The 71,731-nt window shown below is 31.6% G+C and overlaps 7 protein-coding genes across 10 annotated transcripts in view; 4 read left to right on the top strand and 3 right to left on the bottom strand.

Moving 5' to 3' along the window:
- The first annotated feature begins 7,197 nt into the window (after positions 1 to 7,197).
- Positions 7,198 to 9,075, top strand: LOC105788243 (UDP-glucose 6-dehydrogenase 5). Its single transcript, XM_012615042.2, has 2 exons — positions 7,198 to 7,362; positions 7,468 to 9,075. The coding sequence occupies exon 2, from the start codon at positions 7,487 to 7,489 to the stop codon at positions 8,927 to 8,929; it is 1,443 nt and encodes a 480-aa protein (XP_012470496.1). The 5' UTR covers positions 7,198 to 7,362; positions 7,468 to 7,486; the 3' UTR covers positions 8,930 to 9,075.
- Positions 9,076 to 12,118: 3,043 nt separating this feature from the next.
- Positions 12,119 to 16,682, bottom strand: LOC105788250 (probable leucine-rich repeat receptor-like protein kinase At1g35710). Of its 2 annotated transcripts, XM_012615053.2 has the most exons (11): positions 16,462 to 16,682; positions 15,862 to 16,009; positions 15,234 to 15,305; positions 14,225 to 14,296; positions 13,506 to 13,577; positions 13,251 to 13,394; positions 13,082 to 13,162; positions 12,894 to 12,965; positions 12,737 to 12,808; positions 12,521 to 12,592; positions 12,119 to 12,413 (listed from the first exon to the last, which is right to left on the bottom strand). In XM_012615053.2, exons 1-11 carry the CDS (start codon positions 16,556 to 16,558, stop codon positions 12,323 to 12,325), a joined length of 993 nt encoding a protein of 330 aa, XP_012470507.1. In that variant the 5' UTR covers positions 16,559 to 16,682; the 3' UTR covers positions 12,119 to 12,322. The 2 variants fall into 2 exon arrangements, with proteins under 2 accessions (XP_012470507.1, XP_012470514.1); XM_012615060.2 differs by lacking the exons at positions 15,862 to 16,009; positions 16,462 to 16,682 and adding an exon at positions 15,528 to 15,770.
- Positions 16,683 to 20,048: 3,366 nt separating this feature from the next.
- On the bottom strand, positions 20,049 to 23,998 carry LOC105788265 (SNAP25 homologous protein SNAP33). Of its 3 annotated transcripts, XM_052633198.1 has the most exons (8): positions 23,811 to 23,998; positions 23,144 to 23,209; positions 22,907 to 23,011; positions 22,112 to 22,675; positions 21,023 to 21,116; positions 20,716 to 20,843; positions 20,494 to 20,591; positions 20,049 to 20,400 (listed from the first exon to the last, which is right to left on the bottom strand). In XM_052633198.1, exons 4-8 carry the CDS (start codon positions 22,604 to 22,606, stop codon positions 20,301 to 20,303), a joined length of 915 nt encoding a protein of 304 aa, XP_052489158.1. In that variant the 5' UTR covers positions 22,607 to 22,675; positions 22,907 to 23,011; positions 23,144 to 23,209; positions 23,811 to 23,998; the 3' UTR covers positions 20,049 to 20,300. The 3 variants fall into 3 exon arrangements, with proteins under 3 accessions (XP_052489158.1, XP_012470529.1, XP_012470523.1); XM_012615075.2 differs by lacking the exon at positions 23,144 to 23,209; XM_012615069.2 differs by lacking the exons at positions 22,907 to 23,011; positions 23,144 to 23,209 and having other exon boundaries at positions 23,811 to 23,997.
- Positions 23,999 to 35,087: 11,089 nt separating this feature from the next.
- LOC105788283 (uncharacterized) lies at positions 35,088 to 37,849 on the bottom strand. The gene is made up of 3 exons (XM_012615096.2): positions 37,429 to 37,849; positions 36,065 to 36,475; positions 35,088 to 35,806 (listed from the first exon to the last, which is right to left on the bottom strand). The coding sequence occupies exons 1-3, from the start codon at positions 37,699 to 37,701 to the stop codon at positions 35,279 to 35,281; spliced, it is 1,212 nt and encodes a 403-aa protein (XP_012470550.1). The 5' UTR covers positions 37,702 to 37,849; the 3' UTR covers positions 35,088 to 35,278.
- A 5,529-nt stretch (positions 37,850 to 43,378) lies between these two features.
- On the top strand, positions 43,379 to 45,708 carry LOC105788292 (uncharacterized). The gene is made up of 4 exons (XM_012615114.2): positions 43,379 to 43,906; positions 44,795 to 44,951; positions 45,176 to 45,257; positions 45,416 to 45,708. Exons 1-4 carry the CDS (start codon positions 43,663 to 43,665, stop codon positions 45,605 to 45,607), a joined length of 675 nt encoding a protein of 224 aa, XP_012470568.1. The 5' UTR covers positions 43,379 to 43,662; the 3' UTR covers positions 45,608 to 45,708.
- A 2,322-nt stretch (positions 45,709 to 48,030) lies between these two features.
- On the top strand, positions 48,031 to 58,998 carry LOC105788290 (alpha-N-acetylglucosaminidase). Its single transcript, XM_052633636.1, has 19 exons — positions 48,031 to 48,493; positions 48,600 to 48,679; positions 49,150 to 49,361; positions 49,462 to 49,583; positions 50,414 to 50,499; positions 50,800 to 50,894; positions 52,613 to 52,694; positions 52,976 to 53,082; positions 53,242 to 53,272; positions 53,932 to 54,049; positions 54,266 to 54,313; positions 55,541 to 55,651; positions 56,098 to 56,199; positions 56,596 to 56,694; positions 57,128 to 57,238; positions 57,510 to 57,742; positions 57,884 to 58,121; positions 58,197 to 58,275; positions 58,583 to 58,998. The coding sequence occupies exons 1-19, from the start codon at positions 48,278 to 48,280 to the stop codon at positions 58,825 to 58,827; spliced, it is 2,415 nt and encodes an 804-aa protein (XP_052489596.1). The 5' UTR covers positions 48,031 to 48,277; the 3' UTR covers positions 58,828 to 58,998.
- A 9,647-nt stretch (positions 58,999 to 68,645) lies between these two features.
- The window catches only part of LOC105788306 (transcription factor UNE10), a 3,342-nt gene continuing 256 nt past the window's right edge, over positions 68,646 to 71,731 (top strand). Inside the window, exons 1-5 of the mRNA XM_012615133.2 lie at positions 68,646 to 68,868; positions 68,982 to 69,465; positions 69,547 to 69,624; positions 69,872 to 69,937; positions 70,837 to 71,247. Of these exons, the coding sequence (XP_012470587.1) occupies positions 68,726 to 68,868; positions 68,982 to 69,465; positions 69,547 to 69,624; positions 69,872 to 69,937; positions 70,837 to 71,247 (1,182 nt within the window). The 5' untranslated portion in view covers positions 68,646 to 68,725. The remainder of the gene's footprint in view (positions 68,869 to 68,981; positions 69,466 to 69,546; positions 69,625 to 69,871; positions 69,938 to 70,836; positions 71,248 to 71,731) is intronic.

The following is a 71,731-nucleotide window of genomic DNA, read 5'->3' as shown; positions in this document are numbered from 1 at the left end:
ACCCACAAAATACTCTAAATTTAAAGCCTTTGAAATTATGTCAATGTCTCTAACCAAACTTTGACCTTTCTTTTGGAAATTAAAAACTTTTCTTCTAAATTTCTATACTATTTATATTTTTGAATTTAATTTTTCAATTTTATTTTCAAAATTTTGATTTTTTTATTTTTCAGATTTCAAAACTTAGGTCCGATTGTTAACACTGTTAAGATTCGATAGTCCGGCATTTTGAAATAAATGAATACTCAAGTATTGGTCGCCATGTAATAAGAAAAATAACGATGTAAAAGATTTTTAACAATTGCATATTTAAATAAAAAATAAAGGGATTAAATTCCTTGAAATAAAGATAGAATGAATAATTCCAAATGTACAAAATATATATAAATATAGGGGCTCAAAGCATATTTTATCCCAAATAAAATATAAGACTTCACTAATTTGCATACTCGTGTAATGCATGAGATTATCATATATATATCTGAAAGCAATTATATTAAATTAGTTGTTTTTTATATTAAATAAAAGTCATAATAACATAAGTATAATATTAAAAACTAAACATAACTTCTAAAAATTATAAAAATAAAAAGTGAATTTATTATAACGTAATAAATAATAAGTTTAAATATATAATTGTTCCATCGTTGGCTTTTCCTCATACAATTACTGTTGCTTATAACGTTAAATTTGATATTGGTAATTCATTAATTTGTGATTATAACTAACCTCGCTTCGTTTGAACATTAGTGTAATAATATAGGAAAAAATATTTATTATATATGTATTATAATAATTAAAGATAAGTAAACTTTTTATAAAAAATAAAATATCTTTGCTAAAAACAAGGCATGAGAGTGATTAGATATTACAAATTAAATTAATTGATTGCTAACATATTATTATATATAATTATAATAAAAATAATCCCACCCGAGATCCCTATGATCCAAGTATTAAAAAAGGAGCCCATATTCATTATCTTGGGGGCTTTATTATCTTCTTCCTCTCTTCTGTTAGATTAGGAGACTCTTCCCTTCTTTTATTACTACCCTTGATACTGTATATTAAAATATGGGTAAAATTAGACTCCAATTGCATTTCATGCCCCATGTGTTGAATTTTAAAATATTGCAATGTTATTGAAGTTTTCATTTCTTTCCCTTTTTTATATTGCAATTATTAATTTGTAATTTGAAAATACAATCAATTTAAAGCCACCATTAAGTGTTGTATTATTTAAACTTTTCTATTTTATTATTGTTATATTGTTTAAGATAGTTTAAATAAATACTCATATTTATATTTTAAAATATTCATACTTATTATTAAATATATATAAATTTTAGTATATATTTAATATTAAAATATTAATATAAATATTTTTCAATAAAATATAAAAAGATTATTTAAAATTCAAAATTAATATAAATATTATAATAAAATTGTAATATTAAATAATTTATTATATTATTAATTATAAAGAATTAAATATGTATTTTTAATAATATTGAATGTTATAATATTTGATATCAATATTTAAATATTTTAAAATTAAAATTTTATTATTAATACAATAATTTAGGATTTATTCAAATTAATTTTTGTATAAAATAAAACTACTTATAAATGAGAGATTTTTTTTAAATATGACTTGTATCTTTCAAAAGATAGGTTTCGTTAGTCATTTTCCATGAAAAATATACTATTAGAGTTGGATAACCTTTCTCTCGAGGATAATATATATATAATGAAACCAATATTATAAAAATACTTTTGGTTTTCTTTTTTCTTTTTTTTTGCATTTTTTCCTTCTTTTAACCTAAATCCATGAAAAAAAAGGGTTTTATTACCTTTATTTATTCATTTTCATTAAAGAAATTAATTTTTGTAGGTTCTAATCATTTTTGGCTGAGGGTTGTAACTTCTCGAGAGCATACATGACAAAAATTATAATAAGATTAATGTTTAAGAAGAATTAATTAAATTGACTAATTAAACTCATAAACTTTTTTTTAGAAATAATCAAATAGTTTATAACACCATTAAACCTTAATTTTTGATGCATGGTATCCTCTTTATAGCTTTCTTTCCTTGATTTATGCCATTACTGATTTACCCACATGCATCAAGGAAATATCCATTTTGTTTGATTGATTTTAAGTGCTTTTTAACAATCTCATTATATGTCTGGTCATATCTGTTTTTTTTAGCTTAATGTCTATAATTACTCATAGTCTCTTCCCAACTCATAAATAGGAGGATAATGCGTTTCAACAATACAAATGTCAATTAATCTATGACTCCATAGACTTTTATGTGTTTCTTAAATATTTGCTTTTTTTGAACAAATTTCTAAAAAGAAAAACAGTTTTCAAAATTTATATAAAGAAAATCTTTCCAAAAAGAAATTAACTATGACTTTTTAACTATATTTAAGCATATTAATTTATTTTCATAGATTGTTCTTATTCTTCTTTTGGCAGCTAAATATTAGTTTGAAATGTGCTACCTAATTTTAACTCTATTTATTTAGGGATAAATATTAAAATTATACATGAATTTTAATTTAATGTGTAATATTATACAGATTTTTAATTTTGTGTAATTTTATAAATGAAATTTTGATTTGGTTTAATTTTCACAAATAATTGATAACATTATCGAATTAACACCGTTTTATATTGATATATTGTATAAAAAATAATTATATTAATCCAATATGAAAATAAATGTATATATATTCATTTCTTTAATGTGTACAGTTGAACCAAAATCAAAGTTTCATGTATATATTATGAACCGCAATTTAAGTTTCATCTATATAATGGCACCAAATCAAAATTCATGTATCAAATTGCACATATAAATTTGATATTGATCTCATTTACTTAAGTTTGTCCATAATATCCACTTGATTAGTTTGAACTCATAGATGCATTTGAATGTACTAACGCCTCATTTGGTTGGGCTGATACTTGCGTATTGGATTATTTAATGCGTCAATATTACATAACTTGCAAGTAACCATGTAATTGGTAGAAATGTAAATTAATGATCCGATCTTTTTATTTTTCAAATTTATTAAAATTTCTCATGTTAAACAAAATTTTGTAACTTATACCTATAACTTCTCTGTTACTCTTCTTTTCTCAACCTAATCCAAGACAAGGTAAGAAATCTGAAATTCATTTCTTTAATATATATATATATTTTGTTTATTTTCATGAGATAAATTATTTTTGAAAAAATCCATTTGTAACTTTTTTTTAGTTTAACTTTATGGCTCACATTAGTTTCTAAGGCAACTGTATGTTAACTTATTCTTTCTCTCCCCACTTTACCTTCTCTCTTTAGTGTAGTGTTTTGTTTTGTCTAATTTGTAGTGTACTAAGACGATTTTTGGTTGTATGCTTTATCGTGTTGCCACGCTTCCTTGTAGTAATAATTCCTGTCATGGACATTGTCTCTCAACTGTTTTTCCAAAATATTCAATTGCTTACTCGTTTTGTTTTTGTAAGTGAGCTGATTAACCTAAAACTAAACTTACTTTAAATTTAAAAAAAAAAACATTTTTTTTTCTTTCTAAAAATCATATTGAACCATTGTCTTATGTAGCAAAATTGCTGAAAATTTCACTCTTTTAATGCCAAAAAAAATCAACCTATTTATTAGCTAATTGTTTGCTTTCGATGATAATTATACTATATTTAGTCATAATTACACGGATACTTTATAAATCTCAAACTACTAGAGACATTTTGCGTTATGCTAAGAGACATAAATGGTTTCGAAGGGATTTCAATGGGTAAACTGGAAAAAGCCTCTTGCGGGTTCGGTGATCCTTAACACGGATGGTGCAGTGAAGTTAGATTTGGGTATAGCCTCAGCGGGTGGTCTCATTGGCGACCATAATGGGGCTTGGATTGCCGGGTTTTTGCTTAAAATTGGTCGAGCTCATAGTTTGCGTGTTGAACTGTGGGGAGGTATAAAGGCTTATTGACGTCTATGTGCGTTTGGTGGGGGGCTGCCTTGCACTTATGAGAGAGCGTTGGGTAAAAGAAGTTGGTCACGTTATTAGTAAGAGAAATAGATGCGCACATCATTTGATAAATTTGGCACAATCTTTTGACTCTGATATTTTGTTTAAGTGGATGTAAGTTTGTAAACGAGCTTGTTCGTTTCATATTCTATATAAAATTTTTGTTTATACTCATTTATTTAGTTTAATAAACGAACATAAACGAATGTTATACGAATGGCTCACAAACAGTTCATTAAACGTTTCGTTCATTTACGCCCCTAAGCGGATGCTTGTGATGAAGGTGTTATTAGATTTTAATTTTGTTTATGTTACTCTTTTTAATACATATATATATATATATATATAAAAGAATGATTAAATAATAAATTTTGTACATATAATTCAACAAATATACTGGGACTCCATACACCTAGATGTCAAAGTTCCTTTTTAAAAAACATGTTTTGAAAAATAAATTTGGGATTTACTTATATGATGAGACCTAATATTAAAATTTGTAGTAAAAAACCAAATTAACTTAAATTAAAAAAAAAAAACCTTTCCTACTCAAGAACCACGTTGTTTCTCAACATTTAAGCTTCCTTTTCACCGAAATTTTGCTTCAAGTCATATTATTTGTATGAAAAAAATCTATTCTAAAAACGTATTTTTATTTTAAAACGTTTTTTCCTTAAAAAAAAAGTAAAGCTGCTACCAAAAAACAACTTTCCTACTCAAGAACCACGTTGTTTCTCAATATTTACGCTTCCTTTTCACCCGAATTTTGCTTAAAAGTCGTGTTATTTATATACAAATTATGTAACAAATAAAATTTATAAAAAATTTAACATTATAAATAAACGAGGTGTTATTTGAAACTATAAAATTAAAAATATTAAACATCATGTTGTTTTAAGTTAAAATATCCTCTTGTTATTTAATCAAAATAATGTATTGTTAATAATTTCAAACTTAATTAAAATCCGGTTGATAAATGACACTAACTCAATTAATCTTTTAAATAATAAATATATATATCAATGCACGAATTTTAAATTTTATATAATATAAAATATTGATTTATATAAATAATTGAAAATAATTGATACAATTTTCAAATCTATTACTTAACGAAAGTAATTTTCTTAATTTTAGGCAAAAGGAAAAGCATTAATAATTAAACTAAAAATATGATGCTAATAGAATTTTGGTTTAATACTTGATTTCCCCCTTGTATTCTCAATTTGACTTTTTCTTTCTCTACTTCAATTCCGTACATCACGTTAGCCCCTTGACCATAATTATTTTAAACCAATCAAATGTGAGCATGTGGACAACAGTAAAAATGTGAAAGTGAGAATTTCAGTATAAGACAGGAGCCATTGTCAAGGAGTAAAAATGTGATGAGAATTTTGCTCTAATATAAAAGCCCAAATAAATATTAAACTTGCTTTTAAAAATAATAATTACTGTCAAATAAATTAAAAATGAGACATAAGATATATTTTAAAACATTTTAAAATCTTAAAAGAAGGTTGTGAGTTACCAGGGACCATGGGTTTTCGCCTAAAGTTTAGGTTTTTCTAATGAAAGTAGGTCTAAAATCATATTGGATTAATAAAAAAATCATTTATTTTTACTTTTTATACCATTAAATCATATTATTTCTAACGTCACATATGATTTTATGTGCTTAATCTTTACTTAATTTTTAAGCATTATTCTATGAATTGTTCAACATAATTAAAATATATTAGTTTATTTATCAATTCAATTATTATAGTAATAAATATTTTTCAAATAATAATTAAATCATTTTTACCATATCCAAATTGCTCAAAATAATAATTAATAAACATAATTAATTTGTTCATTAAATATATATTTTTAGTTTATTTTCTAGCCATTTATCTATTTGACCCTTCTTTTACGAGATAATTGCGTCAGAAAAGTGCCAAAACTAAAGAAAGGTCTAATCTTTCTCTTCCCCTGTACTCTTCAGACGTTCACAATTTAGTCCATTTATTTTTAGTTCAATTTCTCCGCTCGTCTTATTTCAAAAATTAATGCCCAATTGATAGTATATTAATTAAATTTCATTAAATATAAATACATGTTATCCGTTCGAGTTTAATTTTTAAATTAAGACTTTGAGTTAAAAAGTCCATACTCAAATTTAAAATAAAAATCTATTAACAGTGTTATCAATTCACTTCAAATTTAAATAAAATAAATAGTTAACTAAATTCTTGGAATTAAAAGTAAAAATATTAAATTCTGCTGTTAGTCATTGTCTTTATGAAAGTTGTGGATTTAGTCCCTATATTTTTATTCGATCAATTTCAATCATTATACTTTTCGAATTGGTAAATTTTAGTCCTTATACTTTTCAATTTTTGAAATATTAGTCCAGGCTCAAACAATAGCAGTTAAATCATTTTAAGTCCTATACTTTTCAAAAATTTGAATCATTTTAAGTCCTATACTTTTCGAAATTTGATGATCCATCATTGGATTTTTAGTGAGTAATATGTGAAAATAATAAGTTGACATAACATTATACATATGATAATATGTTTGATGCATCATATTTTGGAAATAGCGAAGTTTACTAAATGAATTTAACAACTATTGTTTGGTGAGGATTGAAATTTCAAAATTTGGAAAGTACAGATACTAAAAATGATCAAATAAAAGGAACAGGATTAAATCCATAACTTTTGTTAAGTATAGGGAGTAATAGAAAAATTAAACCAAGTGTTAAATTCCAAAATTCTGAAAAGTATAAGGACTGAGAGCAGAATTAAACCCCTAAGGACACGTTACATCGCAAAACGCGTTTCGGTGTCAGAAGTGAAGCCGTTTGCCCAGTTGCCTGCCCATTGATACTTTAAAAACAGGCAAACTCTCGTTTTTTTAAAATTTTTGATGTGAGTTTTATAATTTATTTTAAGATGGAATAATTTGGTGTTCAGGGTTATAACATGAATTCTTGTTCTCTAAAATTGATCATAAAAAATGGAATTGAAAGTAATTTTTTTTAAGGAAAAAGGAAAAATGAAAGTTACAGAATAAATTTCCATAGTTTCGTAAAATAGACAGGTGACAGTCATTGGTGTGGCTTTGGAAACGTGTTGAACATTCCCAGTTCTACCTTTTTTTTGTGAAAATCAGACTTTGCTTTTGATGTGTGAAAACAAACATATTAGATCTGAAGTAATAGATACATGTTCTTTTTTCTGCCTATTTAAGGACCTCTCTCCCTTGGGTCCTTCTTATCATTAAAATTATCTTCTTCCCCCTTTCTTTGATTTCTCTCAATTCTTCATACTTTCAAGGTACTTCTTTTTATCATTGCATGCACTGTTTCAGTAGGTTGCTGGTTTATGTTTGTTTTCCCAAGATAATTTAAGTCTAACATAAAGCTTTTTCCTTGTTTTAAGGTTGTAGGAAAGTGAAGAAATGGTGAAGATTTGTTGTATTGGAGCTGGTTATGTTGGAGGTCCAACAATGGCAGTCATTGCACTCAACTGTCCCTCCATTGAAGTTGTCGTTGTTGACATCTCGGTTACTCGAATCTCAGCCTGGAACAGTGATCAATTACCAATCTACGAGCCAGGTCTTAATGAAGTGGTCAAACAATGCAAGGGAAGGAACCTGTTCTTCAGCACCGACATAGAAAAACATGTCTCCGAAGCAGACATAATCTTTGTCTCTGTAAACACACCCACCAAAACCCGAGGTCTCGGTGCTGGCAAAGCTGCAGACCTCACATATTGGGAAAGTGCAGCAAGGATGATTGCTGATGTATCAAAATCCAACAAAATCGTCGTCGAGAAATCGACGGTTCCGGTCAAAACAGCCGAAGCTATCGAACGGATCTTGACACATAACAGCAAAGGGATCAAATATCAAATTCTATCCAACCCAGAATTTCTTGCCGAAGGGACTGCAATTCAAGATCTGTTTAAACCAGACAGGGTTCTTATTGGTGGAAGGGAAACCCCTGATGGTTTAAAGGCAATTCAAGCATTGAAAGATGTTTATGCTCATTGGGTACCTGAAGATCGTATCATTACGACTAATCTTTGGTCTGCCGAGCTTTCTAAACTTGCGGCTAATGCATTTTTAGCTCAACGGATTTCATCGGTTAATGCAATGTCAGCTCTATGTGAAGCTACCGGTGCCGATGTTTCACAGGTTTCCCATGCCGTCGGTAAGGACTCGAGGATTGGACCAAAGTTCTTGAATGCTAGTGTTGGGTTTGGTGGATCTTGTTTTCAAAAGGATATATTGAATTTAGTATATATATGTGAATGTAATGGATTAGCCGAAGTTGCAAATTATTGGAAACAAGTGATTAAAGTGAATGATTATCAAAAGAATCGATTTGTAAATAGGGTGGTCTCGTCGATGTTCAACACGGTTTCCGGCAAGAAAATTGGTATAATGGGATTTGCATTCAAGAAAGATACGGGTGATACACGGGAGACTCCGGCTATTGACGTATGTAAAGGCTTGTTGGGGGATAAGGCTCGGTTGAGTATTTACGATCCGCAGGCGACTGCGGATCAGATTCAGCGGGATTTGACGATGAACAAGTTTGATTGGGATCATCCAATTCATCTTCAGCCCATGAGTCCAACCGGTGTGAAGCAAGTGAGTATTGCTTGGGATGCTTATGAAGCAAGCAAGGATGCTCATGCTTTGTGTATTCTTACTGAATGGGATGAATTCAAGACGCTTGATTACCGGAGAATTTTCGACAATATGCAGAAGCCGGCATTTGTGTTTGATGGCCGGAATGTCGTGAATGTGGAGATGTTGAGGGACATTGGTTTTATTGTGTATTCCATTGGGAAGCCGCTTGATCCTTGGCTTAAGAACATGCCTGCTGTGGCATGACCGACCTATCTTTCTCTTTTTAACTATACTACTATCCGAAAACTTCATTTTACTTAATTTTTATTTTTAACACCTAAGTTTGTATTTTTTATTTTTATTGTTACTTTCAAATTATATTTATAGCAAAATTTGTTATTTCTATGAAACTAGATGTAATTTTATTTAGTTCCTTATACTCGAATTCGAATCTTATCACGTGAAATTGAGCTTTCAGTTATATAATTTATATACTATGTAGTATCTCTTATCCGATTTAATAATTAGGAATATTACAGTAAAACTTTTTAAAATCTTTTATAATATTTTGGCACTTAATATATTATTGTTGGACTCAATTCAGGCCCGATTCTGAGGTAGTTTGGGAGTGCGGTTGTCTAAGGCCTATGGTTGCAAGGGGTTTAAAAAAAAATTTCAACTTTTAACGTGCAAAAAAAAAATCTTCAATTTTTTAAGTTTTCTTATCGATGCAGACAAAAAAAAAAGAAAAAGAAAAAGAAAAGGGGTAACAATTTTTTTATTTTATTATATTAGATTTTCTATTTTTTTTAAAAGGACCATGATTTATTATTTCGTCTAGAGCTCAAAAATGTCAAGAATGGGGTTGACTCAATTTCAACCTTTGAAAATTTATTTTGTGTTTGTTATAAAAATTTATACATATATCCACCATCCGAGCTTATTTCATAGTCTTAAGATTTAATTTTATTTATTCTCATTAATTCATCACAAATTAGTATTTATAACTTAAACAAATATTCCAAATCACAGACCAATCTAACTTATTAATTTCAAATTTCTACCATTTAATTTCATACATGTTTATTTATCAAATATTTTATGGAATCAAATATATAATAATTATGTTCATGTTTATACTTAAATGTTTCAAAATTTACAAAACAGTCCCTATGCCTCAGGTTTTACCGTTTTCATAAAACAATCCCTGAAATTCAAATTTTATAGTTTTTATGATTTAATCCCTAAAATCCTAAATTTACATAGTTTTACAATTCAGTCCCTATAAATCGGATATTCTTCTTTTACAATTCAGGTCTTAAATCCCGTTTGCATTTTTTTTTCAGATTCTACAACTAAAATTGTCAAAATTTCCACAAATTAGTCCCTGATTTTGAACCATTAAACTTTCATATTCTGTTTTCAGAATTTTAAATTCTCAAATCATATAATCATCCTAAAACTCATGTTTTGAAATCTTTACAATTTAGTCCTTCTAATTCAAAACATTCTAATTGAAGTACAATGTTTCTAATACTTTAGATATCATATTATTATAGTCTTATAATTTCTCTATTTAATTCCTTGATTTTTAAATTTTTCATAATTTTCAATTTAATCCTTATTTAAAATTTTATTAAATTAACCACTTAAAATCATTCACCATTCACATCATACATGAGCATAACTTTCATCACTTAGAACATAGAAAATAAGAATACACACCTAATCCTTACAATTTCACATCAAATTATACATTCAAATAAACATAACACAATAATTGGAACAACTTACCCATGCTTTCTCCCACTTCCCTTCACATCCTCTAGCCTCCATGGTTGGTTTCATATGAAAGGACAACCTTGAATTAGAATTAGATGTAATACCTCACTTTTAACTTTAAAGAATGAACCAAATTGAAATAAATGCAAATCTTTTTTTTTTTAAAATAGGAGAATAATTTCTCTTTACATCTATAGGCTTTTCTTTATTTAATATTTAATTAATAAAATCAATGGTTATGATTTTAATCCAATAGCTATAATTTCTATATCTCTTTTATAATTTAAAATTCAAAAATAATATTTAATGATAAAATGACTAAATTGTTCTTTAAAATATATTTTCATATTTAAGACATAATGGTAAAATGTATTTGACCTTGTACTTCATCTTTCACAAATTTTTAATTTAATCTTAATTTACTAAAATTTTACTATTCATTCTTTCTTTTCTAATGTCTAAATTTGGACTTTACTATCATTATTTAATTGATAAACTCTCGCATTTGAGAAAAATTGCTATTTATTTTTCGAAATACTATTATTAGTGACATTGAGATTTTCGAGGTGCCACATGCTATGTATGAATTTTATTCGATTTTTTTATTTTGTCCGTTGTTATATTTTATACTGTTTGATTTTAGGTATAATGATTTATTTGACCGTCCAACTTTATAAAAATGTCATTTTAACCCTCCATTTAATTTTTCATCTCTTTTAGCCCAAAATGGATGGAACAACTAATGTTTGTTAACTTTGCTGACATGGCAGCCCACGTGTATTTTGCGTTAGTAATTAATTAATTTTTTAAAATTAAAAAATTAGTAAAAATTATAAAATAATTGTTCCATCTATTTTGGGGTGATTTGACAAATAACACAAGTTTAAAGGCTAAAAGAGACAAAAAATTAAATAGATAGCTAAAATAATTTTTTATTTGCCAAATAAATTATTATACTCTATTAATAATAAACCTTTGAAAGATGTACATTTAAAATCAAGACGTTTGTGTCTCCCAAAATCATACTTCCCTATACATCGGACACAAAGACTTGAGCACTATGTTTGGATTGCAGTAAGAGAAAAGAGAAATCGTGTTTCTTTCATAACATAATTTTTACATGAGAGAACTCCCTTACTTTCACTTGTTTATCCTTAATTTTTAATACCCAATTCGGGGAGGTGAGAGGAAAGGAAGATTAATAATTTTCATTTATTAAAATGTCATTTTATTCTTTGAATTTTCTCTATTTAATGCATTCAAAATATTTGCTTATTACTTTTGTTGTGAATAGTTGTATTCTTCTGAATTATTCCCACTTTTTCAAGTATATTAGAACTCTTTTACTAAATTGATAAACTATAAAATTATTTTTACATATTTGAATTGTTAATATCAAATTAATTTACACTTTTTTTATCAAATCTTGTAATTATCATTTTATGGACAACATTGATTTTATAATTTAATTTAATTATTATATGTTATTTAAGTAAGGTTATAATTAGAAAAACTATTTAAACATTTATTTTATTAAATTTAGAAATAATATTTCCTTATTTTCTTTTAACCTTCCTTTCCTTTATTTTAATTATCCAAAAATTCAAGGAAATAACCAAAGTGAGGCAGTTTAAGCTTTTGATGAAATCATGAGTTATATAATCTTAACTCTTCTTTAAAACTTGAAATTTCATTAATACAAAATGTGATATTTTTTGATAATTTCTATATCTTGAATTCCAGCTTTCAGCTGTTTACATAAAACACCATATGTATACATATAATATTGATACAAGTAAAAGCAGCAGATAATGCTAAAGAATACAGTGTTAAATGAAAATTGTGGTAATCAAGTTGATTTTCTGGAGGGTAAGATTAAACCAAGAAATCGGTATCCGAAAGTTCAAGGACCTTGTGAGCACCAATGGGGTCTACTCCGGGCCGGAACCCGTTCCCTTCAATATACCTGGATTTGGCATAAAGAAAGGGGTTAGATATTTGTTTCTTTTTTCACCTTTGTGGTTTTGTAACTGCCTACTTTTATATGTAAATTAAGTGATGAAAACCACTCACAGTTCTTTCAAGAAAGGATGCTTATAGAATGCATTCGGAATTCGGCCTGAGAATTGATTATGATCCAAGTACCTGTTATCGTCCACGATCGAGACCACATGTTAAATATCGCAAGAATGTATGCATTCATGCAAAACCCGTATTTCATATGCTAAACATAAAAAAAAGTCCGTATTTCTAAATCAAGCTAGACTCAAGTGTGTTAGAAAATCTCACAAATATGTTAGCTTCGGAATATCGGCGAGTGCCGTTGGTATCACTCCAGACATCTTGTTGTATGAAAGGTATCTGAAACCAATAAAAAGAAAGTAAAAAAAAAAAAAGAGCCAAAGAGTCTCATAAAATACAAAATCAATATATTATTGGTACTTACAATATCTCCAAATTTGTCACATTTGAGAGCTGAGCCGGAACTCCTCCGGTCAAATAGTTGTTATTCAAATATCTGCATCAAATGCAAGCCTTAAGCAACTTTGAATCGGATCACATGGAAAAACAAATCATTTCACAAAAATAATGGATGAGTTCCATAGCACATTAACCAACTAAAATATAACATACAGATTTCGTAGAACTGGGAAGCAGCCTTCAATACGAATAAGCTCCCGAATGGTACCAACCAAATGGTTATTACCGACATCCCTGGAGAAACAAACACAATCGTTTGGCATAATAATGAAAAAAAAACTTTTCATAGAAAGGTAAAGCAAATAGCAGACAGTATGCTTACATGTGCCGAAGGTTTTGTAAAGTGCCCAATTCGGGCGGAATTCGCCCAGTGAAACGGTTTTCTTGAAGATAGAGATAACGGAGCTGGGGTAAATTTGCAAGCTCCTTCGGGATCTCGCCCTTAAAATTATTAAAGCTCAATGACCTGAAGAAAGTTCAATTAGATATTCCCGAACTCATTCCAAAATGCAAGCACATAAAATCACATTCAACACTGAGAGAGATACTTTGGGAAATATAAGAAGAAAATACTCACAGATGGGTTAGTTTTTTAAGCTCCCCAATCTCCGGAGGAAGGACATCTTGGAGCTTATTCCACCTCAAATTTCTGTGCGATTCATAGAAGTTGGTCATTGGAAATTAAAAGAAACATATTCTTGGATGAAAGATAATGATATTTTGAAGAAAATAAATTGTTTTTGTCAATAATTTTATCTGCCATTTATGGAAATGAATGGTGCGTTTTTTAAATATTGGTCTAGATATCACAACAGGATTAATATCCAATAATGAAGCCTGGATCAACCAATGATTATAATGTAGCAAACTGTGGACATGGTTCTGATATTTTTATACAACATACCTATGATGCTCCAACTCTATTTTATTTATTTATTTATTATGTACTGTGTCCAACCCATTTTCGTAAACAAGTATAGAGATATGACCCTCCAAAAATATGGAAAACCTAAGGAAAAAAAGGAAAAATTAAACATATCCATGCCAGGCACATACCCGTATCTGACACTTACACTAGAATCCAAGTAACATAGTAGCATGCTATATAACCTAGCTGGTTTGCATGGTATACTTCAGAGCAATTACTTCACTAACAATAAAGACCTGGAAATCATAATTGCTTCACTTATGGCAAATTGCAATATAAGTATGTGAAATGAGTCAATTCATACAGATATTTGGAGAGAGTTACTCTAAAGTCGTCCACATAACAGTATAACAAAGAAGAAAACTTACAACATTCTAAGTCGTCTTAGCCGGCCAATTTGTGGAGGTATTGGGCCAGTCAGCTTGTTGTTATGGAGATCCCTGTCACAATAGAAATGTCAAGAAGGAAAAATAGTTCCACTTAGAAATCTGAAAGCTAAAACATCTACATGATAACCCATCAACACGGGTATGATATTTTGTGTGTGAATATATTTGTACTTTTTTGTTAGTGAAATCACATACTAAGATACCATAGAACAGATTATTTCATCGCTATTTCAGGGGATCGTAATTTATGTAAACGTTGAAAACATTGATTTCGAATGAGTGATGTATAAGTTGTGCACATGAACTTATGCAGACATGCAAATATGCATCAGGCATAGCAAGGTGATAGATGCAGGTGAGAAGATTATGGGGACGTTATAAAAAAGACTCCATGCTTGCATCAAGCTTTTGAGTTATTGAGGGTTTTTTTTCCAATTTTTACGCCAATCTCATCTGCATGTTCTATGGATCAAAAGCATGAAATAACACTCAAATACATGCAACATTCTAACTCCTAAAAACCATGGTTCTAAAAATAGGACTAGTGGTTGAACTAATCAGACCACTGGTTCCCGGTTCGACCGCCTGTCCAGTTTTGATTAAATGAATTATTAAAAATTCATAAAAATTTTAACAAAATTATTTAAAAAATTATAAAACCGGTTCAAGCACTGATTCAACCAGTTCTTTATCTTTGTTCAATCGGTCCCGAGTGGTTCACTTAAAAGCCAGTTCAATCCCTTTGTCAGACCAGTATATTGGCCGGTTTCTGGCCCGACCAGTAGGTCCGGCCCGGTTCCAACAACCATGCTAAAATCTCCAAAATGAATTTATGGGCATCAGACTTGATCTTGTAATATACAAGTTCGTGTTAACAAGGGATCTGATTACCATTTCGGAGCACAGTCAAGAAAAAAAAAGAACATGTTTCTTTTCACATCTGAGAAACAAATATTTTAGCTTACTACATGAGAAAGAGTGAACTCACAATCTTGTTAAATCCAATAAATTAGTTACAGCAATAGGAAAAGGACCAACGATGGATACGGCATACACTTCCCTGTAAAAGAAAATAGTAATAATAGCAATTCAAGGTCAGGGTCAATACAAGCCAACAGAATAACATACAATAGTGAATCAAGGCAGAAAAGTAGTCACTTGAATATCTTTCAAGTAGCCTCTAAAATGAGATAAGATACAAATCGAAAAGAAAAAAAAAAAAAACACATAGAATGAGAAACCAAAAAGTGATTGAATTCAATCATGGCAGAACAGTATTCACCTTGGCATCTTTCCCCCAATCCGTAATGTAAGATATAACATAAATGTGAATGAAACATAGAATGTTGAATCAATGGTGAAATACATTTGCATTGTTCATTAGATAAACAAAGGCATTAGAATTCAATCATGGCAGAGTGGTACTCATTTCGGAATCTTCCACCCAAACCGTAACATAAGATATAGATACAAGTTGGAATGAAATATAGAACAAGAATCAACAGCAAAAGGCATTTGCATTGTTCATTAGATGGCATTTGTGAAGCAAAGACACATCCCTTTCACTAATAAGCATATTAAGCAAAAACAGAATGCATAGCAGATATGATACATACAGTTCAGTAACAACTCTATAGTCTCCTTGAGTTGAACATGTTACACCAGACCAAGGCGGTAAATCACCATCACCACAAGGATCGTCCCCGATCCATGCATATACAACTCTCCATCCAAGTGATGCTTTTATCTCATTTAAGGCTTTTACTGCAATAAAACTAACCAAATATCAACCCATTGCATCAAAACATATTTATGCTCTATTTTAATTTTTTTAATGATGATAGCTTCAATTCTCACAAAATCTGCAGTAACAATAAACATCAGATATCCCTAAAAACCAACTTTAAATTTCTAATTGATCAATTTAAGCTGCTCCACAAGAATTCAAGCTAAATGAGTAGTGCGTTAAAAGTTGGCTAAAAAAGATGAAAACACAAGTGAAGAACCAAGCAGAGCACAATAACTAAAAGAAACAGTTAGTTTGGACCCAAAAGAACATTGGGGATTTTACTTTATATAAAAAATGACATTCTGGGTAAACTTTTTTTCCTTCTATATCAATTATTTCTAGCCATATTTTCTCAGCAACCAAACAGAGCAAAAAGAAAGGGAGATCTAAGTAGAAAGAGCAAAAAAAATAAAGAAGGAAAACTTACCATCTCTCTTGAGAGTTTTGGAGTGAGCAATGGAGACCGAGAAAGCTAAAAAGCAAATCAAAGTTAGTGGCCAAAGGGAAACCATTTTCGGGAGCATAGACAAAGATCTAACCCCAAATGAACTGAAATTGAACTCCTTTTTCCTTGTAACTTATAAGAAAAAGCTAAATTGGAGATCCGCCTATGGCCAGTTGGCAGCTTTCTACATACATACATACATACATACATATATATCTTCTAAGATTTAGAGGGTAGTTTTATACTCAAGTCTTTCCGTGTTGACGTTTGCCGACAATCTTACAAATGGATTTTGGACAGTAAAAACAAATTTACAGAAATGGGTTAATAAAATAGATTTTTAATTTTCATTTCTATCTTTATTTTGTTATTTTTATTTAGATTTCCTTTCCAAAAAGTTAAGAAAATTGGAGGATAGAAAATTTTCCTTTTATTTTTTATTTTTATAATTTACAAAATTTTAAATTAGTAATGGTAAAATTATACTTTAGCCCTCAAATATGATAAAATTTTGATTCAATCTTTTAAAAATTATAAAGATATAGACTATTAAAATAGTAAAATTATATTTTTACTTTCATAAAATATACAATTTAATTTCATCCAATAAATTTTTTGACTTGACCTTGGTTAAAAAGAAATTCAATCTTATATTTACTTAGAAATTATTGTTTTTGTCAAAAAATTTTAAATAAAGTATATAATAATAAAAATATGTTAACAATGTTATATGGTTAAAAATGTTTTTGATAAAAACAAATTCATTTATTTCTTAACATGTCATTACGGACAATATTTACATGTATGGTTTACAGTGGCGAAGCCAAGGGTGGTAGGCCCTGGCCATCTTAAAATGGAAAATTTTTCATTTAGGTCCTTTATAATTTATAAAATTAGTAATAATAAAATTACATTTTGACATCTAAAAATAATAATAATTTAATTTAATCATTTAAAAATTATAAAGATATAAACTATTAAAATGATAAAATTATATTTTACTATCATAAAATATACAATTTAATTTTGTACCTCCGAAAACATATATTGCAACAAAATGGATAGATGAAGCAATACAATATGTATATATATATATATATTAAAATGGAATTGTATGAGTTATACAACAACAACAAAAAAAGTGTTAAGTATCATATGTTAATGTAATCCTCTACATATTATAGTAAATATATATTTTAGTATACTTAACAAAATTCATGCCACAAGAAAAAAACCTTCAAAACTAAAAAAAGAAAATTGTTTCCAACTATTTTAGTTCTCAATTATTATATTTATATAGAGTTGACAAAACAGACTTTAGTTTGAAAATTTACCTATTAACAATTTAAATTTAAGAAAATTTGAGCTCGAAAGCTCAAGCTAAAAAACAAAATTTGAGCTCATGCACGAAATAGATCCGATCTAAAATTAGAAAAAGCTTGAATTTATGAAAACATATTTTAAATATTATATAATTATATTGAAATTTTACAAATAACAATACATCGCTACGTTAAATTATAAATTAAATAAATTTTAAAAACATTAATTATGAATATAAAATATTTGTTAATGTATAATAAATATTTAAAGTTAATAATTATTGGAATTTACAAAATTCAAATTTAATTGATTATATAAAGTATATAATGATGTAAGATATTAATTTAATGATATGAAAATTTAATTAAGTCTAAAGAATTCACCTGTTAAACTTTTGGGTAATATCTTAAAATCTTGTCTTGTTAGTTTAAGACATTTTGATGAATACAAGCTTGAATTACAAAACTGATCAAATCACATGAATTTATGTTCATTGTTATGGCAAGACAAAGTGGGGTATATAGAGGCACATAACACGGATAAAAATTTTGGATAATTTTTATAATATTTTATTTATATTTAAAATTTTCTGTTTTTTTTTGTAGTTTGTTAATTTTTTATTAATTATTATAAATTTATAATATTTTAGCACTTTTTAAAATATATATACAATAATCTTAATTACCTCTAGAATGTCCAGATTCATTTCATATTCATAATATTTCAGTCAGCGTAATGACAATTTTCATTACTAGAAGGGTCTAATTAAAGTTGTTTTTGTTATTGAGGACTCAAATGGGTGTGTTATTAAAGGCTTGATTAATTTTTTATTTTTTAGTAATGATTTTTTACCTTTAAACCTAAATATAATAAACCTTTTCATTACTCAAAATTTAGTATTATAATAAATAATAAAATTATTTTATTAATTTAAAAGTTTTTCAAACTCATACTTTATATATATTATAAATAATGATTCAAATAAATAAAATTTATATAAATATCATATAGCCATAAATATTACATACAAATAAAAAAATATTACACACAAATTCATCCACATATCTTATAATAATATTAATTATGTTTATAAAATTGTTATATATTATATAATCATAAATATTATATATAATAAGCACTTTTTTTAAATTATGTTATATACAATAATTCTATTAAAATTGAACATTTATATAAAATTTTTACTTTGTATGAAGCACATTTGTATTTTGCCATTATGATGTAAAAGTAAAATTAATCATCACATTTGAATTTGTTTAAGTCTACTCGACCTGGTCCAATAACATCCGAGAAAATTTGAGTCTGAAGAAATCCAAATCTAAAAGTGCTTGAGCTAAGAAATTCTAAACCTGAGAAATTTCGAGCCTAAAACTCATCTGAATCTAAAGGCAATTCAATTCAAGTCTTTCCGAACCATCCCATTTACCACCTCTATATTTATGTAACAAAAAGATAAATGTAAATTTATTAAATATATATTTAATATTAAATAACTCGTGTATTGCACGGGTAATACACTAGAATTGAATATTCTAATATTTATAGAGTAATTTATACTTGGCTTTTTCATATTAATGTATCAGCTCTCTGTGAGAGCATAAATAGGGTTTCCACACTCATGTTTCCCAACTTTGTATTAATTGGCCGTAGTTGGGTTTCTACTAGCTTTAACCTTCTCGAGTTTTGCTTGCATCCTTAACCCTAAAATAATGTTTGAAATTATTTTTACAATAATGCACATGTCAAATATTCATTGGACCACATGATGCCATTTGATCTTAGTACTAAATTGAATATTAACCAAACTCAAATACTAAATTACTATAAAAAAAATCTCAAATGCCAAATGTTTAAATTTTATATAAAATAATACACTAATAATTCTTTATTAAATGAAGACAATTTTAATAAATAGAATTACATTAGATACAATATAAATCTCATTAATTAACATTATTAATATATTATAATTTTTTTAAGTTGAAAATAAAAAAAAATGATTTGAATGTTAAATGTTGCAACAACCACATTTTTATAACATCCAAAATTTTGACAAAACAAATAAAACTATTATGGAGAAAATTAACTGTACCCGACATATAAACCTATCCAAAGAGACATCAATCATCTTGTAAGCAACCAAGGAAACACATCAAGATCAATTAAAAACCTCTACACATCAAGTTATAACCTGCGTTTGACACTCATGTTGTGTAGAACATATAACCTTCCAAATACCCTTTAAATATTTATTCTATTATGAAAAGAGATATGCCAAGTCATGGAACATAGAGAAAATTGATAAAGCAAATAAGTAGCAAAGAGCTGGATTGTATTAATAGACTGTGAGAACCAAAAACCAGGTGATAGTCTTAAAGCCCAAGTTATGTGCGCATGGAATTACACTAGACAGAAGGCTTCGACAGGATGGCAAGCAAGAACAAGCAAATCCAAAAATCGAAATATTCAATAACGAAGATCTACTTTCCGAGTAATCGACGAGCACGTTGGTTTGCACCTCGGACTCGGAAATTTAACTCATCCACATCATCTTGGAGACCATTCAGACTTTTGTTTTGCCTGCGATAATGGTTAAGCCAAATTATTTTCTAATGTAGTTATATAACCAAAAAATACCGGGCTACCAGGTGAGAACATTAACAAGAAACAAACCTCTCAATTTCAGATCCCATGTCAATGGCCATATCCTTCAGTTCTCCTAGTAGATCACTTAAATCGGAGAGGGCAATGTCTTGCTTTGATTTTTCAACCTGTTACGACAATCCCAGAAATATGCAACAAGTTGCCTTTTAGAATTAGTGGCTTGTTTCATGCACTCACTAATCATATATATATATTTTTATATTTTTGGGAAAAAACAGGCGCAGCACACACCTCAACTTTTTGAGATGTATTTGTGGGCTCTGGGGGTGGTGTTCGAGACTTTGAACCTCCATGAGGAACAGGAGTCAATCCAAGCTTCTCCCTTTGATCCAAATGGGCACCCCTTCTTTGTGAATCATCTGTATTTTGAGTAAGTTGCACATTCAGTTCAGGAAAACGGGACAAAATAGACCAATCAGAAACAACTCCAAAATCACCAAGAACCTCTAATTATAAAAAATTACACATTCCAACTTATCATATAGAGTGATAGAGTGAAAACGAACATAATTCATGGAGGGTACAGAAAGAAGATGACCTCTTGTGACAATGGGGCCAATGATTGCACGAGTCTTCTTTGGCTTCCAAGTTTTAGAGAACATACCTCCAAGGCTTCCAAGAAGCTTCTCACCCTGAAATTTGAAAGAACTATCATTCGAAGCATCCGTTTAATTGCATAAGATCAATGCAGAGGAGGTTAGTTTAATTGAATTATCATTCAAGAAGAAATGAAAGATGAAAATACATAGAAGGAGCAAATTTTAATGGAACACCAATTACCAATTCTAAAATGTAGTTAAACTATTATGTTACCAATTTCAAAGACTAGTTTCCTTCCTGCATTGGATCAAAGATTTTCCCTTTGTAAACTGTCTGAAGGCTCACAACTCATGAACTGCATAGCACAATAGATCAGAGAGATTGCCAGTGGCAGCACAAGACAGCAGCTCTTACAAACTGCTGCGAGTAAGTTCAGTGAGTGGTCTTATAAGTGTCAAGTCAGTTTCTTACAAAGTAGCCTATTGGGAGAGGAATAAAGGGTTTCCAGGTTCAGGAAGTTTCGGAACTGATAGTATAAACATTTCATAGTATGAGTGAAAACTGGAGCCTACTTAAGGATTTAAATTTTGTGCGACCCCTTATGATCATCATGCTAACACAAACAAATCCAAATATCTTGTTTTAGAAAAATATAAACTGTGAAAAAGAAGAAATCATAAAGCTTTTCAAGTTTTTGTATCCTAAGGCTATTCTTCAATCATCTAGTATATGGTTTTCATCCCGAAAATGAATAGATGGTTTGTAATGAAGTAGTCTCTTGGAAGAGGAATAAAGGGTTTCCAGGTTCAGAAGTTTCGGAATCAATGTCATAAACATTTCATAGTATGAGTGAGATGTCTAGGGGAATACTACAGGTTCAGTCCCATAAAAGTCTAAATTCGAGCATCATTAAGGATTTAAATTATAGGTAACTCCTAATGATCACCATGCTAACAACATGAACAAGCCCAAATATCATCATATTTCAGAAAATATAAACTGTAGGAAAGAAGAAATCATATAGTTTTTCATGTTTTTTCTTCAATCATCTAGCAGCAAGTTTTCATCTCAAAAACGAAAGACATACCATACTAAGGTCATGATCGATGCCAGCAGCCGCATCATGTGTCCTGGTAATTTGCTCACCCTGCTGATGTAAGGTAATCAAAGTCTTGGTGGCACCTTCTCTCATTTCTTCTGCAATCTTCACACAGTTATTGACAGTCTTTGTAGTCTCCTCAGCCTTGTAGACAGCATAGCTCTCCAATTCTTGCACTGGTTGGTTCTCAATTCCTCCACAGTCACGGAAATCATTCTTATACTTGTTCTGCAATGCCGAAGTTTGCCAATACGAAGAGGAAGAAGAAGAGTTCACTTTCTCTTCATCATCATCAAACGGATTGGTCCTGAAATTTGGAGGATTCAAGGTAAGCTTAGAAGAAGTTGTTCTGGTAGGTTTAAGGGTTTGCATGTTGTCCAATTCATCATCGGAATCAAAAGGGTTGGTCTGAGCAGCAACACGCCCGGGATCTACAGAATTGAGCTTCACAGTCTTCAATGGAGATCTCTTTAAACCCGACATTCTTTTAATGAGTTAAAAAAGTGCTACTTGAACAAGCAGTTGATAGGAAAAAGTCAAATTTTATTTAATCTGCAAAGCAATCAACCATCACAAATTACAACATAGCAGCAAAGAGATATGGACATCACGTGACAATCAAATCTGTATATTAGTGTCGAATATGAGTATTTATTTTACAAGTGCATATTCAATCCTTTCAAGTCATATACCCTTACTTATGTCTGAATATGTGCTGGACAAGGATACTTCAAGAAAACAACATAGAAACAAAGAAATATAGACATATAATATACTACTCACTCGGGTTCGAGTGTTGGACACGGGTATTTGTCTCACACATCTATGTTCAAATTTTTTCGAGTCATATACCCATGCTTATGCCCAGATATGTCTGGAGAAAGATACCTTAAGCAAAATGAAGAATCGGATCAACATAGGAGATATAAGACAGAAATACAACAAATTCAGTAAGTAACAATATATCCATTAATATCTAATACCAAAGGTGAAGTAACCAGGAAGATAATGGAACTCAACTTCCAAAAATTCTTTAAAAGAAGAAAAGGTTAACTTGATGAAGCAAATTTCTTTCAACTCTTCCTCCTAAAAAAACATTACGAGAGGGGAAAGGTTATTTATGTAATACTTGATAAAAGGGACTTGAAAGGGATCCAGAAGGCCAAAAGCCACAAGACTAAGAACTAGAACTAGATCATGAATCACAAACAAATTAATGCAATCAAGAACAGCAATACCCCATAATTAGAATCCCTTTTTTATGATCGAAGACGAGTTAAACTTAGTTTACTTCAAAATTTTCATCACTTTATAAAGTACCCAGAGATCAACAAAGAAGGAAAAAAGGGAAAAAAAAATTCCCTCAGTTTCCACGGCAGGCAACCAAATATCGAAGCAACAGAGAAACCCATGAAGCAAACATCAAAACAAATAAAGAAAAAAAAACAATCTCATAAAGAATTCAAGATATGATAAGTAGGAGTGCTCAAATTTTGAAAAGAAAAAAAGGACATAAAAAGACAAAAATTACAACAAAAAGAGGAAAGGGAAACTGTGTTTTGTTTGGTTAACCTGAAAGTTGGATTTGTTTGAATAAGAACATGCGAGGAAATTAAAACAATCCATATTTAGAAATCAAGACAAACAACGAAAGAAAGAAAGAAAAAGAACAGAACTGGGGGAGTACCTGCAGAAACGTAAATGCAGAAAAAATCTTGAACAAGTTAAGAGAAACTGAAGTTCAAAAACTACAAAAATGAAAATCTAAGGAAAAAAATTGAGTGTGTGCAAGTTTTTTTTTTTTTTGGAGGAATCTTAAAGAGGGGGAGACGCATGAAACGCGGCCGAGAGCCAGAAATTTGAAAACTTGTAAGAAAGTGGGCAAATTGTAATTATCAATTTTTGTTTTGATTTCTTTTTAAAGAAATTTGTTTTGATTTCAATTTAGGGTAAACTACATCAATTATCCCTAAATTTTGTTTAAAATTACATTTCACTCACCTAACTTTCAAAAGTTACATAATAATCACTAACGTTATTAAATTGTTACATTTTATAATTTTAAAATTTCTAATATTTTTTAAAAAATTAGTAAATTTTATTAATTTTTTAAATATTTTATATTGTTTTTTGTAATTTTATAAAAAAATCTATTTTAATCATTTTTAGAATTTTTTGCCTTTTTAAAAGATTTTTCAAATGATGATGTCATCATATGACATGTGGCAGTGTATGATTGCCTGAATATCTTGGCGTTAGTTTTTAACTTCCAAAGTACTAAACTGGGAACATTTGATAATGTTAGGGACTGAAGTAGGCCAAAAAAACTTTAAAGACTGAAGTGGGACAAGTAGTATACTTCAAGGACTAAAGTGTGCATTAAGCCAATTTATAATATAAAGTATCTTACTTCTTTTCTAAATCCTTCCTTTCTTTTTGGGCAAAACACTAAAAAAAGCCCATTTTTTTTAAAAATTACTGGAATGTGCCCGGTAATAAATTAATTGCCGGAATGGCCCAATTCCCCGAAAGTACGTCTATGTCAGCGAGATGTCAGGGGACGTGGCAGAAAAACGCTTCTTCAAGGAAGCACTTTGCCTACGTGGACCAAAAGCGCGCCCTCAAAGACGCGTTTTCCTGCCACGTAAGCGCTCCCCTGAGGACGCGTTTTGCCTGCGCGTGAACAGTACCAACGGCTATTTTTTTGACCGTTGGTGACCCCCTAACGGTAAAAAGTATATATAAAATCCCCCTTTCATTTTTTTTCACAACTAAATCCTTTCTCTAATATTCTCTCTAATATTCTCTCAAATTCCTCTCAATTTGCTCATAATTTCCTCTCAAATTCCTATTTAAAAGAGCTTTAATCTTTTAATTATTTTTAAAAAAGTTTTAAATTTTATTTTTTTGAATTTTTTTTAAATCGTAAAAATTTGTACGAATTTAGCAATAGCCGGAGAATTGATTCGTCTTGATGACAAGCACATATTCGTCGAACAAATAAAAATGGTAAGTGTTAAATTTAATTTTTAAATATTATTTAAGATTTTTTTATTTATGCAATTTTAAATAATTATTAATTTATTATTTGTTATAAAAGTCTGTAGATCGGATATTGCAATGCTATATCCGTAATATGCATGGCCCTCCATCACCGTTGGTAGAGAATTACCTGCGGGAAGCGAGTTTTTGGCACGTGGCGACGGTAGGCCGGAGATGCAAGTTGGACCCAAAACTTATCAGTGTGTTGATTGAGAGGTGGAGACCCGAGACGCACACATTCCATCTTCTATGTGGAGAGTGCACTATCACTTTGGAAGATGCCAATCTGCAATTGGGATTGCTGGTGGACAGGTACCCAGTCACTAGGTCTGTTCAATCTGGCGATTGAGGAGCGGTATGCTATGAGCTTTTGGGCACTATTCCGGAAAATATTAATGGAGGTCAGATCGAGATGGGCTGGTTACGAGACACATTCCCGAATCCGGATGATGATTCAACCGAACTAGAAAGAATCTGATATATTCAGGCATACATTCTTCAGATAATTGGAGGTTATCTGATGTCGGACTTGTCACGGAACCTCGTACATCTAAAATGACTGCTGAAACTCGCTGATTTTAGAGCATCTAGTGAATTGAGTTGGGGGTCTGCCGTTTTAGCCACATTGAACCGGGAGATGTGCGGGGCGACGTGACCAAGTAAAGCGAAAATCTGAGGTTGCCTGTCACTACTGCAGTCATGGGCACGGTTTCGCTTTCTATTTTTATGTCCTCGAGTGGACCACCCATATACATTCCCACTTATAACGAGTTAAATTTTATATTAGATTTTACAACTATTATGTAGATTAAAAATATAATAGCATGCTAAAAATTTATTTAATTAGATGGAATCATCCAGCAAGTTATGCTGGATTGCCTAGCTCTCTTGAAGATATACGGCTTCTATTAGACCAACAGTTTGAAGCACAAGTAAGTATTAAATAAAATTGATATTCCATCATGAGCTAGTCGATTGGTATTTAGTATTTAGTATTTAGTATTATGTATTATGTATATAACTAATATACGCATCATGTTCATATAGTTTCAATGGAAACCATACGACGATCTGGTAATTCGGGCAATAATTCCGAATGAGTACCTCCAAATTCTAAACGCTTGGTATGTGAAAGTTGCATTGGTCAACTATGCGACCGTGGAGATGCACCAGTCGGACAGAGTATTACGGCAATTTGGATTCCGACAACCGATTCCCGTACAACCTGAGGTGTTTGATGATCATCACAAAATCGACCTACGACAATTGCATACGGATTGGCCGAGATTCTGGTCATACTATGTAATAGCCCGATTTTAGGCCTAGTCGGAACAGTGGTTTCGGGACCACAAATCCGACGAAAAAAAAATGTAATGGCTTGAATTTTCAGAGGTGTCGGAACGGTGATTCGAGATCACTAAATTCGACAAATGGGTAGAAAATATTATTAATTTAGTGAGTATAAGTTAAATGTGAAGTTAGGAAAATTTTTGAAATAGTGAATAGTGCACTAGAAATAAATATTAAAATAATTAGAATCGAAATGAGGTATCAAGACCTCGGGATTTTAAACCGAGCCATAAATATTTTATAAATATTTATGGAGTGTTAAAAGTTAGTATTAAAGTTTCGTTAAGAAATTTTAAAGTTCGATAATTAATTGAACAAAAGGACTAAATTGTAACAAATGCAAAATTATAGGAAATGATTAAATAGCTTAAATGATAAAAGGAAGAGGGCTTAAAGGAAAATAGACCCAAGGCCTATTTGGGCTGGACGGCAGGGCATGAAATCAGCAGAAAGTAAAGAGAATTAAGGGCAAAATTGGAATATTGCAAAATTGCTTAATAAAGTTAGGACCAAAGTGGAATTATCTAGATTTCTCTTCATTTTTCTGAATTCTCATCAGCTAAAACACCATGGAAAGGCTTCTTCAAGCTGGTCTTCATATTTTTATTACAAGTAAGTTTAATTCTTGACTATTTCTTGAAATTTTGTATTTTTATGACTTTTACAACTAGGCCCACTTGTTAAATTCATTAGTTTTGATTTTATGAAAGAAGTTGAAAGTTGATATGAATATGTGCTGGAACTATATGATGATTTATCATGAAATTGGAGCTTTAAATTGTTCATATGCTGATTTTATTGAAAGAATTGAATAGAAAGTGAATGTTGGGACCTAATAGTAAAAGAGTTTGAAGATAGAGTTATATGTGGAAATTCTGAATTCCAATAGTTGTGTAACAGCTTATAATGTCTAGGTAAAGTATTAATTGAGAAAATTAGATTAATTGAGGGGTTAATTGAGAAAGGACCGAATTGTATAAACTGTGAAATTTGGGGCAAAATGGAAATCAACATTTTGCACTAAAGCAGTTTTGGACAGCAGCAGTAGTGTAACTTTGAAAATCACCAAAATTGTAGAAATTGAATTAGAGGATGAATAAAATATGAAACTAAAGCTTATTGAGTCTAGTTTCTTATAAAATAAATGGTGTGAGCAATGGAATTGTAAATCATGAGATATAATAGATTTTGTGAGACAAGGTCAGAATGAATTCGGGTTCCCCTGTTCTGACTTTGGAAAATCATTAAAAATTGTAAAAAAATGATTATGAGTTATAATTTATATAGTTAGAATCCTTAATGAGTCTATTTTTAGAATAAACAAACGAAAACATTATCCAAATTCTGTACAATGAGATAATTAATTTTTAGTGAAGAGTGGTCGGAACTGTCAGACAGCAAAACAGGAAAACTTTAAAGAATAAACTGTACTATTTGGCTGAACCAAAAATTCTGAAAATTTTATGGTATGAAGATATGTGAGTCTAGTTTTAGGGAAAATTAACGGATCTTAATTTGGAGCTCTGTAGCTCCAGATAAAAATAATTTAGTGACTCTGACATAAAAATAATTTAGTGACTCTGACTCGGATAAACAGCTCTGAATATATATATGTTAGTGAATATTGAAATTATGGTTAATGTTGTTAAGTGTGTTATACACATTAAGGATGTGGAATGGAGAGGAGGAGGAGGAAAATTGGGAAATATATGAATGATTTGTGTATAATTGGTCATATACTTGATTTTAATTGATAAGCGATGAAATATGAATTATACTTATATTTGTGCATTATTGGTCATGGCATGTGTGAAAAGAAAGTTTTATAGTATGTGTGTATGGTATATTCAATATATGATGTGGCATGAAATAATGTCATGAATGGTTTATGAATTAACACATGTTGGTAAGCGATATATGAATAAATGGTCAAATTGAGTGGAGCAGCGGTTTGAGTACTTCGATCAAGTGAAAAGTGATAAGTGGTAGCTTTAGCTACACTTATCTGATCACGAAACAAAGTGATAAGTGGTTACACTTATCTGATCACGAAATAAAGTGATAAGTGGTTACACTTATCTGATCAAGTGACAAAGTGATAAGTGCTAAACTTATCTGATCAAGAGACAAAGTGATAAGTGGTAGCTTTAGCTACACTTATCTGATCAAGTGACAAAGTGATAAGTGCTACACTTATCTGATCAAGTGGCAAAGTGATAAGTGGTTACACTTATCTGATCAAGAAACAAAGTGATAAGTGATCATACGTAAGACCATAGTTATACTATGGCAAAGTGAAAGTGAAGTACTCAATTTTCCGTGACCGTTCCCTAATTTGATTAAGGATGGTAAGTGACAAATGGGCCCAAAAGAATTAAAGTAAATGGATAAGTGGTGCGTATTTATATCAGGACGATGTTGTTATTCAAACTAAAGTGATATTTTCATTGCAAAATTGAGAATTTCATAAATGTGTTATTGAATGGTATAATCAATAAACATTGAGTTAAATGGTAAATACGTATTAGTTTTGAACTTGATGTCATTGAATTGTATGTGAATTAAATAGAAATTGCTAGTGATATGATTTAAATTATGAGCATGAGAAATTGTGAATTGAATGAAATGGAAATGAAGCATTAAATTGCATGAGTATGTATCGGGTCTCATGAGCCCTAATTATTATGATTATAATATTTTGAGGATATATTGTGAAAAGTTATAGAAACATGTTAATTATTTTGAAAGTTTTAATTTTGATGAAATTTTATAACTCGGTTAAATACGTTTACAAGTGTATGTGTTTTGGTAATGCCTCGTACCCTATTCCGGTGTTGGATACGGGTAAGGGGTGTTACATACTACATCCAAATGTAGGAAGATCGGTATGATTATATACCTAATCGGGAACCGATCATCGTTCCGGAGTTAGCGTGCGTGCCAATACATGCCATGGTTTAGGATCTATGGCAAGCCATATTTACTATCAGTAGAGGAGAGGTAATGGCAATTACGTGTCCAAAGGGAACGACGTAGCCTTTAAATCCAATACGAATGGACGACGATGCAGGCCCATCAATGAGGCCCAGACATTCACCTAGCCCATCATCAGCGACCATTCAATCACCAGGCCCAGTGAGAGCACCGACACAGTCACCTAACCCAACAGTTCAACTGACGATGCCCACGTACAACCTTTTTCGATGATGCCAAGGGCGTATCCTAACCCTTTTATATATCCTAACCCTTATATGTTTCCTTTTTTGAGTCCTATGACAGGTTAGAGTCCATGGCCAGGTTCATCTCTATTTTTCGTTACGCCGAATGGACCACCGATGTATATGCCAGCGTCGCATGAGAGATCGTAAGAGGGGTCGTTTGGGAGCTCTTCTTTTTACCGATCTCCATCACCGTATGGGTTTCAAACAGCTTCGCCGTTGGTGATGCAAACACCTCCACAGTCACTATTCTATCAAGATGGCTAATCATCCCAACACCGACAACGGATCCCTACCGAGAACCATAATTCCATGAGCAACCACAACCCAGTAGGAAGTGGACAAAGGAGGAATCCAGCGCGTAATCGTCGACGGCCGCCATATGGCACTGAATCCGGAGGGCACGGAGATTGATTTTTATATGAATATATTTGTACAAATATTTTGAATAATTTGATATTATTTGATGTAATAAAATAGAAATTCTTCTATATTATTTCATGTACTAAAATAGAAATTTACTTTTAAATTTTTAATATAATAGAAATTCTTTTAAATTTTGCCTTATGTTGAATATTTCTATATTATTTCATTGAATAAAATAAAACGTTGTTTTGAATAAAGTAATTGCAATTTACTAGATTAATTTTTAATAAAATAGATTTTCTTTTATATAAGTCAATATTTTGAATATTTATACCAGTTTTTGATTTGCAAAAATAATAATTAATACCAAGTTTTTTACAATCTAGTTCAACTATTGCGATTTGGGCATGATCAGCTTGTATGGCCTGGGTTCCTACACCATCTGCACAACTTATGTTGACTGGCTGTTTCTTGGATATCCATATTGGTACGTATTCTAGTCGAGTAAGGTCGACCCTTTGGTTTGCGACGCAATTCTCTATCCAATAGCAGCTTAAAGGGAGCAAGTGATACAGACGACCGCTTATGTTTATCTGGGACCGGTGGGAATACGTGTCTCCAAACGTTGTACATGTTTTCTAATTTGTACACTTCGTCTACATAGCTCATCGGATCCAGACGGAGATTCTGACAAGCTGCAATTACATGAGTGCATGGATAACAAAGTGCGTCAAACATCCCACAGTCGCAAGTCTTATTTCGTAAGTGTACCCAATATTGCCCGCCAATAACACCTTGGTGCGGTCTGTCAAACTCTGTCACGTGAAACCATAAGTTGTCTCGGTCGTGACAGACTGTGTGCATGGTGTTCGCCCGCTCCTTACCCTTGTTAGTTTCTTGCACTACCTTATTGTACCATACATGGCCTCCCTATATCTGGCCTATATAACTCCCTGCTAGCTTTGGAAATAGCGCCGCTAAACGAAAATATGTCTCTCGTACAACCGATGTTATCGGTAGATGGCGTGTTCCTTTTAGAACGAAATTTATGTATTCAGTTAGGTTTGAGGTCATATGACCATATCGTAGGCCGCCGTCGTATGCTTGTGCCCACTGCTCGAAAGGTATGTTGCGAAGGTAGTCCGCGCCTTCGCCGTTAATTAAACGCAAAACTGCCAACATCTCATGAAAACAATATTTATTTATTTCATACCCTGCCAATAAAAGTTCATAGCGAATATTACATAACCCTATTTCAATTAGAATAAATTTAAAATGACAAACATAATTATATTAATAGAGACTAAATACCCATGTTGGTCATTTGTCGTCGTTCACTCTTAGATGGATATTGCCATTAGTAGTTAGAAGCAACGTGCCTTAGGGAATACCGATAGTGTCTGCGCTGCCATAAGCTTCCCTGTCGATCGATTGCAGCTAGTATGCCGGTGTCTCGATCTGAAATAACACAGATATCAGGTTGGGGGCGCACATGCCTCCTTCACCTAGATAGAAAGAAATCCCAGTCATCAGCTGACTTCCTCGGTGTTATTGCAAATGCAAGTGGAAGAATTCTTCCACTGCCATCCTGTGCCACTACTACCAATAGCTGATGGGTATATCTACCGAACATAAAGGTACCGTCAATTTGTACCAATAGTTTACAGTATGGAAATGCGTCTCGGCATTGCTTAAAGGTTCAAAACAGGCATTTGAACACTTGGCATCTACATAGCGATCGGTCGTTGTAGTATGCAGGTTTGGTTTGAAGGTCTGTTATGCAACCTGGGACGTATCTCTTTAGCAGTTGACACTACTGCCATATTTCATTATATGAAGAGTCCCACCCACTATGCATCTTCTCCAACGCCTTCTGCTTAGCTATCCAAGCCTTGCGGTAAGAGAGCGTGTACCCCATGTGGCTACGAATATTGGCAATTAACACCAGTACTGAAGTCCTGGGATCTACCTTCACCGTGAGCAGTATCAAGCTAGCTAACATAGTTAAATCCATCTTGAGATGATCTTGTGAAATACCTATAAACAGAGTACATTAAATAATGCAACATTACATAATAACAATATTATTCAAAAATCCTAAATACTATACCTGCAGCACATGTCTGTGGACCTTTGTACTTTTTAATCTCTCACAACCCTCCTCAACGAGGCGTAGATTTTCCATGAACATGTACCATCTTGCACTGTACACTTCGCCTCAAACTTATCAGTTTTGGACTTAACGACATGGTAGTTAACGCTGTTATTGATGCTATGTTATTTCAAAGCACCAATAAAACTATCCTTATTGGAAAACTGATTACCAAATTCAGTACCGAACTTGTACGGTCATGCAACTGGTGTGGTAGATCTGGAAACTCCAAAACATCATTTGCAGACAGATCGACATTATGCATGTGGGCTGGAGGTGAGTATGCCCTGAATCGTGGATCTTCTTTTTCATCTGACCCTCTTCAACATCTTCAGGTTTGGTTGGAATAGGCTCTGGTTCAGAAAATAATCCAACTTCTACACCATCAGGCCTGGGCTCTCGAGGTGGATCCACATCAGAGTCATCTTCTAACCCACCATCATCTGCAACGTAGAAGGTCCCCTCACCGGTGGACGTCGTAGGAAGTACATCATCCCTTCTTTTCAGCGTTTCATAACGTCTAAAATTGGATGTAGATTGCCAACCACTAGAAGTTGATGTCATTCCCCAATATGTATTTCCAGCATCAAACATCGACCCACCGATGTGCATGTCTCATCTACCGACAGAGTGTCGTGCAAGGGTTGCGTATTCCACACCGCTACTAAACATGGGCTGCTCCGTATTTTGTAACCCACTAACCGAGTGTCGGGCAAGGGTCGCATATACCTCTCGAACACCAGTCGCAACTGCATCATTTGACGATGTAAATTGCACATATAACTCAATATATGGTGCTCTACTAGGGAGATGAGTTTGCACCATTGCCTTTAAGCTACGAGTACTTTTTATGTCAAACGAGTCATATGTCACCGGATCAACAGAAGAACAAAATCGATACGTAATAGACAGAACTTTCATTGGCGTCGTTCCGAATATTTTACGCCTAATTCTTTTACGAAGTTCTGTCAAATCTATGTTCTGGTTAAAAACTAGTCGCATTGTATTCTCCGATAAAAAATAACACCGTTCTCGGTGTGGCAAACCTCACCATCATAGTAAATAACAGCACTAATACGTTCACTCATCTTCAATTTCTATCATTCTTAGTCTCTCTAAATTTTTTTTCTGGAACTTATGCAATCTGAGGGAAAATTTTGCCTTATTTATAGCTTCAGGCCATGCGCTACTGTAGCAAAAGTGTGTCCACGTGGGAGCTTTTTTCAGGGGTTACACTAGCAAATGTGCGTCTACGTGGGAGCTTCTTTCAGTACTTCTGCTGACAAAGCATCCTGCTTAAAGCGTTTTTGACACTGTTTGCTCAGAACGTCTACTCGAAATTATTTTTTGGGGGATACTGTAGCAAAAGCACGTCCACGTGGGAGCTTCTTTAAATTAACAAATATATTAAATTAAGTAACCCTACACCCCAAACCCTAATTTATTTAAATTTTTACTTAAAAATCCTAAACACTAAACGCTAAACTAATTTATTAAAAATTTATAATTAGTTTACTTAAGTAACCTTGAACCCTAATTTATTTGAATTTTTCCTTAAAACCCTTAACTCTAAACCCTAATCTAAATTTTAAAATTTTTTTAATTAAATTATTCAAGTAACCCTAAACCCTAAGTTAATTGATTTTTTCTTAAAAAACAATAAACAGGAAAACTAATCCAATTTTAAAAAAATTATAATTAATTTAATTGACAAACCATAAACCCTAATCCCTTACTTATTTAATTTTTCCTCTTAAACCCTAAACTTAAAAACACTAAAACCCTAAAAACCCTAACCCTAAACTAATAACCCAAAACCCACCGTAGGAGACACGGGCAAAACGTGTCCTTGAGGAAGCGTTTTGCCTACTTGGACATAAAGTGCGCCCTTAAGGGAGCGATTTCTGTCCACATAGGCAAAACAGTTCCTCAGGGACGCGTTTTTCTGCCACATCCCCTGACATCGTGCTGACGTGGACGCGCTTTCGAGAAAATGAGGCCATTCCGGTAAATAATTATTTACCGGACCCATTTCGGTAAATTTTAAAAAAATGGACTTTTATATGTAATTTGCCCTTTCTTTTCAATAACTATTGCTAGATTATTGATTTTTTAAGTAACTTTCACTTTTGAAATTTTAGATATTTTAAATATATAATATGAAGTGCTCTTCGTCTTCTTCTTCTCCAAATTATCATTTTTTTCTCAAATTTTAAGTCAAGATTTTACATTTAGTTATAAATAATATATATATATATATTATTTTAATGATCTAGAAAGAAAGAAGTCGATGTTGATTTGCATGAAAAAAGAGAAAAAAAAAGGCAGAGAAAAGTGTAAAACAACAAAACAAGTGAAAAAATTGAGTAGTGAATGGGTGTTTAATATTTTCTTTTATGTGTGAAAGTTCAAAATTGTGATTTTTATGAGATTGGATGTGAATAAATTAGCTACAAAATTCTAGGTTGTTCCTTGCTGCAATTGATTTTTATATAATTTTTATTTATTTTTAAGAAATTTTTATTTCTTTTCAATTATTATTAACAAAATTTTAAAATATTAAAATAATTTTTAATTATAGCTCAAGTACCAAATTAAATATTATAAATTTATCCCATAATTTTGCCATAATAATTCAATTTTAACTCTAAACTTATTTATTGAAACATTAAATCATTATATCTATGCCATATATAATATAATTATTAAAAAAATAATAAGCAAGCATATTCTAGTTGAAGTTAGAGGTCAAATTTCAAAACAGCGAAATCCAGCATACCCTACCTGTTGTAAAAGTTCAAAATTCAAAACATCCTCAACCATATCAAAAGAAGCATTTCATTGCACCAAAAACTTCTTCATTTATGAGCAAATAGAGGATTTACAGCAGACAAAGTGTTCTATTCCAACAATAGACCAAGTCAAGGTAAGGATGCCACATTCAAATCGGATTGACAACCACAACAATCAATAAAAATTTTCCATGCATTGATTCTCCATCTATGTCCTTTTGTGGCGGTTCTCATTTTAACTAGTGGTAGCCGCTTGCTTCTTTACCATGGCGGCATGCTTCTGCCCAGTAAGATGGTATTTGAAGACCTTTTCACTATTGCATACAACGTTGCAGATAGTGCATACTCTAACATCAGCAGCAGCCGTTCCACCTTCCATGACTTTCAGTTTCTTAGTCTCCAAATCCTCCTTGGATGCCTCAGGCTGTGCTGCCACTGGGTTCTGTACACTAACTCCTCCGTCGCTACTGCTTGCTGCTGGGTTTTCTACTGGTTTAATCATCTGATTCATTTCAGCCGGTGCACCTATGGAAGGATCAGAGGTTCCTTTCTTTGATTTTTCTAAATTCTCCAGCTTTTTCAGGTGTTTCTTCCCGGACAAGTGTTGTGCATAGGCATCGCCGCTGTTACAGTTGATTTCACAAACTTCACACCACGAAGATTGAACAACCTTAGATGTCTTCTTGCCTTTATTCCAAAACTGATCATTAGCTCGAACTGCAGCAAGATAAGGTCCAACCCCATCAACAGCTATAAGTCCAGCCTGCATGATCACATATACAAGAAAAATCGTATTTAAACCGAACTTACAAAGATAACAAATGGACTAACCAAATAGGTTCCAATTGGAAAAGAGAAGTACAAGAAAGTATAAATGAATATGGTGAAAATAAACCAAGCTGGAACTTCTTGCATTTATGCATGAAGAAATTCAGTGCAAGCCCAAAACAATATAAATAAATCGAAAAAGGTTAGCTTTCAACTCTATTAAGAAATTTCCAAGTGAACTAATTAATGTTACCTGAGCTGCATGTCTCCTCCCGGAAAGATGTTTAACAAACACTTCATGGCTATTACAAGCAACATTGCATATCGTGCACATCCGAACAGAGTTAACAGCTGCCCCAGAATCTAAAAGCTTTTGCTTCTTCCTCTCCAGCTCCTCAGCATTTGCCACACAGGAAGCCCCATATATCATTGTATTGGAAGATTCTGGGAGTATTGCAGTTGAGGAACTAATCTTTTCTTGCAATTTCCTCCGATGCTTCTTTCCAGTAATGTGCTTCTCGTAAACATCTTTTGTTTGGCATTCAATGTTGCAAACCTCACATCGCATTGGTTGAATCAGTGCAGTTTGATTTGATGCGCTTATTACATTATTAACCAATGACTGATTTGACCCATTGTTGGAATTCGAAGCTGCTACTGACAACTGAAACCCCAAAATATATGTAGTATAAACAATCCAAATGACTGAAAGCCATTCATCTATTCATCCAATGACTATACTATGATACTTTATCATTGAGTAAACACATATTTTAAAACATAAAACTCAGAAACTTCATTAATAGAAACATTCCTCTCTCACTAACTATAACAGGAGTAGAAGTCTATGTTCATCCGACTTTTCATTTCCCTCGAAGCATCCATGTCTAAAACTTGGGTTCAACACATTTCTAGACACATACCCAAATCCAATATTAACAACCAAGTCCATAACATAGCTAGAAGTAGATCCAGAAACAAAACATCACCTCTTCTGAAACAATCTTACACATTTTATCAACTGTAGATAAGGACAGCAAATGAAATGATTGGCATATGTATAATAAATACACATATATTCTATATTGCTTCGACTTTTCATTTTTCTTTTAAGTATCTGTAGCTGCCACCCAAGTCAAACACATTTTCATGCACATATTCGTATATGTAGTAGCAATTGAGTCCAAGTAACATAGCTAGAAGTTGTTTCAGAAACAAACATCACTTAACAAGTGAAAATATCTTACACATTTAATCAACTACACACACACACACATAAAATCCAGAAAGCATCAATTCCATAGCCTATGAATGATTTTCAGTTATGAAAACTACTCAATGCTGGACCAAGAATAGATGAAATTTTCAAGGCTAATTTTGAAATAGAACTGGATAGATTATATTTTCAAGAATGATTCTCGATAATGAACTTATGATTAAAGCAAATTAAAACAAAAAAAAAATCCCACAATTAAAATCTAAATACCAAACGAAGAAAAACAAATTTCCAATAAAAATCCAAAAAATTGACCACAAAAAAGGAAAAAAGAAATTCAAAATTCACATTAAAGGAAAAAAAAACTGCAGCGAAAGAAAGGACAAGAAAAAAAGACTAACAGTAGCATCATATCTAATAGGACCAGCCTGTCTAGTGATCCAACTCTGAGAAGCTCCATTTGGGTCCTCATAAATTTCAGCTTGCGCTTCAACAGCAACATGGGTTAACTGAGGCTTATAGGCATACGGGTCGGTTCCTGGAGGGTACAAAAATGGCTCATAGGGAACAGTTGGTGGTTGAGGATATAATAATACAGGATTGGGGGTGGGATTTGAGGAATGAGAAAGGTATGCGAATGAAGATTGTTGCAATTGTTGCTGCGATTGGTACATTTTACGTGAATTTTGGGATATAATTCCTAGGGTTAGGGTTCGTTGCTGCTATCGTGGATTTGTGCATTTTTTGAAATTGAAAGGAGTGGAAAGAGTAGTTTGGTCCAACAGAAATAGATTTGTTATCGGCCGCACCGGGTAGGAGATTTAACTACCTTCAGCTAGTTTGGTCTCAATTATTAGTTAAGTAGTAAAAATTTGTTTTTATTTGAATTTCATTATAAATATCAAAATAATAATATTTTTATCAAAAAATAACAATAATATTTTTTATAAAAAATAAATTTAAAAAATTAATATTATTTGGCTAAAGGGTCAAAATAACTCTTGGTATCAACAAGTAATGTAATAGTAAAACACATTACACATTTAAAAGTGAACTCGAGTTTAAACCTTGAAAATGATATTGTTAAAAAAGGTAACCATGAATCTCCGGAAATATTTGTATTTATGAACTGTAAAATGAACATTAAGAATACTGATGTGAACATCAAGACTAGAGGTGTCCATGGTAGGTGGTCGTCGGTAGGTTCGAATAAAAATATAGGCCGAAATATGGGCTTGGGCAAAAATGAGGCCGTTTAGAAAGCAGGTGAGACCTCGAGCACCACTTTTTGGCACAGGCACAGCCCAAATTTAATAAAAATATATTTTTATTTTTATTTTTAAATTTTTAAATATTTTTAAAATACTTTTTTTTTATTTTTTTATTTTTTAAAATTTTTTTGGGTGTTTATTAAAAAATGGGCCGGGCCGGGCCGGGCTCGGGATTTTATTCCCTGGCCGGGCTTGGACAAAATTCCATGCCCATATTTCGGGCCGGTCCCGAGCCTAGGAGGCAGGCCGAATTTTTTTCTGTGCCCGGCTCAGCCCAGCCCATGGACACCTCTAATCAAGACCCAATCAAGGAAGCATGGATATGATGGGTTAATTCTACCTCAAGGCTTTATTACAATGTCAAAAGCCGAACAACTCAAGTCAATATTGAACGTGGCTATCCAAGAGTTTGTGACGAAGGCCCACAAGCTTATACAAAGGAGAAAGAAGATCAAGATGCACTTTCTAAGTTTCAACTAAATCAAAAAACTAAATCTTGGTCTAGATTCGTCATATATAAATATTCGAGGATTCAAGAAAATTAAAATTTTAAATTTTAGAATTTTTGGTCCAAGAAACTAAATCTTGGAGTTGAAACGACATGGATCACACTAACGAGTTTAAACAAGTCCAATCTTGCAACGTATGGATAAGCATTCAAATTCTTGAAGACCAGCCCATGGAAACGTCTGCAAGCCCATCTTAAAGTTCTACTAAGCACTTAAATGAAATTTTGGCCACACATTGTGAAGGTGGACCGTTTGAAGTATGTTATATTTTTCAACATGTTTTGAATTTAATAAGTGGATCGCTTGTAAAATTCGGCCCAAGCAAGCCCATATGTATGTCTTGGCCGAATTCCACCTTATAATCCACTGTTAGGAAATATTTTTCATCTTTTGTTACTTAAGAGAAAGTTTGTTAGTTTTAAGTCAAGTCAAACTCGCTTGTATAAACAAATGGCTGACCACCCTTATTTCCAGTAAGCTTGAATTTAGTAAAAATACTCATTGAGTTTTTTTTTTTTGCAAGATTTTATCTTGTTTGTTTTAGAAGTTGTTTATCACAAATCTTCTTAAATTGTTGGGGTTCCTCTTCAAGCTTCAATTTGCTAATGCTTTAATATTGGGGAGGAGATTAGACCCGTCTAAAGGGAATTGTTGAATATTTGATTTAAAGGCTTCTTAAGGCACTTATCCAACTATCCATCTTCAACTTTCGGCCAAAACCTATTCTTTTCCATCTTTTCTTTATTTTTACTTCTTGTTTTGTTTCTTGAATCTAATTCAATTCATTCACAATCTTTTCAAGTTCAAGATTTAAATTTTCCATTCGATTTTGGGTGATTTGCTCTTAATATTGCATCTTTAAATGAAATCTCTCTTCTTTCTTCAAACTTATTGCTTCTACTCGCCATATTGATTTGTTTTGCTTCGATCTTTAGTTTTATTAATATATTTGGATTTTTTTTTATTTCAGGTCAAGGTTCGACCACCCTTACTGTTCAAGAGAAGTTTCTTTTACTTCGAGAAACCCTAATCCAAGTCGAACCCTAATTCCTCTCTTAAACCAAACCATTCTTTCCCTTTTCTCTTTATGTTTGTTTCGATTTTCATTGCTTGCTAATTCTGTTTTGTTTCTTCTTTCAGGTCAAATCCACATCAAACAACTTGAATACGATCTTGACTCTCTATCCTATATTAGACACCTTAGTCATAAAAAAAATCTTAGTAAAAAATTGAAAAATCAATTAAACCCTTATAAAAAATGTGCACTAAATTGAGTCCTTTGTAATAAAAAAATTAATTAAGCTCTTTAATGAAACTTTCATTGATTAGTTTGACCATTATGAACATACTCATAGCTAATGAAAACAATGAGAAAGTGACACATTGCATGTCATATGGATAAATATACGATATGGTAAGTTACATTAGAAAATATTTAAAATGATTAAAAATCTTAATAAAGTTAATAAAATTTCTAAAAGTTTATTTGAATTTCTATATGTTAAAATTTATTCTCAAAGTTTTATCAAAATTTATTATATCAAACTATAAATAAATTTTAAAATATTATAAAACCTAAGGAACACCTTAATTGATAAATGGGTGAGAAAGCATCCCAGAAGACAAAAACCAACTTTTCAGCATACAAACAATAATCTTTTGGCCAGTGATAAATAATATTATGTTATGTAGCCCTATTCCCAGGGCTGATATTTTACAAAAATCTGGTAAATTTCAAAATAAAATATTTTTTTTTCTAAATTTTCAGTATTTTTGGGTAATATACCCCTATTCCCAACATCCCAATTATTAGAAAAATGAAAACAACATGCTGCATAAATCATACATTCATAACATGGACTGCTAAATTTGTTTTGACAATTTTAAATAATTTTTATATATTTTTAAATTTTAATATTTATATAAAATTTTAGATTTTATTTTAGATTATGAATTTGAATGAATTAAATACATATATATTTTTTATTTTTAAGATTCTATATTAAAAAAAACAATATTGATGTAATCAAACAATGACTTAATTAAATTTTTTTTTATTTTTCTTTAAACATTTAGCCATAGAATCAGTCTTTGGCGTTGACTTGTCCCAAGCTAGGGCAAAGAAGTAAAAGAAATTGAAACTGTAGATGAACTCAATCCTAGACACATAATATGAAATTTCTCTGCTAATTTTTATTTTCTATATAAATGTCCTTTTTTATGTAAAAAATTCACAAGTCTCTCCACTTGGATAAACGCTTACGTTATACATTTTGCACGTGTTAAAAAAATAACAATATTTAAAATAAATTTAAACTTAAAATTAGAAAAAATTATAGATGTTTATAAGCCAGGTTGAGTTCATGCAAAATATTTATATAAAATTTTTAAGCTTGAGCATAACTCGACTTAAGAAATGGGCTTAATTTTTTCCTAGATCTGACCCAAATTAGAAAAGGTAAACTCAGGCCCAATATGGTCTACCTATATTTAATTTTTAGATTACTTTTTATTTAAAGATAAATTAAAATATATATTACACTAAATACACTAAACACTAGCATAAATATAATAAATATTTTATTGTATTAAATATAATTTTAAAATTTTATATTTTGGGTTGGGTTACTTAGTTGGATAGGTTTTTGGAGTTTTTGATAATGAGTTTAATTGTTATTGGATTAATGATTCAATATAAATATATATTATTTAATTAATATAATTAATTTTATAATATAATATTTGAATTGGGTCGAGCTTGAACTTGAACAAAAAAATCTTACCCAATTTACATAGAAAATGAACATTAAATTTTACTCAAACTTATTTTTCAAGTCTCATTTTTTTTTAATCTCTCTTATTTTTTGAATGAGCTTTCGTACCACATAGCTAGTTGTGTTCATAAATTCGAATCACCTAGCATTACCGACCCTCCATTTCATACCTTCTAACAAAACATTTTGGACACCCCGAAATACTATACATATGATAATACTTGGCCTTAGCCTGTAGGATTTGACTTGCAAGAGAGGAATCATTAGCTAATAACCTCCGGACATGTTTTATATAAAAGTGCTTCCTCCATTCAACTTAAGCCTAATTTAGGAATAGTTTTTAAAAGGGTTATGGAAAAAATATTTTAGGGCCAATTTTGGGTTTGGGAGAAACACTTTAAAAAAAAAAAAAGTAGCTTGTCTAGGAACGCTTTTGTCCTAAAAGCACTTTTGAGAAGCATTCTTAAACTAGACCTTAGTAATACATAATTTAGCTCAATTATGTTGGTGTACACTTAAAAGTGTTGAGCGGGTTACAACTTTTAAAAATAATTTACAAGTAGAAAAACACAATTCGGAATAAAATTTACACTTATTAGGTCTTATCTAAAAAGTAATTTTCTATAATTTTTATAACACAAGAGATGATTTAAGCTTAACTTCACTCTCATACAACTATAATGAAATAACTCTCTTGCTAAATGAAATCTTAGCACTCACAAATGCTTCTCTAATCAATAAAATTGTGCTCTTACGAATTGGTAAAGGAGAATTGCATCAAAAGAGTTTGAATCTTGATCATTAGAATGTCAACAAAAGATCTTAATCACTGCTCCCTTATGTTATTGATGAAAATTAAATAGATAATTTTTTTTATAAATAAGATATTTACAATAACAAAATACTTAGATTAAAAAATTGAATTGAGAAGTTGGTTTTGTTGATTTAAGTTTGTTCTTGAATAAGTCAAGTTATCGAACAAGTTGAATTTAAATTTTTAGTTTTTGTTCAAATAACTCGTGAGTTTGATTAATTTTTAAAAAAAGTTAATATTTAAAAAATTTAATTCAAACTCGAGCTTGAGTTGAATTATAAATGATTGAGTTTAAAATTAAATATTTAAATTAAACTTATTTTTATATTAGATATTCAAATTTAATGCAACGAGTTGAAACAATTTATTTATTTTTCATCGCAAATTAAAAAAAATGCAACCAAGGCAAGAAAGAGGAAGTGAGTATGCTTGTGAAGGTGGGCCATTCATGTCCAAATAATTTACCAAACTTGTGCATGTGAGATTATACCCTTCCTTTCCAAGAGAATAAGCATATATTGCTGCATCAAAATGGGATACCTTTTTAATTGATTCCATGCTTCTTTCAACATACACAACTAAGCTTTAACTTTACCATCTCTTTCTCACCACTGTTTAATTATTAACCTAATACGGTAGCTTCTTTGAAGAATGTAATATTGTGATTCGATTTATTAAATTTAGATTTTTACAAGTTAATGCTATTTAAATTGGTTTTAAATAGTAATACTCGGATTTAATATAAGAAATAAATTCGGATTTTATTTTTAAGTTTTCTTTTTAAATATAGGAAATAGAGGTTTTCTAAGGATTAAATCCCAAATTGATGTCAAGTGAAGAATTAAATACAAGTTGTTTGCTAGTTCAATTCAATGACCTTCATAGATTCATGTATTTTTATTGTTTTGTTTTATTAATATAATGGTAAGGAAATTATATTTCAAAGAATATGAAATTGATTTTGAGACGTGGAAGTACTTGCATTGTGTTTGTATTATTTTCTTGTGCTGTATATCTTGAGAAAAGAAAGAGTTAAAATTATTATTTCCCATAAATATCAAAGCATGCATGAGAGATTCTTTGCTTTCATCAAAAGCTGCGTTGAAAGTTATACATCACCTACAATTATGGTAGCCCTTTCAGAAAAATCACATGGTTAAAGACAAGACAACAAAAGCACTTTCTTAATCTCCAAGCTTTTTGCCCCAATCAACTACCCGATATTGGATCTTGTCATGGCATTTTGTTGCTTAAATTATGATGGAGAATGCCATTGCTTTTGCAGATAACAAGGTTTCTTCATCGGAAAATGAAAATGGTAGAGCAGTATGAGAGAGAGTTGGCCGTGGGAGTGGCGGCGGCTGCGTATGTGGTCAACGCCATTGAAAAAGGCGAAGCAAAATATAGGATCAAAATAGAAGGGAAAAAACAAGATACCATATCGAGGGTGGGAAATTCTGATAGAGTTAGTAGGCGATTCTCAAGCAAGGAAGTGACAACAAATACAGCAGGTATGGTATTCATTAATGTTTGTATTTTTGCAGCTTACAACTTATGGGTAGGGGTGATAATCACAGTGGCGGGAGACATATTTTTCTTTTCGAAATTAAATTATATATTTTTACGATAGTAAAAATATAATTTCATCATTTTAGTAGTTTATATTTTAGTAGTTTATATTTCAATCGAGTTTTTTAGATTTTTCGAAGCGGTTATTATAAAATAGTCAGCTATTTTTTCATATTAATTTTAGATTTATTTTGAAGAGATGAGTTTTATTTTAGCTTTTAAATATTATTTTACAAGTTAATAAAATAACCAACAATTTTATATAAAAAATTTAAAATTTTTTATATTTAAGTTAATTTCACTATTTTAAATATAAAATGTCTATTTTATATAATAAAAATTAAAATTAATTATAAATTAAATAAAAATAAAATTCAATTTGGTTTTGAGTAATCACGATTTTTAACTTGCAATTTATAAACTGTCCAAACACTTCAATCTGAGTTGGTTTTCAATTTTTCGATTTTTCTTGCTCAACCCTAGTTATGGGTAATAACCAATATTTAACACCATATCTATTTACATATTGACTCCGAAACATTACTTACTCATATTGATTTTAGGTAGGGTATTTAAGTAGTAAGATTTTTGTTCATGGTCAGTAATTTATAATCAAATTTATTTCCCTTTTACATTGTTTTCATAATTGAACTAGTTTGAGGGTCAGCCAAGATATTAATCTGAAATAAGGTGGTTGAACCAGCTTTCTCTATTTTCTAATAATTTATTCAATTGAATAGAATAAACCATCCGAATTAAAAATCGGTGGTTTGACTGATTCAACGACGGATTATACTTTTTAACAAATAAATATATATTTGTTTTCTTAGGTGAAACATCCAGTAGAAAGTCAAGGGAAAGTAGTAAAGGAGGTGGTTCATCAGCTGGAGACCAAAGGTGGAAGGGAAATTATTCCCAAACCAATAATGCTTTGGAGACTAAAGCTGATGCTTGGCAGAATGCTGAGTTGCACAAACTTAACAAACGGTATTAACTAATTTATTTTCAATTTTAATTAGGGTATTTGTTTTAACTTAAAATTCCTTAAATGAGTTTTTTTTATTAATTATTAATTATTTTTATAATTTAGTTGCACATTAAATTAGTTTTCAAAGCATTTAAACATTAAAAAAATATAATAATATCAAATGCAACTCACCCGATTCAATTGGTTGAACTAAAAGGGCATTCACTAATATGATAAAGCTCAGGTATGAGAATATGAAAGCATCAATTCATGAATGGGAGAAGGAAAAGAAGGTGAGAGCCAAAGTCAAGATGGAAAGGAAAAAGGTTAGATATGAAATTTGAACTTAATTCATCTCTTTTTGGTTAAAGATTTTCAATAGGAGAAAAGTGTTGTGATTCCTACTTGAGATTGAAAAAACACATACTCCTTACTGCTTGAAAACTGTTTTGCTGAATCCAATGATGGATTGGTTGAAGTACAGAAAGAATTGGAGAAGAAAATAAAAAGGAGCCATCAAGTTTACCAATTGAAGATATCAAGAATTGATGATATCGCAGGTGGAGCAAGAGCTCAAGTCGATGAGAAAAGAAGAAATGAGGAATTGAAGATCAAAGAAAAAGCAAAGCAAATAAGAGCTACGGGAGTCGTTCCTTTTACATGTTTATGTTTCTGAATTACATCCAAATAGGAAAAGACATTTGTGAATCAATAACAAGATAATGTAACTTCAATTTCATACCTATTCCTTTTAGAGAAGAAAAAATATTTGTCCAAGGTTCAATCTTTCGAGTTACTTCAAGTTTGATTAGTTTAGGATTTCGATGTAAATCATTAATGCATTTTATTTTCCCTATCCTAAATGGATATATTATGAATCACAAAAAAAAACTTAGCAATGTAAGAACCATAAACATGCATTTCCATCCATTTAACAACTTTACGTCCTCCCATACTACTGATTTTAATAGCATGTCTAGAAACCATAGATGCATGCATAAAGTCTTCTAAAAAAAACCCCCAAAAAACCATACAATTTGTGGATTAACATGGCTCAAGTACTAGAAGAAACAGGGCTCATTGTCGACAAAAACTTCTTAAGGTCATTGCGAATGAACTTTAGTATGACTACGTAGCATACATTTTGAGCATTACACTCTTCGAATAACACGACACTGAAATCTTCCTTGAGTTGTCTCTTTACGCTATCGATGGTGGCGGTGTCGAGGTCCAAATCCTGGAAGATTTCTCGAAGCCAGGCCACGAGGTTAGAATTTAACACTTTCTTTTTTTTAAGTATAAAGTATATCCGGTTTTTCTACTTCTATTTTAAGGGATTTGAAAAAACTGGACACGTGATGTAAATTAAGTTATTGAGGTAACTAAAAAATGTATCACTTTGGCCAACATTTTCCAAACTTTTAAGTATTGGTTAGGTCTAAAAAGGTAACAAATAGGTGCAAGTTGTGAAATTTAAATACATTCATATATATTAACATTTGTTTTAATGTCATTATGCTTTTGGAATAAATCATTTTTGATAAAATTTTTAAACTACCTATAATCCGCAAACCCATAAATTGGAGGATATTATGTGTTTAAGCGCTTTAAAACCCATGACTACTAAGTTATTGCAGTAAGAACGATGTGAATTGACTTAATACTTAGATGAAAAATAAATTATTAAATGTAATATTTAATATTACTTCTTACTTTTAGTTAATTTTAATTAAAATAAATTTTTAGTTTTATTTTCAATTAATTAGAATGATATGTTTTGTCTTGTTTTTGGGTAAAGAGAGACATGTGGATATTTTAAAATTACATGAATAAAGAGTAACATGTTGCACATTTTAAGAAGTTGGACATGCCATTTTGTAAAGCTTTTGGATTAAACTGTATGATATAACATGATTTTAGGTATTAAAATAAGAAAACAAGTGTCGTTTATTATAGTTTTAATGCCATTAAGCTTTTGGATTCAATCACTAACACTATGATTGATTTAATATCATTTTACTGCTACATATTACATATACAAATATTTATACTTATCGATATAAAATATTGATGTATTTATTTCTTTAATTTCATATATACATTTGAACTACAATCAAAATTTAAAATATATAATTACACTAAATCAAAATTTATTACAGTTTATCTTTTCTCTAAAGGTTGTAATTGGTGATATCCATTCGGCATCAAAGGAAATTTAGACACATCCATTCAACAACCATCCCACCCAATTCTTAAGGGAGGTGATGGGAATTAAAAGTTTATATAAAATCATAATAACCAAGTTTCTTTGCTAGAAATTCTCAAATTAATTCAAAGCTTTTTGTTGTGCTTTACTTGGTTCAGGAATCAACGTTTTTAGGTTACTTCGAGTTAATTGTTTAAGGATTCAATTTGATCTCAAGTTTCCACATCAACATCCAAAATGCTTTGCTAACAATAACATGTATTAGATCCTAAAGATGAAACAAAGAAAATTCTACTGATATTTAACCCTTAAACATCATGATTTTAAATATAATTTAATATATTTATAATTTATAATTGAGTTAATATCACGAGTTAATAAGACACCAACTCGGTTAAGAAATAATTAAAATTATTTTTACTAAATAAATTATATTATAAAATATTTTTATATAAATCGACTTGAGCTCCAATGCTATAATTTTTAGACATAATAATAAATTTAACTCTTATCGTCTACCTATTTTATTAATTTGATCCTTATTTTCAATTAAATTTAGTTCTTAACCTTTTAAAAATTAAATTTAATCATTAATTTTAAAAAAAGTGAATTATTTTTTAAGAAAATATAAACTAAAACATTAAATTTTTAAATATAAAAGTCAATGTGATAATCTATCTACTTCATGCTCTCTCTCTTTTTTAATTTATGAACTCTTTTATAATATTTTTTTGAATTTTTATTGTGGAATTGCTTTTTTTTTAATAAGAATATGTAAGTGGTGATGTCAACATCTTGAAAAAATAATAAAAATATATGTTGGGGCTAAATTCAGAATAATTTTAAAATTTTCTAACTTTGTTTACCGTTTCATTTAAATAGTTTTTTCCTAGGTGTGGCATAATCTATACATTGCCCTTGTTGTTCTTGGGCGTTTGATGCCCGTTCTCTCTCTCTCTAATCTATTTGCAATTAATTTGTCTCGCCCAGACTGGCCGGCCGAGAATTTGTCCGATGCTGTTTGCTGGATCCCCTTAATCTCATCTGCTTCAATGATTCCATTTCAGTTTTATAAACAGAATCGCCTCTCTCTCAATAACTCTCCATTCCTAGGCTACGATCCCTTTCCATCTTTCTTACATGGATTCTTCGCTCGCCGCCATTTCTCTCCTCCTTTTCTCGCTCTTTTCCATGGTTTATTCCTCCCCTATCGGCGTCCAATATATCTCCAAACTTCTCCAAATTCAAGAGCGCGAGAGAGCTCTTCCTTCCTTCCAAGTCGCGGCGGCTCGTGGCGTTCTCCATCGCCTGCTTCCTTCTCACTCCTCCGCTTTTGAATTCCGTATCATTTCTAAGGTAGTTTTTAACTTTTGTCTTTTCGTTTCCAGTCTGTTTGGCTGCGTATATATCGAATTGAAGGGTTAAATTAAACTCTCTCTTATTGGCTGCCTCTTTCTTTTAGGAGAAATGTGGTGGTGAAGGAGCTTGTTTCATTATCAACAACCATCCTTCTTCTTATAAGTCCGGAGCTCCAGAGATTTTGTACGTGAATATTTTTATTTGTTTCACTACTTCTTGTATGTATCTATGTCAATTTGCATGTACGATATATGTTACATATTTTATTGATTATAAACTAATCTTCGCTGAATTGAGTTGTCCCGTTTATGAACCTTATCTGATGTATGTCAAATTGCTTCGTTTTTAACATCATAACACAGTGGCCCTTTCCTTTTTAGTCTTTAGACCTCAACATACTACATAGCAATTTCAACTTTCAAGACCTCAAGTTTTAAGTCAACATATGAGTTTATCCTGGATTTTCACAGTATTGTTAATTTAGCAGACTGCGATCATAGAGTTTGTAGGCAATAAATACTTTCTCTACAATGTTTTGCCCATAATTGAAATATATTTCAGTTCATTGTATTACACGACACTACTGTATACAGGTATGTCTATGTGCAATATATAGTTACTTTCTTGTTACTTCTTTTGCTGTTCTGGAGCAGAATAAGTGGTGTCACTGGGGTGGAAGTTTTGGCTGGTCTACACTGGTACTTAAAGTATTGGTGTGGTTCACATATATCTTGGCAAAAAACTGGTGGTGCACAACTATTTTCAATACCTCCGTTAGGCTCTCTTCCTCCTGTTCAAGATGGTGGAATCTTGGTCCAGAGACCCATTCCATGGAATTACTACCAAAATGCTGTTACATCAAGCTGTGAGCTTCTGCTTCTATCTCTTAATAAGTTATTAATGCCTTGGAAAATATTTTGAAATATTTTTGATGAAAAATATATGCATTTATTTGCTTTTGGAAGATACTTTTGCTTGGTGGGATTGGGAAAGATGGGAACAGGAAATTGATTGGATGGCTCTCCAAGGTATCAACTTGCCACTAGCATTTACCGGGCAAGAAACCATTTGGAGAAAAGTTTTCCAGGTAATTTCCTTATATAAAGTTTTCAAAATTTGACTAACTTAGCAAACTTTATTCATTTTGCCTGTCTTTTCACCTTTTCTTTCTTGTGGGGAAACGCTAGTCACATGCACAACCCTCCACCCTGCAACTCTGCTCTTCATGCTCATTCATGTCCTCTTGAAAGATTTCTGGCATTGATGGGGATAGGATGCCACTTAGTCTGCATCTATTTACTGGCTATATTGATAGTGTATTTTTTCCTTTTTATGCTGGACTCACAAGTGGTATCTGCATTGAGGTGGATGACATAATTGAGCATGGCTTATATGCTTGTTCCCTGCTCTTTCTGAACTTCTAGCTGAACCTGATTTTATATATTCCGGTACATAATACTAGTCTTTTAAAGCTTGTACAAAGTTCTATAGCTAGTGGTTAGATTGTGAATGCTAAATGTTCTTTGCATATAGATATAGTTGTCACTGACACTATCAAGGTTAAGACAAAAGTCCTTTATATATATATATATATATAGTCATTTATTGCTTACTTCTGCTCAATATGCATTAATGCTGACCGAAAGGTGTATAATCAGTGTGCTAGTAGTACCTTTGTCATTCATTAATTCTTTATGTTCCCGGAAGTACTTATTATTAGTTTTTATTACCAGTAACAACCTGGGCTGTTTTACTTTTAAATTTTCATTAATAAAATTGGAGTTGGGCTCATTGGCTAGTTAGTTTGCTCTAGGAATTATTTTTGGATAACATCATTGTTGCCAAAGTCATGAATAATGTTCTTAAGTTGAGTTCTTTAGATTTTAGTATTTCTTATGAACCTTTTACCTGAAGCAGAAATTCAATATAACCAATTCTGATTTGGATGACTTCTTTGGGGGTCCTGCATTTCTTGCTTGGTCACGTATGGGAAATTTGCATGGGTAAGTAATTCGGAAAAATTTTAGAACTCTTTTTGTCTTTGGCTTGATTAATTTGGGTTGCCAACATGGTAAATCTAATATTAAGGCATTTTAAGCTCAAGCTAATGGAAATCATCTTTACCTTCCTTTTCAGAGTATGGTTCCTCATTCCCCATCATTTAGATGATTAGAATAAATGAAGTGATACTTTTTCTGGAACGTTCTTTTAATGGCATATTGTAATAACCCTAGGTAGAGAAAATTTGTATTGTTATGATAGTGTTGTAGTTTTGAATCTAATAAGTCGCAATTCAATGCCAGATGGGGTGGACCACTGCCAGAAAGTTGGTTTGATGGACAATTAACTTTGCAAAAGAAAATTCTTGCCCGAATGTATGAACTTGGAATGACTCCAGGTACCAGTTGACATCCCCATCCATTTTCATTTTTCAGAAAAAAAGAAACAAGTTACTTTTCATTATTGTTCATTTTTCTTTAATGAATTAAATTTGTGAATGATGGAAAGGATGGAGAAAGAAAAGATGAAGAGAAAGTTGTGTATTGCTACTGATTATACATATATTTATACAGGTGAACTCTATATACAAGGAAATGAATAATTTTAATTAATCCTAATGGATCCCCTAATTGCTTATTGATTCTTTTCAGATCTCTATAATTACATTAATATATAGGTAACACTCCTCCTCAAGCTAGAGCATAGATATTAATCATGCCTAGCTTGTTACATAAGTAGTTAACTTGATTTCCTTTAGTGCCTTTGTGAACAAATCAATAAGTTGCTCTCCTGTCTTCACATAGCTAGTAGAGATTATATTATCTAGAATTTTCTCATTAATGAGATAGGCTCGAGCCATTAGTTGATTGCCCTTGCTTTTTCTTCATCAAATTAAATTCCATGTTGTGACACCAAAAAATTGAGAAAAGTGACTCGCTCTTGGCAAAAATGCATTTCTTGAAGTTGCCAAATAGTTTTTCTTGTCGTTGTACTTCAAAAACATCTCTAAGATGCTGCAAATGTCCCTTAAGATCTTTGCTATGGGTTAGGATGTCATCAAAGTAAACCACACCACACTTGCCAATGAATCTTTGCATCACATGGTTCATCAACCTCATGAAAGTACTTGGGGCATTTGGCAATCCGAATGGCATCATCATCCATTCATATAACCCATGCTTGATTTTGATGGCAGTTTTTCACTCATCGCCATCATTTAGATTTGATGGTAACCACTCTTCAAATCCACCATTGAGAACACCTTGGATCCATGTAACTCATCAAGCATGTCATCCAACCTTGAAATGGGGTAGTGATACTTAATTGTTATCTTATCGATAGCTTGACTATTAACGCACATCCTCATAGTCCCATCCCTCTTTGGCACCAGTTGTAGTTGATACTTGGCTTTGGCTACTCATATAATTTTATTTATCTCTAAGAAGAGATAGAAAGGAGGGAGAGAGTAAAAAGATGAAAAGAAAATTGTGTATTCCTTCTGGTTGTGCATGTATTTATACAAAGATAAACTCCATATACGGAATGAATAATTATAATCAATCCTAATTGATCCTATAATATCTCCCTATTGATTCTTTTCAGATCCCTATAATTATGCTAATATAAAACTAACAAATTGCTTTGCTCAATTTTCTGCTAATCTAGATTACGGAAAGCAAAACTTTTCTCTTAAGAACATAGTCCCTATTGTTCCTCAAAGCATACTATCATCTTTTCTTTTTGATTTTTGAATGAACGAAGAAGTCTTGATAATTTTTCGTGAATTGTTCCATGGAAAAGTAGCCACTCCTTGGATTTTTGTTGACTGTAGCAAGATGCTCCCTTCTATCAAGTAGGCATATTTACTTGGTTTCATCTGAATGAGGTCAAGCATTAAAAAATATCAATTGTAGCATTAAACAAAAACAACTGATGGATATACAAATTTATAACAAGTTCTTAGTAAGAAATAATGGAAAGCTTGGTTCTAATTACTGATTTGGAGTTGGCACACCTGCCATGGATCTAGGGAAGTTTTAAAACACTAATAACCTGCATCAATTTTTTCTTCCTACTTGATTTAACAGTTTCAAATTTTGTGAATACACTTTGCAGTCCTTCCAGCTTTTTCTGGCAATGTTCCTGCAGCATTTAAAGACATGTTCCCTTCAGCAAAGATAACACGCTTGGGTAATTGGTAAGTTACATAGCACTGTGAATTGGACAAATTAATTTGCTTTTTATGTCTGTCAATTATGTTTTTGAGTTGTCAACTTTTCATTAACTCATATTTTCTCCAGATGCATCTTGGCAATAGTATTTGCTTTGAAGTGTTGCAGGCTTGTAGCCTTAGGCTGTCTATTTTATCTAACTATATATAGTAGGTGGAATTTAGACTTTCTTGGTCAAAGTTTGAAAATTTTTACAAAATTTAACAAAGGATTGGAACTTCAATAATTCATCTCAACTGGTCTTCAGGTTTTCTGTTAAACGCAACCCTAAATGGTGTTGCACTTATCTACTTGATGCGACTGATCCCTTGTTCATTGAGATTGGGAGAACTTTCATTGAGGAACAACTGAAAGGTGTGCTCCTTCAATTCCTTGTTATTTATGTTCATAAGCTTCATTTTTTTTTGTCTTTATCATGCACTTGTAAGTTATTAGATTTTACTTTCCTTTCTATGAATGTTTTTTGCAATTATTCTGAACATTTTTATTGTTTGGGCTTACATCTTTGGTCAGAATATGGAAGGACAAGCCACATCTACAATTGGTAAGATTTTAATTTTTGAGATCCATATTGTTGGATTGTAATCAATAATCTTGATATAGTGGTCATTCGAATCTGTGAAAATCTCTAAATTACTCCCTTACCCTTTACTTTGGCTTTGGTTCTGTTTCTGGAAGGCCTGATTAGAAAATTACTTGTGAAAGACAAGCCAGAACCAATAATTGCTATGCTTACAAAAGTGTTTGATGCATTTAATGTTGTTATCTTAAATCTGTTCAAATCAATGGGCTCTGGTAAATTGGGATAAAGGAAGCAGTTTATGAGGTCATTGTGGTTCCATTTTATTCTTTTTTGATTTAACATGTGAATTTCACTAGCATGGTATGGCTTAAAATTTGTGGGTGGTGATTGTTATTATGCTTTTGTTAGCTCAGTTGGCTTATTTTCTATCAGTCTTGTTTTCACTTGTTTATTCAATTGTTTCTTCCTCTCTACCTTTCTAGACTTGCCCCGATCCTCTGCTATAGGATTAAAATTTAAGACCACAATGACACTTGTATGGAACCATTCATTCTATTTTTACATGTTGTCTTGTGTATAGAAATGATCTTCCATTGCAACTTTAGATTCAAAATTTTAATCAATTTATTAGTCCTTTTTTCACATCTCTACATTGTTTTCATATGTGCCTAACCATGTAGTGACACGTTTGATGAGAATACCCCTCCGGTGGATGATCCAGGGTACATCTCCTCATTAGGTGCAGCGATCTTTAGTGGAATGCAAAGTGGTGATGACAATGCAATGTGGCTAATGCAGGTCAAAAAATCATATCTCACTCACTTTAATATATAAAATGAGGAACCTTCTTTATCAGGAACATTCAAAAAAGTCCCAATCTGTCCATCTTTTTTCTATTAAATTCTTTATAAAGGTTATTCTGCACGCATGACTATGCCATTGCATTCCTGACCTCCTTATAGAGTTAATTACCTTTTGTCCTGATCTTCTAACTGATCAAAATTTATTCCATAGGGGTGGCTGTTTTCATATGATCCATTCTGGAGGCCTCCACAAATGAAGGTTATATCTATAGTTTTCATTTAATTGTCTTTTAGTCACTTCATTTCCAATCTCTAAATTCATCAGCTCTTTGTCTTATATGTCAATTTAGTTTTAGTATTTTGTTCCAATCATCTACAACTTGAATCAAAGTTGATGACTTTCATTTTTAATTGCTATAACTGACGGTTTAAAGCATTGTGGGAAACATAATTAGTATAAAGAGAGACAGGTGGGAGGGGAATGGCCCTAAAGTGTGTGGTCCTTTGTTTTGTTATGTTTCAATCATACATGCGATAATCAAGCGAATAAAGCAAACATATGTCTGGCCTTAATATATGTTTAATCCGAATACGATAGCATTTAGTCACACTTCAGAGGTTGAAGGGAACTTACTTCACAGCTCACTAGATAGGTATATTGTATGTCAATGAAGTTTTATTTCCTTCCTTCACCCAAATAGCAACTAATTTTGAACTTCTTCAGTGCTCAAAACAACATTCAAGATTTTCCTTCTAGATTATAAGACTTAATCTATATTTGTATTAAGTAAAATAAAAGAAAGGAAAGTTAAGGCAATGAAAGGAAAGAATTAAGTATTATTTTGTTTGGATAGTTAAAATTAATAAAGGAAAGGAAACTTTTTTTAACAATATTTGTTTGGTTAAACAATGAACAAGAAAGGATTAACTATAATATTTTTTTTTACAATTATATCCTTTTCATAAATAATTTATATAAAAGATGAAGAGGATAAAATAGGTATCTTATCTCTTAAAAAACTTTTTTTCTTTCATGTGCCCAGCTTTCCCCCCAAATGGAGGTTAAAAAGTTAAGCCTTTTAGGGGAAAGCAAGGGGTTCTCAGTTTCCCTTACTTTCCTTTGCTTTAAATAAAGAAGTCAATTCAAACAAGGGAAAAGATCTTCCTTTCCCTCTCTTTCCTTTCCTTTCCTTTCCCCTCTCTTAGCCTAATACAAATATAAGGTTACATAATTAGCTTTCCCTGAATCTCTAATGATATTGTGGCATTATTGTTCAGAACTGAAGGATGTAAATGTTGTTTTCTAGTATGAAATTGGAAAACTTATCTACTTGTGTGTGCATTAAGATGAAATCATATTTTTGATATATGTTCAAAGGAGCATGTTCATACATTATCATGCATTCTAGCATTTTGTTTTGAAGAGAACAAAAACTAAAAGATGAATATCTTGTTCATTGATTGGTAGTAACTATGCTTTTCTCAGGCACTTCTACACTCTGTTCCCTTGGGGAAGCTGGTCGTCCTTGATTTATATGCTGAAGTGAAACCCATCTGGATTTCTTCAGAACAGTTTTATGGTGTTCCTTACATCTGGAAAGTTATCGTTGCATCACTTCTCTTTCTCTATCTCACAGACTCACATTTGTACAAGCAAAAACTAACATGTTGATGTATTCCTGTGTCTACAAGTTTTTATCAATAATTTTTATCCTTGCATAGTAGGAAACTATTATGGACACAAGAATAGGATCAAGTCACAAGGCAATTCATGGGGATGTTGAAATCAATTGTCTTCTCTTTATCTTGTTTCCTGCAATGACCTATTGTGATTCATAGTTTAGCTTATCAAAGTGACATTGAACCCATAGGCCTTGTTAGAGAGAGATCTAGATCTCTTTAGGGTTTTTGATAGAAATTTTGCTTATTTCATACATCCCTTAAAATATGTCTCTGTTGCCTACCTTAAGGCAAGCAAAATGGAAGTATGGAACTTGTTCTCTTCTGTTTCTTATCTGATCTGTTGGCATCCTACTTTACAGGTGCATGCTACACAACTTTGCAGGAAATATTGAGATGTATGGAATTTTGGATGCAATAGCTTCTGGCCCTATTGAAGCTCTAACAAGTGAAAACTCAACAATGGTAAGCTGTACTACAGATTTCTTCCTCCAAAATACCATCAAACAGTTATTGAATGTCATAAGATCTGGGTCTTTCACCTTTTATATCAGTAAGCAATTTCTGTACAAAGTTGTTCTCATTTGATCATATCCTGCAACATTTACTCTTTGCATGTCAACTTGCATGCCTGTGTCATGGGTTGAGCATGGGAGCACGCAACCATGACAAACTTGTGCGATCCATCGTATTTGAATTCTAAGTCCGTGACACCTGCATGTACGAGTATTACATGTCATGCAAATGAGTTTTCTTGGAACTGACTAATACACTTCTGGCCTTTTGATATTTGCCGTGATTTTTTTATATTTTTATTTTTATAATATAAATCTGTTTCTGACTCCAATAATTTTGGTTAAGGTTGGCATTGGAATGTCAATGGAAGGTATAGAACAGAATCCAATTGTTTATGACCTCATGTCTGAAATGGCATTTCAACACAAAAAAGTTGATGTCAAGGTAATTTTAAACTCTTACACGTTGTCTGCAAATCAGATGTGCTATTCACCATTAGTTTTTTAATAAAATATAATGCATGTAAGTTTGGTAAAAGTTTCTAGATTTAAACCCAAGTTATGACAATTTTTTCTCTATGTAATAAGACAGATTATGAGTTCTGTTCTATATTAAGATTGTTTATTGGACAAGTCTGTTCTAAAGAAGGGAAAAGTAATCAAGTGGCAGGACAAGAATATGATTACTATTAATTGACCTTGAGCTCCATAAAGGAGAAGCAAGAGGATGCGAAAGGAAGGGTGGAAAAAGAAGAGTGAATAGTTCTTCTAGTTGATTGGACTTGAAGGAATAGTGGGGGAGCCGGGAGGAGTGCATTTCCACTGGAGCTTACCAAATTCTAAACTAATCTATTTCTTAACTAAAATACATCTTTCAGGCATGGATTGAATTGTATATAGCAAGGCGTTATGGACGGTCATCTCCTTTAATAAGAGACGCATGGAATATATTATACCACACAATCTACAATTGCACGGATGGAGCCTATGTAAGTTCTTAAACTTGAAATGTTTTTTTTTTCCCCCTTTTTCCCCCTCTGCTGTGTATAGATGTATCAGGGTGGGCATGATTCATGGTCCATTGGTTCCATGAGCTTGACTGACTTGAATGCTATAATCACAATAGAAAACAGTCCCTCAATCTTCATTAAGTTTTCTGCCAAGTATTATATACAGAATGGTTTTTTTCTGTACACAATTCCAAGCATATATTTATCATCTTAATTTTTATATAGTTGATAAATGAAAACATTTGAGCAGGACAAAAATAGGGATGTTATCGTAGCATTTCCAGATGTCAATCCATCCCTTATTTCATCACCACTTGAGATGTATCCACATAATGGTAAACCAACTTCAAGAAGAGCCGTACAAAGGGAGAAAACAAATGCATATGAGCAACCTCATCTATGGTATTCAACTTCTGAAGTGATAAAGGCATTAGAACTTTTTATTGCAAGTGGGAACGAACTATCAGCAAGCAATACTTACAGGTTGATTATTTGGTTCCAATACACCGTTTTAGCAATGCTGTGCCAATTGTGACATATTGTAGAACTTCTAGAATGTGCACTCTCTATTATCCATACTTCTTTCAATATTATTTTTAATGGCAATCTACTTTCAATGCCCAGCTATGACTTAGTTGACCTGACTAGACAATCTCTGGCTAAATATGCAAATGAGCTTTTCTTAAAGATCATTGACGCCTATAAGTTTAAAGATGTCGACAAAGTCACCTCTCTCAGTCAAAAGTTTTTAGACCTTGTTGAAGATATGGACACTCTCTTAGCATGCCATGATGGATTTCTTCTGGGACCTTGGCTAGAAAGTGCTAAACAACTTGCACAAAATGAAGAAGAAGAGAAACAGGTTAGAAATTGAAAGTGTTATATAAGCAATTCAAAATGCAAGCATATTTTGGATTGACGTGATCTGAAAATACAGTTCGAGTGGAATGCAAGAACTCAAATAACCATGTGGTTTGACAACACAGAGGAGGAAGCTAGTCTACTTCGTGATTATGGTATTTTTACCTCTCACTGCCTGAGTCTGGTTTTTATCTTTCACCTCCAGCTTATTTATATCCTTAAATGAGTTTCATGGTTGTGGTGCAGTATTACCTAGAATTTTTACATTTTCCTAAATATTCATCTCCTACTATTGTTTTCTACGCTTATTATATCAATGTTGACACACACCTGTATTTGATGTTTATCCTGAGTCTGGATAACATAGATGGTGCATATACCTTGTACTTACGTGCTTCATTAAACCTTTCAAAGTTGCAGTGCCACAAAATTCCAATTCTCTTTTTTCTTGCATTGGTTTAGGAAACAAGTATTGGAGTGGACTTCTACGAGATTATTACGGCCCCCGAGCAGCAATATATTTCAAAATTTTGATAGAAAGTGTAGAGAATGGCGAGGACTTCAAGCTACATAAATGGAGGAGGGAATGGATAAAACTAACAAACAATTGGCAGAGTAGTCGGAAGCTGTTTCCGGTGAAGAGCAGTGGAAATGCTGTTAGCATATCAAGGTCACTATACAACAAGTATTTAAGGTCAGAGTCTTGAACCATACTACCATAAATTGAATAAAATTTACTATCAAGATGAACACTTCTAAAGGAAAATATGCTAGAATTAATTACCTGATGTAGCAAAAATATATTGCAAAATATCAGGGCTACGTTGTACTCCCACTGCTTTAACATTCTAGCACAGTAGCATGCTACAATTCCCAAACTTTCTTTCTCCGTCTGATCGTTTTTCTTTTTTTATTTGGGTAGACTACAGATTTAATCATAAGTTTAAATTATGTTTTGATCACAAAATTTTTAAGGTCCTAAAATGGATACTAATCTTATCGATTTGATTTGTTACACTTTGGTCATATGAGGTACATTATATTATCATTTCAGATGAAATTTAGGCCATATTGCACAGTTAGTCCTTATATATATATATTTCTTTTACTTTCTTCTTTTTTCCCCTTCTCTTCTCTTCTTTCTTTTTCTCTCTTCTCCTTTCATAAGTCTAAAGAACAAAAGAAAAGGTTAGACCAATATAGCATACGAAACTGTATGGGCACTGGGCAATATACCATATAACAACTAGCTGAACATAGAAAGAAAATGTAAACTGATTACTAAATCAATGGTGCACCAAAATGTTAGAAGGTGCCGCCAGCTCCTTTTATAAATAATTTCACTATATTGATATAAAAAATGGGAAAGGAATAAGAAACTTAATCCTTTGATATAATTTGTCCAAATCACCCACATGGATCTTAAACGGAGTAGGGCCAGATATATGAAATGAACTGCTTACATGAAAGCACACTAAACAATCAGATATTTTAAACTAAAAGCTAATATTTAAACTTGAAATGAGTTAGCTAAAAAAATAACTCTATTGACTGATCAACTGATTTTACAACTGCTTTCTTATTTGAATTTGAATTACCTTATATATATATATATATATATATAGGAGTGTTGTTAATGGTTTATATGTATAAATAGATGTTCATTTAAGAAATCTTACATAGCTTAGGGTGGGTTTGGATGGGCGATTGGGTGCGGTGTGGTGCGTTTAGCTTATTTTTTGTCTCACGCTACAGTATCTAATCTCACCACCACCGCTGTTTTTACACTAACCGCAGGTAAACGCAACGCCCATCTAAATCCACCCTTAGTTATCTTTTTCATAAAGGTATCAAATTCTTGAAAATTCTTCCACGAGAGTCTTGGTACTCTAGCCTTTTTTTTCTCACCTCCAACCCAACCATAGTTAACATATTCAAATGTCTCGGCCAATGCATTTGACTATACACCCTAAAACTAAAAAAATGAAATCAAGTTAATATTTCAAAATTTTCATCCTTATACCTATGATGGTGATGAATTCCAGAGTCTAGGACCCTATATTTCTTCCCGAAGTATAGAGCATCTCAAATATTCACCCTACACCCCCCACAAAGTGTTGCTCTTGCTGAACATTGTGGACACATAATTGAAACAACCGAAAATGTATTACACCAAGCATTCGTCTCATCTACTTTTTGGAGCTTCGCCTGCCATCATGTAGTTTAACTTGTAAACCATTTATTCATAACACTTCTTCAAAATGATTTCTCTTATCACAAATTGTTCGGTGGTAAACTAAATTACGAAGTATTACAAGATTTTGGTTGCCTTGTTACACATGGCTTAAATCATATAATAAACAAACTTGAAACAAATTTTCAACCATGTGCTTATTTAAGATTCTCTATGGCTCACCACCGTCATCAATGTTTTGATACAATATAAAATAAAAAAAATTAGAGATGCCAAATTTTTTTAGACATTTTTTCTTTCAAAAATATTTTCTCTAAAATTAAGTAACATATTTCAAATAACAATAGGAATTTTAATGTCTTATCCGAAAATCTCCTATCAATAATATTTAGCTCAATTATCGACTCCTCTCCACTTATTTCACTAGAAATTGCAAATCCCATCATCAGTAGTCAAGTACACAAATTTCAACAAGATGCCAAACTTCATCAACTTTTATCATGCCCAAAGAAAGTTCATCAAATTCAAGTATTTCATACTTAAATTTGAACTCTTCTTTTTCCCATCAATCTCTTAACCTTACCTATAAAACTCACCCATCTTCACTACAAACTTCTCCCATCACCTATTCTCGAAAAAAATAAAATCAATCCATCTTTTCCCACATCTAGTCATCATTTATCCATTCAAGCAACCGGATCTCATCCCACTTCTGACATACTTGAAAAAGCACTACTCAAAGTAACCTTCATGTGTGACCTTAATAAGTTAGGTGTTGCTCTATAACCTTGAGGGAATGTATTGACCGACCAAGTCAATTGGTAACTAGATTTCTTGTTTGAATTTTGAATTTATTTGAATTACCTCCTAGAAGTTTTTGTTGATAATTTGTGTGTATAAATAGACGCTCATTCAAGGAATAATACACAACCAACGTTTACCTTTTTCATAAAGTTATCTACTTTAAAGTCGTGGATTCTGAACTAAAAATGAAGAAAGGGTAATTCGAGCATTAAGGAAACTGGTCCAATCAGGTTTATAACTAGTGTGGTTACCATGCAAAGCGCAAAGCTTGTTTTCATTACAAGGGACATTTTAGAGACCCATCTCTCAATTTCTACAATAAATGAGAACTGCTATACTAACTGCCAAAATAGAAATCTAAGTAGATGTTTCCCATGAAAAAGTTGATGCCATATGTGGCATAATGACCCAGACATCCATTCTATTAACACTTTCAATGGTATCTATACAGCCTCCCCTTCCCAAACGAAAATAAATTAAAATGAGACACTTGACTTTCTTTTTCCCTTTCGGTGCCTTCTACTGCTTCAAATATTCCAAGAAAGCTTATTCTACTTTAAAGCATGGTGCATATCACTGTAACGCTTTAAACAATCCCTAGCACTCGCAACATCAAATTCGGAATGAAGATTCATCGCCAGAATGAAAATTGCTTTCAGCATAAAAAGAAATCTCACTTGCCCAACAGGAATAATTGTGGAGGACCCCGACATTCCTCGTAAGAATCTAGCACATTAGCTTAATGTTTCAGGCGCAATTAGGGTACCAATCAATAATACATTTGTCTAACAGTTTAGGAAATAGTGCCTTGTGCATGAAGACTTCACTATTCTATTTCAGAACCAATAAATAAATCGTCAAATAGATTCACCACTCAAAGCTGCCTCATCATATAGCATGATCACCATTCCCCTTCATTCATTCAATTCTTGCATATCAAATCAAAACATGGTTTTATGGGAAGGCAAAATGCATTCATGACAAATTCTAAAAGGAGAAAATCATGAAAAGATACATCTTTTGGTTTTTTCGTTATATAAACAAGCTTTCCTTTTACTCTAGATGGTGACAACAAAAAGGGAAAGAAACGTGAAATAGTAATGCCTATATCATAGGCACCAGACACTCAACCCCTTCAAACTAATTTAATTTTTAAAATAAATGTACACTTCTAATTGCTAATAACGCAATCATGTACAAAAAGTTATAAAAACATAAGAAACCAATATGTATGTCCAAGTGCCTCCATTGTGACAAGAAATGGCAACATAAACTAAGGCTAATAATAAAATAGTGAATAAAAACATTTTAAATAACATTTCCGTAAATATATGGCTTAATTGAATAATAAGCCATCAAACTACACTTTTTTTAAATCGGGTACCTATACTGCTTTTTAGAGCAAAAGGCCATGAAGGTTAGTCCTTCGTTCATAACTCGAAACATCATTGATCACAGGGTCATGAATAGAGAAAGGGAAATCTAACCCAAACGTGAGAGTATCCTCACCCTATAAGCCCACACGACTAAGATGGTCTCAACTTTATTACTTGAATAGGCTACATAAGAAGAAACCAACGAGTCAAATAAAACATCCAAGTTTTTGGTCTTCAACAAAAAATGGCCAGAAATAGATAAATCAAGACAATCAGATCAAAGTTTATTAACAAGTGAGACAACATCACTTGACGAAAGCCCATGGAATGTGGCAAAAGAAACCCACCTATAACTGCACCAGCCTCCACCCAAGCTGGTTTCATGCACTCAACCACCCTTTGCGTACATCTGTCACGCAGAAAACCATCCGAATCCTGAATCACCAGTCCAATGCCCATTCATCTAGCCACCGGATCTCAGGCCAGATCAACATTCACCTTGAAGACCCCTTGGATGGGCGGAGACCACTGAACCTCACGCATCCTCAGTGGTAGCATGGAGGCATGAGTCAAGTTAATGGGCACAAAATGCTTCATTTAGCTCCCTCGCCTGAAGCTAAAATGACATGAGGTACCGTGCTATAAATTCCAAATTATCATGACCGCATTATCATGGACATTCCATAAATTCCAAAGGAGCACCAAAAGGTCTATAAAGGCAGCTTTGTCAAGTGACCGCATGGCCATTTCCAACCAATCTATGCAACTAAACACACATGCATTCAACAGAGCATTATCCAGGCCAGCTAAAACAAGGGTGTCATGTGATACCTAGTAGTTCCTCAAGGCATGTAGGATGGTCTTAGCTGGAAACCCACATCTTTGATAGCTAGCATCATTAGCAAGGGGAATCGAGGCAATCTTAGCTGTTGTAGGCAAGAGCTCATGTCCAACCCGCTATGTGAAAACCTTGATCTTTGGGAGGGTTTGCACTTTCCAGATGGCCTTCCTAAAGAAACCATATGGACCGAAACCTACACCCTGAAGCAATAACCAATTATAACAACTATTTGGGGAGTGGCTCCAAACAAGTGTATCAGCTGGGCCCAGGCTAGTCATCGGGATAGAAAGGATGCGCTCTGCCACATCCAATGTAAAAGCCTGCCGCACCAACTCCCTATCCCACCCCCACCATCCGTCCGCAACAACTCACTAACCACCGCCTCCCTTGGCAACACACCATTATAGCTCAACGAATGGCCATCCAAACCTTCCAACCCCCACCCATCATGCCATATTCGGATAGACGAGCCCCTTCCAACCTGCCAAAAGAATCCAATAGCCAACTTACGCAACACAGCTAGAATAGTACTAGACCATGCAAACGATGATTTTTCCACAGTTTTCGAATGAAAGATATCCCTATCAGGAAAGTATTTTTTTCACAGTTTTGGAATGCTAGACCAATTACGTGTTAACTCTTTTTTTTTTTTATCCATAGCTGTTAATTCTTGATTAGATTAGATAACAGTTAAAACGCTCATAATGGTTACAAAATTATAATTTAGGTATCTGGTTTTACCAAAATTAAAAAAAAAATTTAAAGGTTTATTATTGAATTAAGTTGAATATCGTAAAAAGTAAAGCCAAAACGAGGTTGCTTTAGTACATGTTTTAACATTTTCAAAGTCACACTCTTACCCCGTTGTTTGTGTTCCTCTTCTCTCTCATTTACCTTATTAAGCAATGTTTTTTGAATTGGACCAATTGCTCGAATCGGTTAGACTAGAAAACGGTTAAGATATCGATTCAGAGAGAAACTTTGAATTGATTGACCCAAAAATCAATACAGACTGATTGAACTGGGTAGTTGAATTGGTTAAACCAAATTTTTATTTTTTTGAATTTTTTAATCAGATCGATTGGACCGACAAACTGGTGGTCTGACACCAATCTGATTTAAAAAACATTAATTCAAAATTAACCCTAAAAGCTTTGATTCCTTATTTGGTCTCATAATCACAATGCCACCGTGTATTTTATTTTCAAAATACTTACTATTTTAAGCACATTAAACTTACATATTTTCTAATAATAACCATACCAATTGAATTAAAGTTTAATAAACAATAAGCGGAAATATTAAATGTTAATTTTGTGAGGATTGAATATTTAAGTTGTTATATTTACCATTGTTTAGGGTTTGGTGACTACTTTGATACATGATCATTTGCTTGATAAATAGTTTAGGATTGGTGGTGGATGTTATAAATATTTTAATAAATATATGATTAAATTTATTTGAATCATCTTGATCTAATAATATTTTAAATTAAATTAAATTGATAATATATGATTCATTAACTTTATTAATATGAAAATTTTCAGACGAATAATCAAATATAAATCTTAATTAAATGGGATTTGTATTTTATGCACTAACCAAGACATCTTCAATAAAATAACAAATAATTTTCTTTTCTTAAATTAAAATATAAAAAATCTAATTTTTAATCGATTTTTCAATTCTCAATGTTCTTGTTTTGGGTAGATTTTTGCCTATTCACTATCTTTAAATTCAACAAATAGGACCATCTGGTATTGAATGGGTTTATTAAAACAAAAACATTTTAAGTTATTTTCTTTTGATGAAAATAAAATTAAGTTATAAAAGATTTAATAAATTAGAAAGTATTGGTATTATTTTTTGGGTCCACAGATTAGGTACGAGGGAGCGTTGAGATTCATTGTCAAATCTAATGCAAGATATCGAAGGGGATAAATCTGGCTCATTACTATAGGTCCACGTGGCAGTTTCACGTTTCATTACCACCAATGTCTGGTTGAGAACAAATCGAAATCTAATGCAGCTGTTGCCTGGAAATGAATTTCAGTTTTCCTTTGGCCCACATTTTTGTGATTTGTAAACAAAAATTAGATTAATTTTAATTAGATTTTTTTCTTTGAGAAGGTAACTTACGGATTTATAGATAAAATCGTATATGATTTATATAAAATGAGACACTCATATTTTTAAATTCATTAAATAATATAATAACTCTTTTATGGCTTGCAACTTGGAAAGTATTCTTATCAACAGTTCTACTTGTGCTTGTGTACCATTATTATTATTATCATCTGTAGCATATTATGTCAGATAAATATATATTTTTTATGTAATATATAAATATAAAGTGATGCTAAAACAGTAATTTTATTAGTGATTTGTGAAAACTGAATCAAACTAATATTTCATATATAAAATTACACAAAATTAAAATTATATATAACCTTATGTCTCAAACCAAAAAAAATCCATATACGTAGTATTAATTAAAACTTATCCCAATCGACAAGGACGGCATATAATTGAAAGAAAGAAAGTGTTGCCCCAATTTGGTCGGTTTATAGATTAGATCAAGTTGTGATCCTAATTTACATTAAATTTGACATACATGATCTATATGAAGTAAATATAAAATACAATGGTTGAATCGTTACAATATTAATCGTACAATGAGATATAAAAAAGGTAAAACTATTTAAAATTTACACTAATGTAAATGTTTTATAATAAAATTATTTTAAATAAGAATGAGAAGCGGATGTTGTCCAAAGGATGAACAAATATACCTCTACCGACAATAGGACATGAAATGAGTAAAATTTCTTTCCGTCTTTCATATAAATAATTGATAATGAGTGGATGTGGAATATTTTATTTTTTAAAATATTAATTCCAAAGAAAATCCTTTTAAAAGCTATGATCTTGCAACATTTTGGAGATCAAATAAATCTCCAAGAAAATTAAGATTCCATTATAGTATCTGATTGACTGTCACTGCTGTTTTATAAGAATATATTTCCAAATATTTTATTTCCTTTATATTGATAATTAGTACCTTTTCTTTTATGAATCGAAGCCGCAAAGAATAATAAACTATTTTACTGTGAGAAACTTGATAGTAATTTCAACAAACCTAATAATATCATATAATAAATTGAGTTTTAATTATGAATTGATCAACATCAATCAAATGGATCATGAAGGTTACAAAACGGAATGATTGAATGTTGATTATTAAGGTTGCATCAGCACTTGTATCATTCAACAAATAGGTTTAAATGTATAAAATATCTTTCAAGAATTTAAAATCAATTTTTTCATTCAATTAAATTCTTGATTTGATAATTTCGATAAGTAAGACATGGTCATTAACAATTATCATCTCAACCACCAAATGTTGAAATTGTAATTTCTTTTTGATTTTTTTTTTATTTTGCTATAATATTTCCATTAGTTTTTAACTGTTAACGTTGATCAAAGGGTTTTGCTAGTCAATCGTCTGTTTAGAGATTCAATTGGGTGCTAAAATAAAAAGGGCTTAATTGATACTCACGGGCATTTATACCCGTTTACTATTTGAGGCTTTTTATAACTTAGAAATTTATACCTGTGTACTATTTGAGACTATTTGATCAAACCTTTATTTCTTGCAAATTTACTTCAATTGATGTTCACGAACGGTTACCGCCCAATGTCTTTGTTCTCACACCCATAGGCAACCACTCTCGTGGATGGTTACCATCCGGTATGTTTATGTATTTGTGAAAAGAGCCCTCACGAGGGGTTCCCACGGGTGGTTATACCTCATTGCATATGTGTGTATTCATAAATTAAGTGTATTTTGTTATAGAGAGGGAACTTGCGAGGGACTCCCACACCATACGCATTTATGTCATATCTATTTTCATCACGTAAATCCTAGCATCTAATGATATATATAGTCACGAATAATTATCTCTTTATTAATATTAGAGTTAATTAATTATTATTTTGAATAATGCTATTTTGCATTAATTACTTAAGGTAAAACTATGTTGTATGTTATTATTTGAAAATTTTCTATTATAATATTTGAATTGATAAATTAATATCTTCTTTTATTATATTCAATAATTCAAACAAGATATATTAAATTATAATATTTAAAAATTAATTAAATATTAAATGTGTAAAACAAATGTTTCATTAAAAGTTAGTAATATTTAAAATGAGACCTAAAGAAAATAATCATATGAGGATAGCTTATAAATTTGACACGTGGATGGCTTCAAATTATATGTATTTATTTACTTTGATATTTTAATTGAATTATTTCCATATGTATTATTCGTTCACTTTTTAATTAATTTAAATTTAGATTTATTAGTTTTCACATATTTAATGAACAGTAAATAAAATTTAAATTGTCATGTTGATAAGAAAATGCGTATGCAAACACAAAACTTAAAATATCAAAATAATAAAGATTTATTTCAATTTGTTACACTCAAATTTTATTATTTTGATATTTTAAGGGGTTCTTGAGGTCTTTTTCTCTCTCTCTCTATATATATTTTGATGTTTGTCTATTTATATTATATGATTACTGTTAATTGAAATGACATGCCAAGTAGGTTTCATACGTATAGACACATACCTTACTCTAGGTTGAGCAAATGTTATGCGTTCTTATGCACGCATAACATCGCAAGGAAGCAAGCTTAGCAAGCGAGCTGCGAGCTCAACCTACGATCTCATCGTGTGAGCTCAGTCTGTGATCCCGTCATGCGAGCTCGGCCTACGAACAGTAACTATCCTAACAGAGGTGAATTAAGATTTTTGAAAATTTCTATAATTTTTCTTTTAAAAATAAGAAGAAGAGGGGAAATTTTGGACAAATTAAATTGTACTGATTGTCTACTTGTATATCTCAATTAAGCATTTTCTAATTCATCAAACACAATGTATAAACTTTACAATTTTTATATATTCAAAGGCTTAGATAGAAAAATGGTAAAACCATTTAGCTTTTACAGAATTTCAACTAAAAATATTTTAATTCTTTTAAGGTCTTCATTAATATATATAAAAAAAAAGAATAATCAATCTTTAGTAAGTGTGTATGGAAATAATAAGAGCTTTGATAGTAATTACAAGAAAATGATTCTCTTGTATGTCTCTTAAAAAGATAAATAAGACAGTCGAAAGCGATGGCAAAGGCAGCCTTATGGCAACCATTGGCTACCACATGTTGTGTGTCAAATCAAATCAATTGACATCCAAAAACGGGACCCCATAAGACAGTTTAAACTCGTAACTTCTAACTCCAAACTCAACCTCAAAAGCTGCAGATTGAAACAAAACAAAAGAGAAAGAGAGTTTCAAAGAATCAAATCATCATCATCATGAGTCACTGTATAGTACCAAATTGGAATCTAAAAAACCAAAGGCGACGACGTCAACAAGTCGAAGATGAAGAAGAAACCAAAAGATCTTCGTTCCACATGTTCAACCCTTGTAATAATATAAACCAGCAGCTCGTCCCCGTGTAAGAACTTATTACTCTATGTTGCATGCCTGCCCTTTTGCTTTTATCTCATACAATGTCAGATTTGAATCCAAATTAACATGTTTAAAACTTATTTTGTGCTTGTAATTCAGGTCCAACCATCAAGTTGCAGAGCTAACATGGCAATATGGTCAGCAGCTAGCCATGCATGGGTTCAGTGGGTTCCTTCCTACTGCACCAACAAAGCCAACATGTAGGTCAAATGACACATTAGAGTCCATAGTCCATCAAGCCACATATCACAACCAGGATGAGACCCCGGCAAACACAAGTTCCATTGCTGCATCATCCGGAGGAAACCGCAGCGAAAGCTCCAGTCGATTGCCGCCGGTGTCGGTAGCAGCGCGGTTGACAAAGAAACGGGCACAGCCGACTTCAGATTCGGATCAATGCAGGAAACACAATATAAGTTGTGGGATTCAAAAAGATAAAGCAGATCGTAGTGAATGCGGCTGTGATACGTTTTACAAGATTGACAATGATGCAACAATGGTGACTTGGGGTTCCCATGATGAATCTCTTCAAAGCTTGAAAACCAAAACCACAGATGGGGACTCTGGTTGTCACGATGGATCGGTAAGAAAACACACAAACTCTTTTTGTTTGGGTTAACGATTTGATTACAATTGCTTTGGGAACAACGTTGAAAATTGGTAGGAAAGCCGAGATGAAACAGGACGGTCTCATCCGACAAGGCGAAGTCGAGCAGCAGCTACTCATAATCTGTCTGAAAGGGTAAAATTCCAGTCGTATTTATTAATATAATTATATTTTGTTATGCATGTAAAATTTCAATTCTATATTTTTATTATATCGATAAATGATTATATATTATTTCTAAGTATTGAAGTATTAAACATTTTTAATTTACGTATAATCAATAAATATGCCATATGATAATATTATTTTACTTTTAGAATATCTCTCCCTGAAGGTTTTATAACAATTGCTATGGCTAACCTTTTATATTGCATTGTGGCAGAAGCGAAGAGATAGAATTAATCAAAAGATGAAGGCTCTTCAAAAGTTGGTGCCAAATGCAAGCAAGGTAAGCAGTCGCGGAGCCAATTTTTTTTTTTTATGGTCGGAATTAAATTATATATATATTTTCACGATAGTAAAAATATAATTTTATTATTTTAATAGTCTATATCTTTATAATTTTAAAGGGTTAAATTAATATTTTATCATTTTAGAAGGTCAAAATACAATTTTATCATTACTAATTTAAAATTTTATAGATTATAAAGGACCTAAATTGAAAATTTACCATTTTAAGCTTGAAAAAAAGAAGAAAGATGCATTTTAAATATAGGTGAGCAGGGTTAAATATTCAAAGCTGGTCCTACTCATTTTATAGTTAAAATATATTTTCATTTATTTTATACATTATGTAATTTATATGATAAGAAAAATTAAATATACAACACTAACAACCTAAAATTAAATATTAAAAATTAATTACATTTTCAAAAATAAAAATGAAATTGAATTAATTATTTATGAATATGAGTGGGTTTAGACCAATTTTAAAGCCCATATTTTGGGCATAGTCGAATTTAGACAACTATGTATAGTATTAATATCATGCATAGACCTGATTCGGCACATGAATATCTTTATTTCTATGTTAGTGTCAAAGTTAGTGATTCACGGGCTAAATTAACCACTCAACTGAGTAGGTATGACTTGACTTGAATTTGGTATAATTAAATTTGACTCTCAAGACTTCAACAAAGTAGTAAATATTGGAATTTATCTTACTTTGATATCTCAAGTCTGAAATCAACCCCTGGTAGCTTGCTTTTTGTTTGCACCCTTTGCGTTGCTTGTATTTAGCAAACTTATCTCTTTTACCTATATGTATAGATAGATTTATTTTGATCATATATATATATATATATATACATGGATGAGTTTGAGAATTTGGTTTTAACATGATTATAGACAGATAAAGCTTCAATGCTTGATGAAGTAATTGAATACCTAAAACAACTTCAAGCACAAGTACAAGTGATGAGTATGAGAAGCATCCCTCCAATGATGATGATGCCACTAGGCTTGCAGCACCACCAGCACCTGCAAATGTCTCTTTTAGGTCGGATCATGGCCGGCATGGGAGTTAACCATGCTTTAGGAATGGGCATGGGATTGGTAGACATCAACGCCGCCACGCCTCCCAATGCTTCCCAATCTCTTCCTCCTCTATTGCACCTTCCACCACCCTTTTTGGCAACTGCACTACCGCCAATGATTCCTTCAAGAGCTACCGCCACTGCAGCAGCTCAATCAAATCCAAATGCGAGCTCTAGTGACTCAATCCCTTTGCCTGACCCATCTTGCGCTTTCCTAACTCAAGTATGTCAAATATAGGCCATATGCAATTTTTTATTCTTGTGCAATCTACTCAAATTCAACTTAAAAAAAATTAAACTTGATTTGGTCATTGTTAAACTCTCTATCAAGCGTGCTAATATCAAGTACCTTAACACTCGATTTGAACAACTCCCAAAATTAATCAAATTTTTTATTTATAATATTATATTATTACTTTATTCTTATTATATATTGAAAAATCAAACCTTAATTTTGTTATTTAAAATAAAAATTCATATATGAGCTGAACTCAAATTCAAGTATGTAGATTGTGTAATCAATCTCAATCAATTGAGTTCAATTTAAATTTTAAACAAAAAAATTCCAAATTGAGTTAAGTCTGGAGTTTTTTCTTATTATTGTTTCCCTTCTCTCTATACAAAAAGTTAAAATAAAAATAAACATATTCAAATCAAACATGTATCTAAAATTGGAGTAAGTTGAATGTAAATAATATTAATGCTTA

This window comes from Gossypium raimondii, chromosome 7, assembly GCF_025698545.1.
Source record: "Gossypium raimondii isolate GPD5lz chromosome 7, ASM2569854v1, whole genome shotgun sequence".
Lineage (NCBI taxonomy): Eukaryota > Viridiplantae > Streptophyta > Magnoliopsida > Malvales > Malvaceae > Gossypium > Gossypium raimondii.
This window is presented reverse-complemented; position numbering and strand designations above follow the sequence as displayed.

Coding starts and splice junctions, on each gene's coding strand:
- LOC105788292 (XM_012615114.2), top strand. CDS start 43,663: ATGCCATTGCTTTTGCAGATAACAAGGTTTCTTCATCGGAAAATGAAA. Junction 43,907..44,794: donor AGTGACAACAAATACAGCAG/GTATGGTATTCA, acceptor TTGTTTTCTTAG/GTGAAACATCCAGTAGAAAG. Junction 45,258..45,415: donor TCAAGATGGAAAGGAAAAAG/GTTAGATATGAA, acceptor GTTGAAGTACAG/AAAGAATTGGAGAAGAAAAT.
- LOC105788283 (XM_012615096.2), bottom strand. CDS start 37,701: ATGTACCAATCGCAGCAACAATTGCAACAATCTTCATTCGCATACCTT. Junction 36,476..37,428: donor CTATTAGATATGATGCTACT/GTTAGTCTTTTT, acceptor TTGGGGTTTCAG/TTGTCAGTAGCAGCTTCGAA. Junction 35,807..36,064: donor GGAGGAGACATGCAGCTCAG/GTAACATTAATT, acceptor GTGATCATGCAG/GCTGGACTTATAGCTGTTGA.
- LOC105788250 (XM_012615053.2), bottom strand. CDS start 16,558: ATGCTCCCGAAAATGGTTTCCCTTTGGCCACTAACTTTGATTTGCTTT. Junction 15,306..15,861: donor TATAGAGTTGTTACTGAACT/GTATGTATCATA, acceptor TTTCTTTTACAG/GGAAGTGTATGCCGTATCCA. Junction 12,966..13,081: donor TTCCCAGTTCTACGAAATCT/GTATGTTATATT, acceptor CATTTGATGCAG/ATATTTGAATAACAACTATT.
- LOC105788265 (XM_052633198.1), bottom strand. CDS start 22,606: ATGTCGGGTTTAAAGAGATCTCCATTGAAGACTGTGAAGCTCAATTCT. Junction 21,117..22,111: donor TCGATCATGACCTTAGTATG/GTATGTCTTTCG, acceptor TTCAAATTTCAG/GGTGAGAAGCTTCTTGGAAG. Junction 20,592..20,715: donor ATACATCTCAAAAAGTTGAG/GTGTGTGCTGCG, acceptor TTGTCGTAACAG/GTTGAAAAATCAAAGCAAGA.
- LOC105788290 (XM_052633636.1), top strand. CDS start 48,278: ATGGATTCTTCGCTCGCCGCCATTTCTCTCCTCCTTTTCTCGCTCTTT. Junction 50,895..52,612: donor TGAACTTGGAATGACTCCAG/GTACCAGTTGAC, acceptor TACACTTTGCAG/TCCTTCCAGCTTTTTCTGGC. Junction 58,276..58,582: donor TAGTCTACTTCGTGATTATG/GTATTTTTACCT, acceptor GCATTGGTTTAG/GAAACAAGTATTGGAGTGGA.
- LOC105788243 (XM_012615042.2), top strand. CDS start 7,487: ATGGTGAAGATTTGTTGTATTGGAGCTGGTTATGTTGGAGGTCCAACA.